The following is a 72,089-nucleotide window of genomic DNA, read 5'->3' as shown; positions in this document are numbered from 1 at the left end:
TTCGATCGTCGAAAAATTAAAGAATTTATAATAGATTTTAATGTTATTTATTATATATTTAATATTAGAAGTTAAAATTTGAAATTTTTAAAATAATTTTTGTTCATTATTGAGTTAATTATAAATTTAAATATAAATTATATAATTAAGGCAGAAGGTACAAAAAAGCCCTCGATTTTTCTCAAAAGTGCAGATCAGCCCTTTTACTTTATCTGGGCACAATTAAACCCCCGTGTTTTTAAAATTTAACAATTAAACCATTATTATTTTAAAATCAAACAAATAAACCCTTTTAGTTTACTTTTAGGGCACTTACCCCCTCAAATTTTTGGTAAATATTTTAAATATTAAACTTTTTTTAAACTTTTTTCCTATATGATTATGAGAGACATGTCAGCCGTTAACGAGTGTTTCTAATGATGTTGGATGAAAGGGGTTATTTGTTCTATTTGAAAACAAAAAGGGCTTAATTATACCCAAAAAAGTAAAAGGGCTGATTTGTACTTTTGTAAAAACTATGAGGGTTTTTTTATACCTTTTATCTAAAATTAAGCTACTATTATAAAAATTATAATATTTGGATAAAATTAAATCCGCAAACGCATGAATTTATTTTACGATTAGCACTTAGAATTTCATCCATAAATTTCTAATTGTTTAATTAAAATTTGTCAAACCTTAAGTTTTGGAATAAAATTTTACTAATTAAATTGTTTATGTAATAATATTGCCATGACTGTATGACACATTTCACCCATGCAATGAGAAAAAGTGATTATAACAGAAACTGACTCATGCAACAAGACATGTGGATGAAATAGAAATTCACTCATGAAACAAGACATGTGGATATAATAAAAACAAAGTCATTCGTGAATAAAACATGTGGATGTATTTTTTTTTTTAAAGATAGTCTGCTTTAATTTGTTAGCGGGAGTTAATGTTAGATATTTTTTAAATAGGCATACTGTCCGTGAGTGTTGAGGGTCGAACTCTCAACCTCATACATATCATTAGAGTTTGGCCAACTGAGTCAAGCCTACAAGTGTACATGTGGATGTATTGACTTTATTAAATTTACTATTATGTATATACATAAAAATGAGAATATTGCATATATAATTTAGACATTCTTAAGTTTATTATAAGGAAAAGGAGAAAATATGCTCTATTGTTTAGGTGTTTAAAGTAAGTAAGTCCTTTTTAAATTTTAAATCTCAATTGAAGAATTTTAAAAATAAATCATATAAATCACTATATATAATAGCGTTTACAATACATTAGTTTCTATCTATATAGAATGTTTATATTATATTCCACGTGATCATAAGTAGACAAATATGCCTAGAATGTTTATATTATATTCCACGTGATCATAAGTAGACAAATATGCCTTATAGTTTGGAGCAGGAGCAAGTAGGATTTTTATAAATGTTCAATTCAAATAAATACTTAATATTTCAAAATCAGCATATTCAAACCATTTTATCTAACATCGTTAACAAAACATTGTGTGCCATTACTTTATAACTACGTGAAAAATATGCATAGCATTTAATTCTCATATTAAAAAATCATATAATTTACTCATTTTTAAAGTTTACAAATTATTCTATTTTTCAAATAAAACTCTAAAGACCTTTTTAGCCCTATTTTTAAATTATGTTTTTCTTTTTCAACTCCTCTTTTTTTCCAATAGTTCTCCACTGTATTTACCATGTCTTTTTGTTTTTATTAGACATCATTTTACAACCACCTTTGTTCGTCGCTTCGAACACTATTAGGTTTGAACTAACAACCAAAACATACGTTTATCTATTTGAATCCAGCTGAATTTAAACAGATGAAAAATAAAAGTATTGTTTGTGTGGAAGAACGATGTACATCATTCGTCTAAAGCCCCCACATAAAAAGGGCTAAAAAAATCCTTCAAATTTTAATTAAAAAATTGAAATGTTTTTTTAACATTAAAAAAGAGTAGCGTGAATTTTTTTTATCTCAAATATTAAATGATATGGACATTCGTTGTAGGTATGGAATAACATCATAAATCGTTTTGTTAATGATGTTAGATAAAAGGGATTGGATGTGCCAAGTATTGTTCTTAATTAAAATAAAAGTATGAATAATGTAGCTGAGTGTGTTTTGTAAGATTTTATTCCGACATAAAATCTACTTAAATTTAAAATCTAATTAACTATAAATTAAATAAATTTATTTAATCAGTTTATTAAAATTTATTTAAAATTCTATTTAATAAAATATCAATTTATCTCGAAATTTAATTTTTATTCCGAAAATAAATTATTCTAAATTTTAAATTTGTCGCCGCCATCTCGCATCCCGACCAAGTAGCTCAATCAATAGAGAAGACGAGCTACTTGCATTGATGGATAAGACATATCTGGTCTTCATGGAGAAAACGAACAGGTCTATTCGTTTTCTCCATCAATGGAGAAGATTCATCATATTGGCCGGAGTGGGAGTGAGGAGGTGGTGGTCAGAGTGGGAAACAGCGGTGGCGGAATTAAATTTCATAATAGTTTTTTTACGGAATAAAAAATTAAATTTTGAGATAAATTGAGATTCAATTAAATAGAATTTTAAACTAATTTCAATAAATTTATTTAATTTAGATTTAAGCATATTTTAAATTCAAATTTAAGTAGATTTTATCTCAACGACTTCACCTGCAGCGTTATGGCGAGTGAGGTGGCAACTTTTTCAGTTCGATTCACGAATGGTTAAAAAACGTTTAAAATATTTTAAATTGGCTAAACTAACCGATTTTGAAGATTTGGATATGATTGACGAAACTCGCAAATGTTTGATATTTTATTTTAGAGACTTTTGCTGAGTTGGCAGCGATGTGGCGAGTGAGGTGGCAACTTTTTCGGTTTGATTCACGAATGGCTAAAAAATGTTTAAAATATTTCAAAATTGGCAAAACTAGCCGATTTTAAAGATTTTGATATAACTGAGGAAACTCACAAAGATTCGATATTTTATTGAGATTAGCCCTTTTTCCATAACATATTAATATAGTAAGAACACAAATAGAAAATTTATATGAATACTCCATTTACAGTAATATATAAATATAAAAAATAAATACGTAATCTATATAAATTCAAAATTCACGAGAATTTGCCGATAATGGTAATATTATATTTGAAAATATAATGAAATAAACATTGTATGAAAATTGAGAACTCATAAAATTTTAAAAACACATGAAAGTTTAATCTAAAATTTAATATATAAATTCATGAAAATATAATTTATTTCTTTAAATAACAATTTCATAATATAAAAAAATTAATCAATTATTATGTTATACAAGCTAGAAAATCTTGAAAATACTTCGTAAATAATAACTTCTAAAATAAGTAAAAAAATTAGATTATTTCAAAATAACCCGATTTCCGCCTCGAAACTCGAGTCGAGACCGGCGCTAGGGAATGGGAATGGTTGTTCCGAAACCCGTAGCAAGCCTAAAACCTCTATAAATTTTTCGCCTCCTAAATATAAATATATATAAATCTAAATCGTATCTCGCGTACGACCCGTTTTCAGAAAACACCGTTAAAACATTTTTTCCGTTTAACGTGGAAAACACATTCTGAAAATATTCATATAAGCGAAATCGCGTTTTCAGAAATGCTGGTTGAATAACCCTAGTTATTCTGACCCACGCGCATTTCTGAAAACCGGTGCGGTGGTACAGGGACTTGACTCACGTGCCTTACCTCGCAGGCAGCCCTGTTTCAAACCGCGCACCCAAACAATATGTTTAATAAAATATATTGAACATTTTCTTTTTCAAAGCGTTATATCAAACATATTAAAAACATGCACAGCAGGCACACAAACGTAAGGCCAGCTAAAACTACACACAGTGTCTTTGCAGACCAAAGACACGAAGCTTGGCCCACCCGTAGGGGACACCATAAAACACCATATGCCTATTGAGTAGCCACTTATTAGAGGTAGACAAAGTCAGGTTCCTATCAGAGTATATAGACAGAGGAACCATGGCGTGGCCACAAGCATATCAAACCTATATACACTATTGCAGCATCTAAGAGTTTAAAGTGTTATTTACATATCAACAGAATAAGCTTCCCTGATGGAAAAAAGGTGGAAGCTCGACCAGACCCGGTAGCTAGGTACCTGAAAAATTATAAACAACAACGGGGTCAGAAATATAAATATTTCTGAGTGAGTAGATAGGTTTACAGTTAAATACCAAAATCGCATATATACAAAATATCGGTATATAAAAATATTACCAGTCCTCGATCCAAATGAAACCCTAGTCCTGTTTACATTATAGTGCTATCATATATATAATGCATATGCACAACTCTTGTTTAATACAGGATGAGCTGTATACTTATGTATCACAGCCATCTTAACTCTGTATAGGGTTGCTGGGCCGGAACTTAAATCACTGCCACCTCAGGACTACCCAATAGGTTTAAGCCGCTTAGCAAGCATCTGGCTTAAAACCTAATCTCAGTATGTATGCTTATAATATTTACCTCTCATCTAGTTCATTAACACCGATGATCACACAGTCCTATTGTTGCCCAATAGATAGCTCGTTTCAGTGGATCTTCCTTGGCTAAGTTTCATACTTAGTGCGATTTGTGGATTTAAAAACAATTGAATACTAATATTCAAAAGTAAACAAATAAACTCACAAACACCGCTAGGTCTGGAACTTAATCCTGTGGTTGTGGTCAGACTGCTCGCTAGCTGGTCGGACTAAACACACAAAGCAAACAGGATAAAACACATCAACATATGTTTCCTATATAATTTCTAGGTCCATAAACCCAGATCTAGGTTAAACATATAATCATTTAAACACATAGCATTTATGGTCTCTTTTCTTTTAAAATACCATATTATAAATTCTCGTTTTCAGAAAACGTTCTAACTTCTCTCTAGAAGTTATTTTAGGTATCGCAATACCTAAAGAAAACTATTTATAGTATAGACCTAATTGTCAAAACAATTCTCGGTCATATACTAAGTATTTAGCAAAACCGATTGCTAAATCTTTAAAACCATTTAAACGTTGACTTTAACTCTTTTAAAGTCTATTATAAACGTTTAACTTTACTTTTAAAATCTCCTTTGAAAAGTCTTTAGGTTTAGGTTATAAAACCTTTTCACTTTCTTCTAACACAAGGTATCATTTTAAAATATCTAACTTTGGTTTAAAAACATTTATTAAAAATGTTTTAGGTTCGGTTGGAAAACACCTCGGGTTATTAGGCGAAAGCACGTCGGAATCGCCCCCGGAAAGTCCCCCGAAAACCGAAGAAAATCGACCCCCGACTGCTCGTCGGGGCAGCTGTGCGCCCGCACAGCTTAGTGTGCGCCCGCACACTATGCTGTGCGGTCGCACAGCACAGTGTGCGCCCGCACACTGTGCGCCCGCACAGCACAGTGTGCGCGCACAGCCTCGGAATTTAAATTTCGGGACCTCCCGTCCTGCTTAAAACGTTCAAAAAACGCCATTCTAACGTCCACAATCACGTATACACAATTCAAAATCAATACGGACGTTTAAAACGATAATTCGATACGGTATCCGTTTATAAACGAGTTTATATTTGAAATAAATCGAAATAAACGTTTAATACGGATATAATACCTCGATTACGTGAGTAATCGTTGAAGAAATTGAGTTAAAATCGAGAAACGGATCAAACGGCGCGGAACCCTAATTTCCGTCGCACTGAGAAGCCTAAGCAGCTCTCTTTTATTTCTTCAGATGAAGAAATGAAATGTTGGCCTTCATTTGGCTAACAATTGGTTATATATATAGGATTAGCTAAAGTACGTTTTAGTACTAGCTCAATCATGCACTTTAAACCAACTTCTAAACTAGTCGTTCGTAGTCTAAACGGAAACGACTTCCAAATTTCGTGAAAATTTTACCAAAAATCTAATAAAATATAACAAGAATAAAAATATAATTTTTATTCCCATCCGACTTATATTTTATTCTTAATAAATCATTTTTGATTTATTAAGCCCGCATTGACTGCGCTTGATAAAATTTATGCTTCCAAATTTTATCAAATTTTCACGATAACCTTTTTAAAATATTTCGCGAATATTAGTACCAAAAATATTCGCCAGGGACTTATGAATTATTCTGCACCCAATTCATAAATCTATATTATCACCGTTAACTATATGGTTAATCAAATTTAAATTCTAAAAATTTAAATTTGTAATCCTATAGCCATAATAAAAATTTAGGGACACTTGTAAATTAAATTTATCTTTAAATTTAATTTACCTACTCCCGTCTAATAAAATATTAGACACGTGACTATATTTTAACTCTTAAATTTTCGGGTTATTACATTCTCTCCCCCTTATATAAATTCGTCCTCGAATTTACATATACTTTCTTTTCACTTATAATCCAAATTTCACTTATACTTAATCTCACTTCATGCTTCGGAAAGCATAGCACCATTTTGACTGGCATCCTCAATCATATCCCTCTTCCTCATTGTTGTTCATATCATCTGTTTGAACTTCCATTCAGCAACAGATTATCCACTTTGTATATTCCTCTTGATCCTATAACTCATATAGAATACTTTTTTATTCCTTAGCTTGGCGTCTTTCAACGCAACTCAAGGACTAATCTCTAGTCTCTTTCTTGCTAAGTGATCCTAATAGGTAGGTATAAGTTAGTACCATTTAACTTACTCCAGGGTTATCATAAAACTAGGTTACCTTTGTTAGTTTCCGATAACTCCTATTTTAGTATACCACCTTTGTCATACATACTCATTTATTCTATTTTTTCTTTAACTTTTCTTTTCAATCTTATTTGTTTGTTTATGGCTCATCTTATTATTGAGATGACTTTTAGTATGTTTTATGATTACTATTTCATAAACTAACTACTCATCTTTTAGTTTCCTTACATTTCTATACCTTATATAGAATGTCCTTTACTTACTCCTCAATCTATAGTAACTTCCTGTTACAGATTGGGTAACTGATCTTCTCTCTTGCAGGAATGTGGTTGTATAGGTGTGGGTGTGGTTATAATCTAATCATCTCCTATGAAACACCTTCTAACTTACTTCACACACATAACATCCTTGTTCACAGCTAACAGTTTTCATAACTGTACTATAGCTGTTACTATCGCGTTTAATTAACTGACTATCAACTTTAGCTCCACTTTCAAAACATTTTACATTAAAACAAAATGTTTATTGAGTAATTTCCACTTTTTGTCGGCCATGCTTTATGCATTTCTAGCCCGACAGTCAAAATACATGTATACTACATGTATATTCCGTTACCAGTCAGCCTAGACTTCGCAGTCATAAGGCTCGGTTCTCGGAATTTATCTTTTGAAATTACTGTTTCAATACAGTTTTCAAATTCATTTTGTATACATACATGGAGCTTATGTTGACAATTTCAAGTTAATTAAAATTTTCACTTCTTATCATGATCGCTTGCACTTTTGGCTTACTGCCAAAATTTCATGCAAGTTTCACAACATCACCTCCATCTTCGAGCATCATCTATCTTTCTGTTCGTCAATCGCAACGGTTAAAACTTAGATAACCGTCCTGGGATTATCCTATCCCAATATCAAACCGATCTAACGGTTCGATTACTAGTTACTGGGGTTTTACTACTTAGTTTCCAGATAACATTTGAAACTTACTCCTTCGGTTCTTTATCTCTTTCTTACCTTGATAACATTTCTATCTTATGTTAATCCAAGGTTTATTATACTGTTTAAGTATATTGTTTATTCATTAAATAGTTTAATAATCAATTATTAATGAATACTTTATTTGACATGACTTCTCAAAGTCTGTCAGTCGTTAGCATAATCAATGACTCTCTTTATTCAAATCAGAACTAGTAGTGTAACTACCTGGTTCTGAGAACTATTTTCCTTTCCATAATCTTTCTTTTAGTTAATTATTTTGTTGTTGTTTATTGGTTAAGTGCTGAGGTTTACTCCTATCAGACTTATGAGTTTTTGATTCATCTAATCACTCGTTTGGATTCAAGAGATATGTCCATTACTGACATATGCTTTGTCTGTAAGACCAATCTCATATCCATTTTAATTAAACACATGCGTATGACTTTGTTCACCGACAGTTACTTGAAGTCAAACTAACCGAGTTGTGTTTAATTATATCCTACTCTCTCTTATCTTAATCACAATTATCTTCTATTATCTATTCTCGAACTTTTATTTATCATAAAAGTCCATCACTAGACTTACCTCTCAGTCTAACTCAGAGTAAGAATGTAAATTCTCACTTCCTACTCTTCTCAATCCTTATTAATTCCTGATGTTTCAGAATGAAACATTAGAACCCAGATCTTTATTGTTTATTATGAACAATAAAATCACAACATCTTATTTTCGCTATCTTGTATCCTACCTTGACTTTATTACAGAGTTTTCGTTCAAATACGCTTACATTTTAAAACAAATACAGTTTGTTTTGTAAACAAATTGTTTCTCAGCAATTTATTTTCACAAAATTTTATTTTATAACAAATGGTTTCTCAAACCAATCGTTTCAAACATATGTGCATATACACATATTCACCCACATATATAAGTATATGTGTGTGCCAGCTGGATTTTCTTTAAAATTCATCTCTTCAAAACTGTGAATCTAACAATTCACATTTTAAAACTTTTGTACAATTGTGGCTCAGGGTGATGACATCTCTCATCCCCAAAGAGTTGCTATACAATCCACTTTCTCTTTGATATACTAATATACATGATGCATGTCCTAACAAAATCATTTTGTATAGGCATATGGAATTCAAGTATTCCTTTTTCTATAGTGATTGTTGCAATATGCATTCATGATGCATCTGAGCACAATAATACATTCTTTTAAAACAAAACTGCAATACTCACTTTGTAAGTTTCTTTCAAACTACTTCTCCGTAACATTTCAAGTTTCTTAATCCTAATAATTTATCCTCACATTAGGATTATTATTGCTTCACATCATTTGGTTAATTATCAATAATTATTGATTTCTATTTTAAGGATGCACGTTTCTAACATCCCTAACTTATCAATTCTCATTTATCATTTACTTTAAATGTTTACTTATATGTGTATTTCTTTTTGTTTAAGGATATAATTTATATCTGTAGTTTATGTTTTCCAATTCTAACGCGACTATTGAAAACACATAAACAGACTAACTTAAATATTAAACACATAACTAAACATTACCTGACGATGATCGCGAAGACGGAAACGCCTCACGAATCATCGGGCCTTTACCTCGCCCTCCGCGGAATTTCAGTTTTCCCTTATCCTTTCCCCCTCGCGGAACAAAATAGGGGTTGTAGTGCCTCGCGGGTCCAGAGTTTCCTACCCTAGGAAATGTAGCAGTAGGTTCTTCAGGTTTGGTATAATAGTACGGCTGGAGGGGTATGTCGTTCCTCTTCAACTTACTCTCTATCTGCTTCGCACGCCCAGGCAGATATGCCACAGAATCAGACTTTACTGCCATGAGTTCCTCAAACTCAGGCCCTAAACCTTTGACGTACCTACTTGCAACTTCCTCACCATCACGAACTAACTCAGGTACTTCTTCACATAAACGCATAAACTCAACAGTATATGCCTCCACATTCAAATCTTCCCTAGTATACTTGTCCATATAATCCCTCAGCCTATCTAAACTTTGGTTCTCTTGCACCTCCCACTCGCTCACGTATTCCCACGACTGATTCGGCGAGTGTCTTATTTGCTGTTGAACCCTCCTTAGATGGTCCACCTCACATAAGAACTCTTTTACCTTAAATCCCAGATAAGCTGACGTGGCGGTCGATTCAGACACAGAGCTATGACTATTTCCAGTACTGTTTATGTCTTCATTCAATATTCTCTCTAATTCCTCTACTCCAATAGCATCCTCCCATATGTCCATGTCACATGCTGATGTTGAGTCAACAGCCTCTATGGGAACAGATGTATCAGGTATAACAGGCAAACCTGGTACATTATGTGGATCAGATCCCACATGCGTATGAGCTCTACTAGGCCCAGACATACTGAAACACATGAAATTTCAGCATAAGTACCGTATGTAATAGTTATAGAAAAATCACATTTTCATATAACAGGTATCAACTATTAAACCTATATAAGCAAAACATATAACAATAAAACACAATTCAGAGAAAATCTAATTATTTTCTCGAACAAAAATTCAGAGAAAATCTTCGCTTTGTCCTGTGTTCAAACAGAACCATTCTCCTCGAATACTGGTCATCGGTTCTGACCATTCCGCTCCATGATTGTAATGTGTTTCCAATTTAGGAACATCTCACATATTCTGTCAGTTGTAATGTGTCTCAAACACAAGAACAACTCATGCGTTCCTGATCAAAACATAAATACATACTACACACATGTATAGCTGCTATCTATAGCTGAATGTATTCAATAACTGACAACTGATCAAGACATGACTCGAATCCTATGTTGCTGCAATAGTTCACTAGGAATTCTTATGACTTCTAGTACTTCTACTTAACATATATCAGCAATAATCCTTTGGACATTCAAGTCCTAAAACATTGCTCTGATACCACACTTGTCACGACCCAATTTCCGCTTCGAAACTCGAGTCAAGACCGGCGCTAGGGAATGGGAATGGTTGTTCCGAAACCCGTAGCAAGCCTAAAACCTCTATAAATTTTTCGCCTCCTAAATATAAATATATATAAATCTAGATCGTATCTCGCGTACGACCCGTTTTCAGAAAACACCGTTAAAACATTTTTTTCGTTTAACGTGGAAAACACATTCTGAAAATATCCATATAAGCGAAATCGCGTTTTCAGAAATGCTGGTTGAATAACCCTAGTTATTCTGACCCACGCGCATTTCGGAAAACAGGTGTGGTGGTACAGGGACTTGGCTCACGTGCCTTACCTCGCAGGCAGCCCTGTTTCAAACCGTGCACCCGAACAATATGTTTAATAAAATATATTGAACATTTTCTTTTTCAAAGCGTTATATCAAACATATTAAAAACATGCACAGCAGGCACACAAACGTAAGGCCAGCTAAAACTACACACAGTGTCTTTGCAGACCAAAGACACGAAGCTTGGCCCACCCGTAGGGGACACCATAAAACACCATATGCATATTGAGTAGCCACTTATTAGAGGTAGACAAAGTCAGGTTCCTATCAGAGTATATAGACAGAGGAACCATGGCGTGGCCACAAGCATATCAAACCTATATACACTATTGCAGCATCTAAGAGTTTAAAGTGTTATTTACATATCAACAGAATAAGCTTCCCTGATGGAAAAAAGGTGGAAGCTCGACCAGACCCGGTAGCTAGGTACCTGAAAAATTATAAACAACAACGGGGTCAGAAATATAAATATTTCTGAGTGAGTAGATAGGTTTACAGTTAAATACCAAAATCGCATATATACAAAATATCGGTATATAAAAATATTACCAGTCCTCGATCCAAATGAAACCCTAGTCCTGTTTACGTTATAGTGCTATCATATATATAATGCATATGCACAACTCTTGTTTAATACAGGATGAGTTGTATACTTATGTATCACAGCCATCTTAACTCTGTATAGGGTTGCTGGGCCGGAACTTAAATCACTGCCACCTCAGGACTACCCAATAGGTTTAAGCCGCTTAGCAAGCATCTGGCTTAAAACCTAATCTCAGTATGTATGCTTATAATATTTACCTCTCATCTAGTTCATTAACACCGATGATCACACAGTCCTATTGTTGCCCAATAGATAGCTCGTTTCAGTGGATCTTCCTTGGCTAAGTTTCATACTTAGTGCGATTTGTGGATTTAAAAACAATTGAATACTAATATTCAAAAGTAAACAAATAAACTCACAAACACCGCTAGGTCTGGAACTTAATCCTGTGGTTGTGGTCAGACTGCTCGCTAGCTGGTCGGACTAAACACACAAAGCAAACAGGATAAAACACATCAACATATGTTTCCTATATAATTTCTAGGTCCATAAACCCAGATCTAGGTTAAACATATAATCATTTAAACACATAGCATTTATGGTCTCTTTTCTTTTAAAATACCATATTATAAATTCTCGTTTTCAGAAAACGTTCTAACTTCTCTCTAGAAGTTATTTTAGGTATCGCAATACCTAAAGAAAACTATTTATAGTATAGACCTAATTGTCAAAACAATTCTCGGTCATATACTAAGTATTTAGCAAAACCGATTGCTAAATCTTTAAAACCATTTAAACGTTGACTTTAACTCTTTTAAAGTCTATTATAAACGTTTAACTTTACTTTTAAAATCTCCTTTTAAAAGTCTTTAGGTTTAGGTTATAAAACCTTTTCACTTTCTTCTGACACAAGGTATCATTTTAAAATATCTAACTTTGGTTTAAAAATATTTATTAAAAATGTTTTAGGTTTGGTTGGAAAACACCTCGGGTTATTAGGCGAAAGCACGTCGGAATCGCCCCCGGAAAGTCCCCCGAAAACCGAAGAAAATCGACCCCCGACTGCTCGTCGGGGCAGCTGTGCGCCCGCACACTATGTTGTGCGGTCGCACAGCACAGTGTGCGCCCGCACAGCACAGTGTGCGCCCGCACACTGTGCTATGCGGTCGCACAGCCCCGGAATTTAAATTCCGGGACCTCCCGTCCTGCTTAAAACGTTCAAAAAACGCCATTCTAACGTCCACAATCACGTATACACAATTCAAAATCAATACGGACGTTTAAAACGATAATTCGATACGGTAACCGTTTATAAACGAGTTTATATTCAAAATAAATCGAAATAAACGTTTAATACGGATATAATAACTCGATTACGTGAGTAATCGTTGAAGAAATTGAGTTAGAATCGAGAAACGGATCGAACGGCGTGGAACCCTAATTTCCGTCGTACTGAGAAGCCTAAGCAGCTCTCTTTTATTTCTTCAGATGAAGAAATGAAATGTTGGCCTTCATTTGGCTAACAATTGGTTATATATATAGGATTGGCTAAAGTACGTTTTTAGTACTAGTTCAATCATGCACTTTAAACCAACTTCTAAACTAGTCGTTCGTAGCCTAAACAGAAACGACTTCCAAATTTCGTGAAAATTTTACCAAAAATCTAATAAAATATAACAATAATAAAAATATAATTTTTATTCCCATCCGACTTATATTTTATTCTTAATAAATCATTTTTGATTTATTAAGCCCGCATTGACTGCACTTGATAAAATTTCTGCTTCCAAATTTTATCAAATTTTCACGATAACCTTTTTAAAATATTTCGCGAATATTAGTATCAAAAATATTCGCTAGGGACTTATGAATTATTCTGCACCCAATTTATAAATCCATATTATCACCGTTAACTATATGGTTAATCAAATTTAAATTCTAAAAATTTAAATTTGTAATCCTATAGCCATAATAAAAATTTAGGGACACTTGTAAATTAAATTTATCTTTAAATTTAATTTACCTACTCCCGTCTAATAAAATACTAGACACGTGGCTATATTTTAACTCTTAAATTTTCGGGTTATTACATCCTTGCATCTGAATTTTCCCTTTGTTTCGCTTGTACCACTCACGGTAATCCACAAGTTTTAAGCAGATTTTCCTTGTGTATCCATCTTTGTTACAATAGTCACAATGGCCTTTATCTCTGTCCTTCTTGAAATCTTGTCCATATTTGTTTTTGTTATGCCGGTTACTTCTTCCATATCCTTGAGAAGTTTGTGGTTTTTTTAACAATGTTGTGCTTTCAATATTTTGAATTATGTTTCCACTGATTTGTCTTCGCTTCTTTACAGTCAAAATCATTGAATATGCACGATTCTCATTGGACAAAAGGTCCATGAGTAGGATTTGATTCCTTGAATACTCAAATTTATCATTCAATCCCATCGGAAACTGAATGAGTTTGTTTGAGAGTTAAGTTCAGTTATGGACTTAGCCAATCCACAGTTATAGTTCTTCATTGCTCCACATGTGCAACTAGGAAAATTGATCATACAAGAGAGCTCATCTCATAATCGTTTCAACCTAGTAAAATACACAGAAATCTCATTATTCCCTTGAGAAATTGAAGCTATTTCCCTTTCCAATTGATAAAGCATTGGGCCATTACTTTGTCCATATCTCTGTTTCAAATCATCCCAAAGTTTTTTTGCTGAAATTTCACACAAAAAAGCTCCTGATAATTTTTTAGAAATTGAATTCAATAACCACGAAATCACCATACAATCAACCTTAATCCATTGTTCATAGCAATCAGAATCTTCATCTGGCATAATACATTTGCCACTGATAAATCCTAGCTTAGTTTTTGAACCTAAAGCTATCTTCATTGGTCTGCTCTAGCTAAAATAATTGTTGATTGTTAATGAAAAACTAACCAAAGTAAGATTGGGATGATCTGATTTCTGTAATAGCAGCGGATCTCCATTATAAGTGATAGCAAATCGTTCTTGATTGCAATTTCCAGAGAAGTTGTTGTTCATCGTAATATCTTCCATTTCTATCTTCAATCTTCAAAAAAAAAATGAGCTAAGTGTAATATCCCGTGTTTTTCCGTCATAGTTTCGTTGTGTTTCCAACTTGGTTTCGGATTGTTTATGGTGGCTTTAGCAAGTCTGACACTTTAATTGGGGTTTGAGTTGTTTCTTATATGAGTCGTATATGTCGTGTGAGTTTTCGATGGCGATTTGATTTGTATCCGGATTATAATCGATGATGTGTTCGTGTGCCTTCTAAATCTGACATGTTTTGATAAAACATCCATATCTCCCAATTGCACCATTGGATTGGACTCATTTTCGGACATGCTACGCCTAGGGGTGTGCATTCTGTTTTTCGGTTCGGTTCGGAAGTGGAATTATCAAAACCGATCGGTTTTTTAAGAGTTTTAAAACCGGTCAGAACTTTGAACAAAAAAATCGGTTCGGTTTGGTTCGGTTTTCGATTTTACCGACATAGGAAAATAATTCTTTTTTCTCTAAATTTTATCCATAAAAAATTAAAATTAAAATAAAAAAAATAAAAAATTAAATTTAAAATTCAAATTCAAATGTAAGTCAATTGTGATGTTTTACATACAATAACACTTAAATATGAAAGAAAATAGTATTATTTTTAAAAAATAATAGTAATATTTCAATAAAAAAATTAATAAATTTTAATATATCGGTTTTTTCGGTTTTTTGGTTTTTGAAAGCTCAAAACCGAACCGAACAGATGTATTAAAAAATCTTAATTTTAAAACCGAACCGGCGATTTTCGGTTCAGTTTCAGTTCGGTTTTCGATTTCGGTTCGGTTTTGCACACCCCTAGCTGCGCCCGAAAGATAGTTAGCTGTTGGATCTGTTTTTGAGGCGCGTTGGGCCATCGCGCCTCGCAACGCGACCCAGGCTTGTTGTGCCTTTTGTGAAGGCGCGATGCGTGTAAATTCGATTTCTTTGACATATAAATAGACCCTTATCTGATTTTAAACACTTCTAATTCATTCCTAGTAACCCTAGCCGGCCTAAAACACTTTCACTCTCTGAGATTGATCCTTGTTTCACCTTCCCCTCTCTATTTCGGAATTTGGTAAATATTTCGTTCATCTTTTCTCGTGTTTATAGTTACTCCTTCGTTGGTTCGATTCGTAATAGTTCAATCTTTGTTTTCCAGCGACTTTGGGTGTTGAAGGGGCTGATCTAATCTAATTTCATTGTTCCTCGATTCGTTTTATAATTCTTGTCGCGGTATGTGCCGTTTCTCTCGCTTAAACTTGTTATTGCTCTATCGATTCGTTGTTGCGTTACTATTATGATTTTACCTACTGTTTTCATCATGTCAAATCTAAATTGCATGTTAAGATGATTCTAGTATGTGTTGTGGTTGAATTACACTCTAGAGTTATAATATAAAGTGATGGAATTGAATGATAGGACTTTGGTTTGATATTGTCATGATTCAATACTATTTTTGGGTGACATTGTATTGCTGGAAATTCATACTTAGGGATGTTGTAGGTTAACGAATTCAACTTGATGTTATTTGGCTTATTTGATAGATTTAAGGTTGGTTTTTGGATTAATGCATGTATTCAACTTGTTTTGACTTGATTGTTTTTCAAGACATAGGTGGCTGCCCATAAGTGATTATAAGGATGTTTTGGATGTTTGTAACATGTTGGCATTGTTTAAAAATCATTGGTTTGATTTCATATTATTAATATGTAAGGTGGCAATGTTATGCCATATAAATGGTTGATTTGGCTTCTCTATTTTCAGATCTGAGTTGGTGAACTCAAATGCATATTTAGAACCTATTTAATTGTTGTGACACGCTTGTATCTACTTTGGGTGTTTTGACCAAGTGGGGCTAGCTTTGGGTTTGTTGTAAATGTGTATCTTTGTTGTTAAGTTAGGTTGAGTTCCGTATTTTCAAATGAGCAATGTTTTGATTTAAAGGTTCCGGATCTATACTTTGGTTTTACTTTAGTTTTACTCTGGCATAACGTTGGGTCGGGTTAGACTTGAGTCCCCCGACATGTGAGATTAAGCGTGTAGTTGTATAACTTGGCTAATTCACAACTCTGGGAGTTCACTTGATTTTAAGGTTTTCAAGTTATATAAGCTATCCGGATTATGTCTTCAAAAGGAAACTCAATTAGGCTTAACTTATTTTGACTCTGGTATTACTTTTGCTATGGATTGTATACGTTTGATTGTTATGCCTTGGCATATACTTTGGCTTATGGATGAGATACTAGTCCTATGTGGTTGTCTAGTATTCTTAAAGTTAGGGGTTGTATGGTTTTTAACTTATACATTATTTTAGACCCGTCGACTGCTCGTGCTTCGGAGTCTACGCAGGGTTAGCTGTTTGCCAAGATTTCACGTGGATAAGCAAGCAGTGAGTTTGTAGTGCTATTTACCGCTTTATTAAGTACCGCATCTTATTTTAGTATTATAAATATTTTGAACTATTTTAAGCGATTATGGATCTGGATTGAAACGAGCTGCTCGATAGGCTTGTATCGAGACTGTGTGCACCGGTAAGTACTCTGGGATCGGCAGACTAATGTCTTGCATACGCTGGTATATGACGAGGATGTGTTCCCGTCCACTCTGGGTTTATTAGTATGTTATGTCATACTTACGCTAGGATCATTTCAATACTGTTATTCCATAATCATATTATATTAATATAAAAGGTTTTGATTTAAGGGTTTTAAACTTAATAAATGTAAATAGTATTGCGAACTCATCTCAGTATATCTGACCCCGTTGTTTTTCCCAATTTTTCCAGGTCTATGATTTAAAAGCTTGGTCATCTCCAGCTGTTGATTCTTGGAGGTTTTAATGTCAATAAAACTAGTCTGTTATTTTAAACTCTTAGACCGCGGTAGAACTAGTATAGTGTTTGATTATTATACCTTGGTTTGTCGTAGTGGTACGACTTTTATATTATTATACTTTAGCATGTTACATTGGATTATTATATTTGAGGCATGATTCACAGTTTCGGATTATTATCAAGTTATGATATTAGAACTGTTGTATAAACTGCTAGACTTAGGTTGGAGTCTCGGTTGCCCCCGAGCAGTAGTTTTCTTGCAGGTTCATTTGTATATAAGGTTATCCGCAAGGCTTGCTACGGGTTTTGGTATGACCATTACCCATACCCTAGCGTCGGTCGCGATCCATGAAATTGGGTCGTGACACTAAGCAATTGAATTTGAGAAACTCTAAAATTTTGATTTTCTAAAGCTTTGATACTATGTAGAAATCAGATAATTGAAGAAAATATAGAATTCTTCATTAATAAAAAAGATAATCTCAGCTGGTTTATATACTAAGCTGAATAAGGTAACTATATAGAAGTGTCATTATTCTATTTGCTAATAGCTTAATTAACTAGCACACATGAAGAATGTTGATCCAGCTTATCAATCCAAGTGACACTCCTTTCTGACCAATAGACTTATTACAGACTTTGAACATGGAATTCCAGCATTAATTTCATCAAATTCCAATGGAATTCCATCATAAATATGCTAAATTCTTTAGATATCCTTAGACTCAAAGTACACTTTGGCTCTACTACTAATATAACACATTCTTTTATGCGTATTTGCTAGTCTTTTATGTTATGATTAATAGACACTACCATAAAGGACAACGCCTAAAATGCTCAGGAGCTCTATGAGAGAACGATGAAGACAAGGGGAAAAAACCATATTTGTTGTCCTACGGTAGTGTTATGGACGGTTTTTATGAGGGCTCACTCCATCCAATAAGACTTGTTTAAAAATTAAGCTACCAATTTTACTATATTGTATTGATAAATTGTACAATTTAATTGATATCAATAAATTCTGTAATTTAAGAAAAAGCTAAGTTATTATTTTAAAAGTTATCAAATACAAAAAGTGTATGAAATTTAGTTTAGTTAATTAAAATTAAAATTTATAAAAAAAGAAATAGTTATGAAATTGGGTTAATTGCAAATTAATACACAAACTTTACCCTAATTTGTAATTACAACACAAACTTTAAAACTTGGCAAATTGGTACATCGATTTTCATTTTTTGACGAATTGATACACCGAACTGAAAAAACACTAACGTGGACATTGTCATATAAAGCCACATGTTGTTGTATGATTGGTCGGTGTACTAATTTGCCAAAAAAAATGAAAGTTGATGTATTAAATTGCCAAGTTTCAAAGTTCGTGTTGTAATTGCAAATTAGGGTAAAGTTCGTGGATTAATTTGCAATTAACCCTATGAAATTAATTTTATTTATCGTTGAAATGTTATGTTATATTATTCATATTTACCAATTATAAATATAATACATTTTAAAAAATAACTTTAAATTCAACTAATTAAACTTTAAATATATAAAGCTTTAAAAAGTTTTATAATTTTATTATTAAGTTTTCCTTTTAGCTATTTGTATTCATATATCAATATTGGAGACAATGTTATTAAGTCATGCAAAATTTATTTTGTAATTTTATTTTTATATTCTTTCAATATCATTGATGTGCTTAATTATAAGAGGATTAGTTTTTTTATCTATATTCATCATCAAAACTATCATTAGTTGATTATTTCTAAAGTTTATGTTTAAATATAATTAAAGATATAATATTTTTAATATATTGCCTTCTTATTCGGTTTAATATATTTATTTCAATTAAATTATCTTATCTTGAATATTCAATTTTTAAAAATCCATTAAATTATTATATTTTTAATGTGAACACTTTTTATGATACTTTATCTACAAACTGAATGTTATCAAAAAAAATTAATATTATTAATAATAAATTTAAATGTTATTTAAAAAATATGTTGAAAATCTATAAATTTATATTTCACTCGTGCAGCGTGCGGGCATCGATCTAGTTTGAGTATAACTTAACGCAATTTATAATATTAAGGGTAATGTCATAAAAATTCACGAACTTTACATGTTTTCTCATTTTAATCATGCATTTTAAATGAACAAAGGATCACTTTGACCCCTCAACTTGGCACAAAGTATCAAAAACGTCCAAATTAGCAAAACGGGATCACTTTTACCCTGAACTTGTTAAATTTGGTACAAAAAGACCCCTCCCCACTCTCACTTAAGAGAGTGAGATACACTCTCCGGGTTTCTTTAAGGCTTCTATAAATAAGTACCCTACATGGTTATACTTAATTTGATTTTTACTGTTGACCAAAAAAAAGTTGATGACATATTTTTTAAGTTTCCAAATTGCACAAATAACTTTATGATATTTGAAAATTACTGTCAAATATAAAAAAGGAAGGAAGTGGTTAAAAGAATCAAAATCTCCTATAAAATCTCAAAGCATAAATATATAGCAATTAATATTCAAGAATCTTTAATAATCCTTAATTATAGTAAATTTGAATTATATGCCATAAACGGCAAAAGGGAAACCAAAAAAATAAAATAATTAAAAAATTGAAAACAACAAGCATTTGAGAAATAAAAAAAATCCAGCAAAACAAGAAATTCGTCAACTCATCATAAACAATCAACAAATATGAATACAAAATATAAATTCTTCTATTTGTAAAACAAAAAAACTGATATGATGTCAGTTTACATGTAGTTAACCATTAATAAATTAAATTTAATAAAAAAACTATTAACATCATAAAATCATTTTTAGATAAATCTAACAATAATATATCCTAAAATTAATAGTACACCAAATTAGTTAACTGTCAGTTAACCAGTAATCACTTATTAGTTAACTTTAACTAATAAAAAAAAGATAATTAACATTATGATAAGTACATATTTTAGATAACCAACACAAATATAGTTAACTAATAGTTAGCCGTTAGAAAACATATAATTACCCCTAAATATTTTCAAAATTATTCAAATATAACAAAAAAACAACTGAACATCAAATTTCAATTATTTTAAAAATAATCATACGTACAAAAATAATTGTTAGTTAACTATTAATCACATATTAGTTAACTGTAATTAAAAAAAGTAATTATCAATATATATTCATGTTTTATGAAGTTAACATGCAATTAACTTCTATAATATTATTAGTTAAGTTAAAATTTATTGATATTATATATATAGTGCATATAATTTACAAACAACACACTAAACCTAAAAAGTTAACTAACTGGTAACTTAAATACAATATATGTTTGACAATTACAACTATTTTCATTTAATAAAGAAAATTAAATCTAAATCTTTCAATCTGTCAACACATTTAATCCTTCTGCCTCCCCTTCAGTTTTGGTTTCGATTCCACCTCCTCATCGCTGTCAATATTGCTAGTATGCTAGTATGCTTCATTTTTCTGTAAAAAAAAACACTGGTTAACTGTCAGTTTACACATAGTTAACCACAAACGAAGGTGTATCACCATTGCGTCTAAATCAGACCACTACCCACAAAACCATGATTCTAAAAGATGAAATATTTCAAATGGTCACCTAAGTATCAAACTTGCAAATAATTAAAAAAAATCATATAATACAAGCCTGACAGCATCAAAATGATGAACAAATTAGAATTGTAAGTGGGTTATACCTGGTTAGTTCGAAACGGCCGAGTTGAGAATCGGCGAACAGTTGTTGAGAATTGAAATGAGAGGCGAAGCGTATGTATTTGAGTCTGAAATGAAAGAACCGAGAGAAAATGAAAACGGGGCGACCGAAGTTATTGATGATGGGTGGGCATGATTTGAGAAGAGAGAATCGGATAACCGGAAGCGATGAGTTTATGCAACGGGGCTGGGAAAAAAGCATATCTGAGAGTGGCAATCTGAATTCAAACTAAAATGGAAAGATATGGTTGATGAAAAGATGGAGATAATTGCGGCGAGAATCTATGAAAGATCAAGAAGAAAAGGAAACATGCAACTGATCGTGGTTGATAAGAAATAAGGGCTTTGTATTTTGCCAATTTAAAATTTGTATTTGTGCAAGAAATAATTTAAAAGTCAAAATTTTTTTTTGGAAACCGTAATATGTTAAATGAACATTTGGGACCGTGAAAATCATAATAAAAAGGACCAAGCCCGTAGTAGGGCTAATTTTCTCTTTCTTTAATCCTAGGTGGTTTTAAATGGTAAAGAGGTTAAAATGATCCTAATTTTTTCTTAACATTTTAAATTAACTCCTAATAATTTAAAATAAAAACAATTTAATCCTTTTAAATTAAAATTTTATATAACAAATTAACCCCTAAATTTTTTTATATATAACAAATTAATCCCCAAATCAATTTTTTAATAAAAACATAAAAAAAATTAATTTTTTAACAAAAAAAACTAAAAAAATTTAAATTTTTTTATAGACCCGTGGGTCTGTTCTTGAAGAAGAACAGATCTGGGTATCTGTTCTTCTTCAAGAACAGACTGGATCTATTCTCTGAAGAACAGATCCGGGTCTGTTCTTCAGAGAACAGACCGGCCGTCAGTTCTCTGAAAAACAGACGGCGGGTCTGTTCTTCAGAGAACAGACCCTTCGTCTGTTCTTCAGAGAACAGACGGCGAGTCTGTTCTCTGAAGAACAGACCGGAGCTGCTGCTCCGGCGAGGAGATTCCTCCTCGCCGGAAACTGAGAAAAAAATTTGATTTTTGTTTTTGAAAAAAGTCTAAAAAGGCCCCTGAATTAATTAGGTTTAAATTATAATTAATTAGTATTTAAATATGATTAATTAGGATAATTTTTAATTAATTAGTAACACACTCTCCAATTAAGGTGTCACGTCAGCATAGGGGTCTTTTTGTACCGGTTTTGACAAGTTCAGGGTAAAAGTGATCCGGTTTTCTCAATTTGGACGTTTTTGATACTTTGTGCCAAGTTGAGGGGCCAAAGTGATCCTTTGTTCCATTTTAAATTTTTTCATTTTCATGCACGAACTACCACTTTTTCTCAAATTCATGCACGGTGCTGAGGTGTCACGGCTCCATTGGTGTAATTCGCTGAGATGGAGGTCATTTTACACCAATGAATGAGTGCAACATCAGCATCATGTATGAATTTGGGAAAAAGTGGTAGTTCATGTATGAAAATGAAAAAATTTAAACTTCATGATTAAAATAAGAAAACGTGTAAAGTTCGTGATTTTTTTTTGACATTAATCCTAAAATTAAACTAAAATAGTAGATTGTTTTTTTAGACTGATAGATGAACTATAATTTTTGATATATAGATTTATTTTCTAATATTTATAGTAATGGGACAATTCAAAACTATGTTAATGTTTAGTAAAATATAGGCTAAATCTATCTAGAGGCTCTTGTACTATATTATTTTTGTTTAAAAAGTCTCTGTACTATTTTTTTGTTTTTCAGATCCCTCTACTTATATAATTTTTAATTTTCAGATCTTTTTTTAGTTTTATCCAGTCTCTCTACTTACAATTTTTTTGTTCCTCCAGTCCCTCAAAAGGACCTGAAAATCAGAATTTTGCCAAGTACAGGGATCTGAAAAACAAAGAAATAGTACAAGGACTTTTTGAACAAAAATGATATAATACAAGGGCCTCTAAATGGGTTTAGCCTAAAATATAATAGTAGAGGATCCTCATGAAGGTTTTTCCTTTCTTTATTATCTTCGATGAGTACAAAGGAAAGGATTGACCTCAATTTTAGTTCATTCCTTAACCATTATGAATCACAGTTTATAGGCCGGCAATGTCCTTTATCAGCTGCACATTCTCATCTATATAAGTTGCATAATCAAATGGCTAAATTAGTACACAGAATTATATAAAACCTTTGAATGGCTACCATTAATGGCGACATCCAGTCCTACTTGGTCATCTTCTTCCTCTCCATCATCATCTCACGCTTTCTCCTGCACTACTTCTTCAAAAAACCAAGCAATTCATCTCTCCACCTTCCTCCAAGCCCGCCCGCTCTTCCATTTATCGGCCATCTCCATCTCCTCAGCCTATCGGTATCGAAATCATTACACAATCTCTCCACTAATTACGGCTCCCTCCTCTATCTCCGCCTCGGGTCACGCCCCGTCCTTGTCGTCTCTTCTCCGACATACGTCGCAGAGATCTACAAAACCAACGACATCGCCTTCTCAGCGAAGCCAAAAACGCCTTTCGAGGACGGGATGTTGTTTGGAAACACGGGTTTTATCATTTCTCCCTACGGTGATTACTGGAGATTCATGAAGAAACTATGCATGACAGAATTGTTAGGATCCCGACAGCTCGAAAGATCCCGAGGCGTTCGACGCGAAGAGGTTACGAGTTTGTTGAGCAACTTATTGGAGAAAAGTGAGAGACAAGAATGTGTTGATTTGATTGAAGAGTTACTGAAGTTAACAAATAATGTTATATGCAGAATGGTGATGAGCAAGAGATGTTCAGAGGAAAATGATGAAGCTCAAAGGGTGAGAAAGTTGGTGGTAGAGTCGTTTGATTTGGCTGCAAAAATGGCTGTAGCAACTATGCTTGGACCGTTAAAAGGGTTTGTTTTGTGGTGGATTAGAAAAGAGTTAGAAGGGATACCTAAAGAATACAATAACTTGTTTGAGAAGATATTGAAGGAACATGAAGAAGTTAGGGTTAAGAGAAATAATAATGGTGATGAGAAAGAAGATAGGGATTTAATGGATATATTATTGGATATATATTATGACCAAAATGCTGAGTTTAAGATGAGCAGGAGCCAAATGAAGGCCTTCATTCTGGTAATTTTCATGTTACTTTTTTTGGGTATTAAAAACTCACCTAGTTATAGAATATTATTTCATTTTATTTCACTGGATGTCATATACCGAAAAGGGATATTAAACTCTGTAGATCACTAAGCTTTCCTTAAATTACAGAAAGGTCACTAAAAAAACTTTTGTTACAAAATGGTCATTGAACTATAATTTTTATTACAAAGGGGTTCATCCATCTAAAACGTTGCGTTTTATAGCAAAAACGCAACATTTTCGCTTACGTGGCAAGCCAAATTTACAAAAAGGAACATAGTTTAATGACCTTTTTGTAATAAGAGGTATTATCTAGTGACATTTTTGTAATTCACGAAAAGTTTAATGTTGTTTTTGTAACAACATAAACATTTTTGTAGTAAAAGGTATAGTTCAATGATCATTTTGTAACAAAAGTTTTTTTAGTGATCTTTCTGTAATTTGAGTAAAGTCTAATGATCTACATAGTTTAATATCCTACCGAAAAGTTACTATTTTGTTTTAAATATAAATTCTAAAGGACCATCAAACTATAAATTTTATTTCAAAAATGATATTGTACTGTAAATTTTATTTCAGAAAGGATACTAAATGACGTGACATTTGATGTTGAATATGTGAGCACGTTAGCATCATGTGCCGGCAAGTGATCTCCCAGTAAAACGAGATGATCATTTTGGTAACCAAAATAAATAAAATAAAAAATAATATTCATTTAAGTATTTGTTCTGAAATACTGTTCTTGTTTCAGGATCTCTTTATTGCAGGGACTGATACATCAGCAAACACCATGCAATGGATAATGGCAGAGCTAATCAACAATCCTCATATATTCAAGAAATTAAGACAAGAGATAGACTCCGTTGTCCGAATAGATACACGAGTACAAGAATCCGATATCTCAAATCTCCATTACCTTCAAGCCGTCGTCAAAGAATCAATGAGACTCCACCCAGTAGCACCTGCAATTCCTAGAGAATGCAGAGAAGACTGTACAGTCTCAGGATTCGATATACCGAAAGGAACTGCAGTAATAATCAATGCATATTCAATTATGCGCGATCCGAATTTATGGGAAAATCCTGAAGAGTTTATACCAGAGAGATTTCTGAATGAACAAAATAATTTAGCAGAAACTAAATTACAAGATTTTAATTTTCTTCCATTTGGTGGAGGAAGAAGAATTTGTCCTGGTTCAAACATGGCTTTAAGTATAATCCACATTACTATAGCTTCGTTGGTTCAGAGCTTTGATTGGAGGATTGATGGAGATAAAGTGAACATGGAAGCTAAATCAGGATTTGCTCTTGGCATGCTTCATCCACTTATGTGTATTCCTGTTGTTCGTTTTAATCCTCTTTGATTCAGGTGTGTACTACAATTAGAGATTTTGGAGAAAATGGATCGAAAAGCTGGATAGTGCCAGTTTCGTAACTCTATTCAAGTTCGATGTGCGATTTAAGCGATTTCTAAACTAAATTTCATAAAACACTAGCAAACAAATACACATCAGCTTTTACTCATGAAATCCTTCGCTTACGGACCAAATTCAATCATTTGTGCCTCCAAAATTGTGATTTATGTTTATTTTAATTTATTTGTGGTATGGTTTTTTTTTTAAATTCATATTAGGGTTTCAGCATTTTTGGTATCTTTATCTATACTATATTATAATTCTGAGCTCCAATTCTTTTTAACACAAATGTGACAAGTGGCACTCTATTATGCTTACACGTGGACTTGTGGACTTGTAAAATTTCAAAACGCTTGGGCACTCTGTTGTGCTCCTTGGACTGCTAAAAAAACAAAACTGCAACAATTTTAACTCTTCATATTAATTGTTGCCCTCTTCAGTATCAATAAAAAGAAAACGTTACACAACTCTTCATTGCCATCTGCAATTTTAACTCTTCAATGACATATGCTGCTCTATTTAACCCATCTTCAGTCTTCCACAAATTCAGCTTACCCATTCTGAGGATCAATTTTGCATCACAAACAATTATGCAGCTTTTAAACAATTCCTCTTGTTTTGTCGTGTTTCAGATGATTTTGTTTTCAGTATTATATATAATGCTTCATTAGCAGGTATTGATTCTTTCATTTTTCTATTTTAGATAAATACTATTTACATTATTGTAATGTAGTCGGTATACATACTCGATAAATGATTTCATAGACCTGTTTGGGTGTCTTTTTGCCTGGCTTTTTTATCTTTTAGATTATATATAGGCTAAAATGATTTGTGTAGTGCCAAGCTTCTAGGTTTATTTGTTTATTTATATATTTGATATGCAGATAATAATGAATTGTTAATTTAGTAAATTGCCAATTGATACAATAGTTTGATGCACCTCTTATTTCTATTATTAAGCTCTTGAGTCTTCTTTATAGGTATTTTATAATTTTTACTGCCTCTTGAGTTTATTTTATTTTTGGTATTTTGTAGATTGTATTGTCATCGTAGTCAAAAAGAGTTTGAATAAGATGACAAAGAGTTTGAATAAGATGACAAATTAGTATTTCTCTTGATTATTGCACTGTTTTTTTTCCATGTTGGTTTATCTATATAAACTAATTCAATATTCATTTAAACATAAACTGGCATTTTTTGTTAGGAGTTTGAATTGATCATGGGTATTTTTATTGGGATGGTTTTTTTATTAGATATCTTACAATGAACAGGAGGTGGCGGTGATTTAAACTAAAGAACCTATTTTGATAATTAGATTCACTTGTATTTTTTATTATCATAATTTCAGGTATAGATCTTGGATACTGAATAAATAGAATATGACAAGTTTAATTATTTAAGAATGGTATAGTCTAATTCAAGAAGTGGTGAAATGACATTCATATTTACGTTCAATTTGCTTTTCAATTTTTAATAATTCGTGATCTGATCAAGAAAATAGCTCTGTGGTATGAAAATTTGTCAATTTCATGTATCTAGATTTGAGGGCTAAAACTAAACACTTGCATCATATGTTATATTCACAGATATGATTATTGATCAATTGTTGTGTTGACCTGCAATACAAAATGGGATCTTATATCTATAGGCTCTTTTAACGTAGAAAATTTCTTAAACTAAGAACCATTTGAAAGCTCAATAGAACTCTAATTATATAATCACCTATATATTTAGAGAAAATCAACACTATCAAGTGTTATCACATTTATAATTAGTACTCTTATTATGGATCCAACTATCAATTCAACTACAAATACTAGATTTATAAGCATTGTAGTTTTTTTGTACTTGCAGTCCTAATTGTAACCGATACATATGTCATAGACAGAAATGTTGATGAGGTTAAAAAGAAAACAATGGATAAATAACGAGTTAATGTTGTTACGAGGCGGTTTTCTTGTGGACTTTTATGTTTTAGGCATGGAATAGCAAAGAAATCATAAAGATTGTTGTTGTATCACAATAATCTGATGCCCTCAAATGACGAAAAAAATTCTTCACATGCGCAATTATTTTGATTTATATTTTCGTTACAATGATAAATATTAACAGATATAGATTTAATTTTGACGGAACAATATTATGAATATTAATGCCCTCATAATTCATACAACGATTTAATTTTATCCGCGCAACGCGCGGGTATCGACCTAGTTATACTATAAAGATGAGCTATGAAAGAACTATCAATACAATTTAGCCAAGTGGCTTTCTCTTCTTAAGCCATATGTAATTCAGTTTTGATGTCTAGCCTATGCGGATTCCTCTTAGCTTCCAAATTCTTTAGCTTTTTAACCTTTCAATTTCATCATAGGTTACTTAATGATCATCACTCATCTTTGAAGTCTTATACATATGGCAAAAAAATGAATAAATGATTAATGGGGTTAGTCCAAATGCTAAGCGGTTTGATATTACTTAAGCAAGGTTTTGGGTTCGAGTTTTAATGCAGAAAATTTCCACTGGCAGACTTACCCACCATGTAGGTTCGCGACGCGGGGCGGATCTGGATTAGTCAGCGAAACCCTGAAAACCGGATGGGCTAACCGAAAAAAAATGAATAAATGACAGAGCAAATTGATAAATTTTAAAATCATCGTATATTTGATAAAAGGTAACAATATTTTTAGGTAGATAAATTCATTTTGCCTTAAATTTAAAAATGTATATTTTACTGTTTTACTGTCAGCTCTTCTTAAAGTGTATGAGACTTCAAGATGAGTGAAAATAGAGGGAGCGTTCGACTAAGTCGACTAAAAAAGTTTAATGGTTTTACCTTTTCTTTCGTGTATTCCAAGACTAGCAAATTTCCATTACAAACCACATTTTATAGACCGCAATGTCTTACATAATAAGCTGCACATTCTCATCTTTATAAATTGAGTAACAAAATGACCAAATCCGTACTTCCAATGGCCACCATTAATGGCGATACTCAGTCCTACTTGATCTTTTTCTTCCTCTCCATCATCATCTCGCGCTTTCTCCTCCGAAACTTCTTCAAAATACCAAGCAAGATTCCGTATCTCCACCTTCCTCCAAGCCCGCCCGCTCTTCCATTTATCGGCCATCTTCATCTCCTTCGCCTATCGGTATGGAAATCGTTACGCAATCTCTCCACTAATAAATATGGTTCCCTCCTTTATCTCCGCCTCGGCTCTCGCCCCGTCCTCGTAGTCTCTTCCCCAGCGCACGTCGCTGAGATATACAAAACCAATGATATTGCTTTCTCAGCAAAGCCGTATTCGCCTTTCGAAGACATGATATTGTTCGGAAACACGGGTTTTATCGTTGCTCCTTACGGGGATTACTGGAAATTCATGAAGAAACTTTGCATGACAGAGCTGCTAGGGTCGCGACAGATCGAAAGATCCCGAGGGGTTCGCTGCGAAGAGATTACGAGTTTTTTGAAAAACTTATTAAAGAAAAGTGAGAGACAAGAATGCGTCGATATGATCGAAGAGTTATCGAAGCTAATGAATAACGCTATATGCAGAATGGTGATGAGCAATAGATGTTCAGGGGAAGATGATGAAGCTCAAAGGGTGAGAAAATTGGTTATAGAGTCGTTTGATTTGACCGTAAAAGCGGCTATAGCTACTATGGTTGGACCGTTGAAACGGTTAGTTTCTTGGTGGAATAGAGAAAAACTAGAAGGTGTACTGAGAGAATTTGATAACTTGTTCGAGAAGATAATGAAGGAACATGAAGAAGTTAGGGTTAAGAGATCTGATAATGGTGATGAGAAAGAGGATAGGGATTTAATGGATATATTATTGAATATATATTATGACAAAAATACTGAGTGTAAGATTAGCAGGAACCAAATCAAGGCCTTCATTCTGGTAATGTTAATGTTCTAAACTCGAAATTCATAGATTTGAAGATAATATCAGCGGGTTAAAAACTTTTGCGGTTACCGAATTATACACTTTTCACGAAACAGTTGCTAAGATTTTAATTTATAGTATTTTGTAACCCAACTAATATTTTTTTGAAATGAAAGGTTACCCGCTCATTTCTGAACATTTTTACTTACATTGAAAAGTTATTCGCTTGCTTCAAATCGACTATTACTTATATGGGAGCAGGGACGGATACAAGATAGGGTCAGGCTCAGAAAAGATTAAAATTTACCTTTAAAAAAAATTATATATAAATATCATATCTCAAATTTTTGATAAATATATTTTCTAGTGTATATTTATTATGTTATTATATTTCACTCACTCACTTTATTGGATCAGATTTTTAGCATCATTTTGAAGCCAAATTGAATTTTTTAATATTTTTTTTCTTGTACCACTTGGATTTATCTATAATTTAGCTCTGTACAAAACTTTCAATTCATAAAAATGTGGTACCAAACCTTCACTTCTGATTTCTGAACCAAGTGTTCTTGTTTCAGGATCTCTTTATTGCAGGGACTGATACATCAGCAAACACCATGCAATGGGTAATGGCAGAGCTCATCAATAATCCGCATATATTCAAGAAACTAAGACACGAAATAGACTCGATTGTTGGAAGCAATACACGAGTACAAGAATCCGATATCTCAAATCTCCATTACCTTCAAGCCGTCGTCAAAGAATCAATGAGACTCCACCCAGCAGCGCCTGCAATTCCCAGAGAATGCAGGGAAGATTGTCAGGTCTCAGGATTTGATATACCGAAAGGAACTGCAGTAATAATCAACGCATATTCAATAATGCGCGATCCAAATTTATGGGACAATCCTGAAGATTTTATACCAGAGAGATTTCTGAATGAACAAAATAATCTATCAGAAGCTAAAATTCAGAATTTTAATTTTCTTCCATTTGGTGGAGGAAGAAGAACTTGCCCTGGCTCAAACATGGCTTTAAGTATAATCCACCTTACTATAGCAACTTTGGTTCAGTGCTTTGATTGGAAGATTGTTGGAGATAAAGTAAAGGTGAATATGGAATCTAAACCAGGATTTGCTCTTGGCATGCTTCATCCACTTATGTGTATTCCGGTTGTTCGTTTCGATCCCTTTGTTGCATTAGACTGAATCGTCTAACCGATGATTTATAGCTCTATGGTTTGTGCGTTTGTTAACATTCTGCTAAAATCGTGAGGTTAAATCCTTCTACAAATCTCCCTCTTTAAATGATAAAAAAAATTGAATTGTCTAATTAATAACTTCTAGGGTTTCTTTTTCTAAGATTTATATTAGTATACTTTATAGTTTTGAGTTGTTATAAAGATTTCATAATTGGCATTTAATAGCTAATTCGAGTCCTAGCAATATCAACTTAGTTTAATTTTGTATTGTTCTTCTTTTGATCTATATATCCTTTCTAAGAAAAAAAGAAAGAAATACAAATTTTACTCATATAAATTAAAAACATTTTATGAATTTTATCCATGAATGTTTTTTGGCTTATTTGCAATAACAACAAAAGCCACAACTTTCGCCTTCTTAGCGATTTAAGAGCATTTTCAAAAATTTGTCATAAAGATGGTCAATCTTTCATTTCTTGCAGTGAAAATTAATTTTTTTGTAAAAATTTATGTGACGGGTTCATAAATCGGAAAAGAATAGTGATGGGTCGGAAGTGTTTTTAAATTTTTTGACAAATTTTTTAAAAACAATTAATTATTAGGATTTATTTGAATATTTTTAAAGTTTAAGGACTTTTTTGTATTTTTCAAATAGAAAAATATATTATATAACCCTTCTATTTAGTAGTTTTTAATGTTTTCATCCTTAAATTTATTAAATCGTTAATTGTACCCTTGTCGTGGGTAGAGATGAAATCTAAAAAAATTAAAAATAATACAATTAATTTTTTTAATGTGTGGGTGTAAACGAAAAAAAAAATTAATGTGGATGGTCTTTAAATAATTTGGCCTTAAGAAAGTGTGTGTATAGGTATAGACAGGACTCGTATAATTCATTGTCTCTATAATTCTTTCTATTAATCTCTCTATTGATCTTCTTGTTAATAGTTTCTAATCCATAATTATTCGACTCCTGCCAGTTGCACCTTCTTTCTCAGTTTTGAATAAATCATCGAATTTAATGCTTTTTAATAAAAGGTTTGTCAAGTGATAGGACTTTAGAGCATCTACGATGGTTGAATTGTGGAGCTTAATAACCTTTTGTCATTGAGCACTTTTCATTAGGAAGTGCTCAATGAACATTGAGCGTTTGGTGGTCAATGGTAAGACCTTTTATTTTATTTTATTTTTTTAAATAAAAAAAAAAGGCCAAGTCTTCTTAATGGTGGGGCCATGTATGAATTGAGAGTAAATCAATTTGAGAAACGGTAAAATAAGAACATTAATATTTATTGTCCAATTTAATTTTTTTTTTCTCAAATTTAACTATAAATATAAAATAGATTTTATTTTATTTGTTCAATTTCTCTATACACTAAAATTTTGAATTATTAACTCTCTACAAAAATATTCATCTTTTTATTTTTTATATCTTAAAAAATAATTATCATTTATTATGGATAATAATTATTTTAAAAATATTTCCAACTCTCCAAATTTAAAAAATTCTTCACCCCCTCAAAATTCAAATCAATTTAATTTTCAAAATTTATCTCATTTTCCATTTCTTTTTCCTAATCTAAATACGTCAAATTTTGGATATCACCACAAATGCTCAATTCTAGTTCTCTACCAAATTTTCAAAATCCACAAAATTTTTCATACCTATTTCCAATGTTTCCGAACTCAAATTATTTCAATCCGGCTATAGCAAATCAATATTATAATCTGGGCATGAGAGTTGATATTTCAACACCACCGAGTGAGGAAATAAAAGATTTTGATAGCGCCTCCGGTATGTTGGGTTTTATAGGTTCATAACGCAGCGGAATTTCAAAAATTTATCTAAAAACCCAAACCAAGATCCATGTAATTCGAATTAACAGAATAATTACTTACTTGTATGTCGAATTCAACAGCAATGTAGGAAGGAAGGAGGTGGTTCACTTTGGTGATACCTGGCCTCGGATCAGAAACGCCTCCAAAAGAACGCGTCCTCTACGAGTATCCACACGAACAGACCTTAGCCAAAACTAGTGCTTGTGTGCTAGTACTATTGCTTCACAAGCAATTTCGAATTTTAGTGATTTAGTGAATAATGAATTTCATGATTCTCAAACCAATTGCTTCATGTGTATTTATAGTGATAAACAACACTAGGGTTTGAGACAAATTCGAATTCAATCTCACTGCAATTCTACAAGTTTATGTTTATCAAAAACTCCTTTTTGATAATTATCCATATATATTAATTACTATATTTATTATCTTCCAAAAATAATAAATTAAGGAAAACACTTATCCTTAAATTTCGAATTAATATATATATTTATTAATATATATATATAATTAATCACTTAATCACATTGGACTTGTACAACCCATAACTGTTTTGGGTCTGTTCTTAGTGTGCGACCCTGTAGGTTCATATAACGTTGGCAGTAGGCTCGAAATCTCTATTTCAGCCCACAAGTCATAAGTGGTCTCTAGCAAGACATGACTACCCAAGTTATACGAATATCGATAATCCGATTTAACCATTTACAATAATATTTTAATCTCTTTGTCTCTCGATATCCTGATTGAATATAAGGCATAGTCCTGTCATCCTTATAATATTCAATCATTAGTTTCTTGACTCTAAGTAGACTGAAAATGATAACTCCTTATCAATTAGCATGGCCATGCATTTCCTTCAGTCTATCTTTTTCAAGGGGCCCATAGATATCTTACTCAAATAAATGAGGGACAAATTCCTTCTCAGTCAATCACATTTCTCACATAGTTACTTTCATATCCAATGACAATCTATTCCATTATCTTGTTAAAGATAATGTACGACTGTATCAAAACATGAAATAGCTATGTAGAAATCCATGATGATTTCAAGATCAAAGGATTATACTAATAGAACTGTAATGAGAATTACTTATGACAGTGATCTATGTAGTATTCTCACAGTGGGTCATCCAGTGCCTTATTTCTCAAATAGCACATATGATTTGACTTAATATCCCATATACATGATTAGTAAAACATAATCATCAGTCAACATCATACTAGTATCAATGTTCTATTAAGACTAGGGATAGATGGTATATAATTCTTTTATTAAACCTAAGGGTTCTACTATCAAGTCACATACTTGATGACCTTAGAAAGAATTAACCATTCAAGTATTTTAATCATTAATATAAAATGATAAAAACTGCCAATCAATAAATAACAAAATGATAAAGTCAAAACATGGGCAAACATGATTGACCTAGTGCATATCACTAACACGGTATTAATCAAGAAACACTAAAAATTTATTCTTCCGATTCACAATTTCCGCCATATTCTACTCAACAAGGGCTTGAAAATATTGATCTCAAGAAAAGTGTGTTCTGTGGAACATCGAGGATGAACGACTTCTTGTAAGTGCTTAACTTACAATTTCAAATAATAACGTTATCGGAAATGCCCAAAATAGCAAGCAATTTTGGAAAAGGATCGCTGAGTACTTCAACAATAATCGAAATCAAGGCCATCAAGAGCAACCAATTCGATTAAGCAACATTGATATTGGATGATTCAGATGGTAAATGAATTCAACCAACATTACAACAAATTAGCGGCGGAACATCATAGCGGATGGAGCGATGATCAACTAAAGCAACGTGCCCGCGAGTTTTATTTTCAATAAAGAAAGTAGTATGTAAGTAGGGTGGGTCTCTTATCAGTTTGCTTTTTAAAGTCTAACCATTATGGAAGATTGTATAATATGATTGAGTTTAATGAAAAGCTGGCCTCATCAGACTCAAAAACAGTCTGGCAACTGTGGATGCTCTATAATTTAAGGGCATTTTAAATATCGTGGCAGTCATGTCAGTTGATGAGTAAGCATGATTGGCTGACATGGCTGCCATAGTATCAATTTTTTTAGGTTAGGGTGGAATTGAAAATGAAAGGTGCGGATTTGGGTATAATCGATGATTTTACAATGTCAGGGTGCAAACGAAAAGGGCTAAAATGTGGAGGTCTTTTCACCATTAGTCTAAACTATAAGGTTACGTTTGATATAAGAAATAGATACGGAATGAAATAACTATTCCGCATAAAATTACCATTTTTATCTTTGGTTAATGAAAGTTATTTTGTGGAATTGTAATTTTATGATTTCGTGGAATAAATACTCTCAAAAATTAAAAAATGACTATTTTTATTCTTTATAAAATTCTATTATATGTTATTCTATTTTCTGAACTACACATAGCTTAAGATTTATTTCTTTTCTTTTTTTTTTTTTTTAATAAACTAAAAATATAACAAGTAAAAGGTTTTTATGACTCAAGTTTAGATAAGTCACTCTCAACTATTTTAATCAATCAAGAATAATATTCTCAATTTTTAGATCAATTGAGGACAACATTAGCTCACCCGAGTTCCGGAACTTATTCATATTGTAAAAATATTGTCCTTAATTGATCTGAAAATAGAGTGTTGTAATTAATTGATTAAAATGACGGAAAGAGAGTTATTTGATCTTGAACCACAAATTAAGAGAACAATTGACCCTTTACTCAAAATACTACTCATTTAGAAACGCCTTTATGATAGAAAAAAAATTAAAAAATCCATAATTAAAATCCAGTAAGAAGAGATAAATTGTCGTAATATACGGAACTAGTTTAACAGATACGCAACATACATCAACAAAGTTAAAATCAGCTTCCCCTACCTTTTCTAACATTAGCTGGACACTCTGAACAAAAAATTTGCCCATAACAAAACTACTATTTCATAATTTGGACACATTTTTACCTGCAAAATAATGAGCTCATTTTCCTAGAGTCCTATAGCCATACATGTGTACATAATCTTTACAAACACACACTAAAACCTGTTACCGAGGAAGTCGAGCCTCCGGGAGATGAGTTGGAGCCACATTATGGAACTCCGACGATGGCATACTATGAAACATTGTCGGTGCCATATTCTGTAATTGTGTTGAGCCTAGATCACATATCTCCTGTCAGAAATTTAAGCAATGCAAATAATGAGAACTTGAACAACCGTCAGAAAATAATGCTTCTGCAGAGTATTAAGGGATCCTACATTGCACGAAAACATATCAACTTCTACGTTTCAGTGTTTCATTTCTGTTTCCCAAAACGCTATTGAGATTTAAATATTCTTGTAAAAAATATCATTTCAACCATTTTTCATTTTAGCGTTTCTCATTCCAACGTTTCATTCCATGCAACATAGCAGGATCCAAGTTACATTTATGGGAGAGCGAATCGGTTATGAAAACGTCAATCACTTAACATCCAAATGCTCCAAAAAATATTGAATATCTTCTCTATGAAAATCATGTTCAGATATATAGAGTATCAGTCCACATTGCAACTCAACGAAAGGGCAAAAACAAATTTCTCAATTTAGATGCATTAAGAATTGAGCAAAACTAACCATTGGGTGGTAGCCATCCTGTGACCCTACACTAATAGGTCCCAACTGCAAAGCCTGCTAATAAATAAGACAAATCACAATTAACACCATACACATCAGAAAGCTGATCTTTATTAGAAAAACTAAAAATTGGGTAATTTGCATTAACAATCCCTCAACTCTTACTCTCGCCCATCACTGTCTTTTTTATTTAATATGTAGCAATAAAATCTCTCGAACTTCATTCCATCAAAATCCCTATCGTTAGTTTGTCTCAATTTCTGTCAATTTAGATGATGTGGCATTGAGTTGGACTCCTATACGGACAACCTATTTTTTAAATCCATATAATGCTATGTCACATATTAAGACACATGGCGCCGCATCAGCTGACACTGATGTCACAACCGACATTGAGGGACAATGCACATAACCCAAAAAAGGGCATGTCAGCCAACAAACTACACTAACCTTTCCTTTCTTCGCACTGTCTAGTTTCCCTTTTCCAGCTTCAGTTCTCCTAGGAGTTTTGTATGTACTTGTCAAGTGAGGATCTATTACCACAGCTTTGGATGTAGTGCTGCCTTCATTATCTTCTCCAATGCTAACTAAAGCTGTTGAACCCGCAACATTCTCCATAGAATTATTTACACTTGCACATTGCTTCAAAGCCTCTTTTATCGCATGTAGTGTAATATTATAACTCTCTTCGGAAAGTGAACCTTCTTCACCCAAAATGATGGCTCGTCGACATAGATCATTGTAACGACGGACCTTAGTTTGCACCTCGTCTAGTCTTCCAAGGATGGAACGCCTACTCAAAGCAGCATTTGTCCACCGTTGTAATACATATTTAGGCGGGATTTTAAAAACACCAGACATTTGAAGAACAACAATGGAATGCCTGCAAAGGTGACCTTTGTATTCAAATGATCGGCATGAACAACTAATTTCTGATTTTGATTCATTCCACTCAACCATATAACTTTGATTATCTTCAAAGTCTTTCACAGTATACAACGTGGTTGTCTCATCCTCAGTTTCTTTCTTGAGATGACAAGCTGCAGCTCCCAAAACTTCAACTTGGAATCTCTTGAAAATTTCATGTGTATATACAAGTGACATTTGTTTCTCAAAAGGTGACGGAGACTTCAATTCAGGTGTTTCATGCCATGCATCAAAATCTGCTTTGGCTTCCTCTTCGTACCTATCCTCAAGAATTAATTTGTATTGCTCTATAAACTCTCTCATTGATGTTTCCCAGCGTATATATTTGTCGAATGAAGAGTTCACGCTTTCAGACCTCATTATTGTAGACAAACCAGCAAAAGATACATCCTTCATGAAAATAGGAACCCAAAATTTGCGATCTTCATATAATGATTGAACCCATTCCATCTCTCTAAGGTTAAATTTGTCAAGTAATTTCCACCATCTTTTTTCAAACTGTTCCTCTGTCCATGACTTAAAAATGCACTTATTAAATTTTAACATAAAACTATCATGCCATGGTCCTATATACTCAAGATGATGAGGAATCTTCTCCAATATATGCCACAAGCAAAAACAGTGACATGTTTGCGGAAAAAGTGCTGCAATAGCTGTTTTTACGGCATTATTTTGATCAGTAAGCATTATTCGCGGAGCTCGCTCGCCCATTACAGTAAACCACGTCTGCATCAGCCAATAAAATGTATAAACTGTCTCATCCGCTATCAATGCGCAACCAAGCAATGTGGGCTGAATATGATGGTTCACTCCAATAAATAGGACCAAAGGAATTTTATACTTGTTAGTGAAATACGTAGTATCAAAACAGACTACATCACCAAAGTGGTTATAATCTTCTATGCCTTTTGCATCAACCCAAAACAAGTTTCTTAACTTATGCTCTTCATTTAAATCAACAGCATAAAAAAACTTTGGATTCTCTTCCTGCATATTCATAAAAAATTCAAGCAGTAACTGAGCATCTCCTGCCTCTAGAACCAAACTTCGCCCCTTATCATGTTGATTTCTCATATACTCTTCCAAGCAATCTACATTTTGATATGCACCGAATAATTTAGATACTGCAGTAAAATTCTTTTGTTTCCTTAGTCTGGCATCATTCTTAACTTCATCAACATTCCTGTGGCTTCGAAAGAAGTGCACGTGGGCTGGCAAGAGCTCATGATTATGCTCCTTCACAAAACTGTAAATGTACCATTTCCCATTCGCTTTTCTCTTCACATGCAAGCTTGCTTTACAGCCAATTTTAGGAGAAGGTCTTGGATTAATGGCATCATCTGACTGCTGCTTATTCCCATATCTTATGCATGAGAATTTAGCATCAATAAACTCTCTTGATGCCCTTGACCTGCGGCTGCTTAATTTGGCAGTACCAAACCCAACAGACTTGGCATATTCCTTGTAAAAAGAATAAGCAGCTTCATGTGAGTCAAATTCCATATCATCACGGGGTTCGGAAATCATAATGCCTGCTACACCATTAGAATCCATTATTGCGGAGCAGATATTGAGACCCACTTTGCCAAAGACAGTGGCTGTGAAGTCCAGAACAGTTTACAAGATATACCATAAAAATTGTTCAATATCCCCGCTGCTGGAGGTACTCCTTATAAAAGGAGCCATAAACATTGTTCAATATCCTCTGTGGAAGTAACATGTGATTTTTTGCCTCAACTCCCTCGTTTTGAAGCCTAACACCAAACAACAAACTTTAAATGAATTAGAGCATAAAACAGAGTTAGTAAGCATTTAATATCCTCTACCCAACCCAGTTTTGATATCAAATGGAAGAAATCAATTTGGAGTCACAAGAGCATGTATAATATAAACCAAAAGAGAGAAGTCGCAGTACAAAAAATAAGATGACTAAGCATATTAGCTTAATGTACCTAGTAATAAATGTAACAGTACAAGAACCGGAAGATTCTGGACTGCAGATTACAGCAGAAATTCAGTATAGACGAAAACATTTAAAAAGAAACAATTGATAATGACACATGGGAAAATAAGGAAAGGAGCACAAGCTTTAGAAACATTTCAGAGAAACGCGCAGCATAGAAGCATGCATATGAGATTCTGATGAATTAAAATACTTAACATTAATCTGAAGTTTGGAATCAGAAACAGAAAAATTGCAGATTCACTGATTGAACTACAAAAATCAACATGATAATGAATAGTTCTTCAAAATACTTTCTCTACAGTTACCAGATTTCGATCTCTGTAGCTCCTACAAATTGCTAAAACAAAGTAACAAAGGAACACATGAATTCAAGGAATGAAAACGATAACACATATTTTAACATATGTTAAGTTCCAAATGTGTGAAACAAATGCAAACTGTAAAAGAATTCATGTTATTTAAGTTCTTAAAGTATAATGCCTTGATTTCAAACAAATGTTATGCAGTCTGCATATGATAAAAAATAAAAAATACCCACTCTCATGTAAAACCTAACTTTTCCAATAACAATACTATTAGAAAAAAGGCTTAATTGCTTTCAAATTCACGAACCATGGCGTGTTTTGCAATTTTAACACAAACTTTCAATTTTGGCAATTTAAACCATGAACTGTCATCTTCTTGAATTCAATACACCAAGCAATTTTCAACTAAAAAATGCTGATGTGGACACCTAATATTTAATGTTCCGCCGTCCACATCAACAATTTTTTAACAGAAAAATGTTCGGTGTTTTGAATTGCAAAAATTCAAAAGTTGGTTTCCAACATTGTAAAAACTAAAAATCCGTTTTAAATTTGTCAAAGACGTTAAAGTTCGTGAAATTTTAAGCAATCAAGCCTTAGAAAAATGGCCTCCTGCATTGAATAGTACATCATTAAGCAAATGAACATCGCCAGCCTTTAAAAAAACTTCATCTTATAAAATTCTACTAAAATAAGAGCAGAGCTGATTTGTTAACAACATCAAACTAATACAATTTCATATATGTACATTAAAAACAACAAAAATCTTTTAAAAATTATGTTCTTCATCTAGTAATCATATAAGTCCTAAACAAAAGAAAGGCATCGCATAGCTTCACATAAACTACAATTCCAAAGCTTACCATTAAAATAAGGATCAACGAGCCGGTCCGAGTAACTGCCACTTCACCATTGCTACAGCTAATTCCAGAGCTTCACCCTAAGCCAAACAAAAAATCAATACAATAATCAAAACCCAAACAAAAAATACAAGAATCACACACAAAATAATCTCTAACTTGCTATATACCTCGTAAAATTGCAAAAGCAACAGTCTTTTCTACATAATCAGTTACAGAATAACTAATTTTCTACCTTGGTGGAGATTTGTTTTGCAAAACTGAGATCAATAGAGAATTAAGGAAACGAAAGGACAGTATGAGAATTTTATAATGGTAATTCAATTTTAAATTAGATACTGATTTACAGAGAAAGTGATTAAAAGGGGTAAAATTTAGGGTTAATGTTAATGTTAGAAAATGAAACTTTGGTTGTGAGGAACGGAAGTGAAGGGAAGGGAAAAAGTAAATTAATTTGGGATAATTAGGTGAAGTAAAAAAAATGAGGGGGGGAATTTTTTGATAAAGAACTTCTTCATGAATAGGGATGAAGATATATTTTTATAATTAAGTCCTTAAAGTTTGTTTTTTAACAATTGAGTTATAAAATTTAGGCAAAAGGTATAAAAAAGACCCTCCAAATTTACTCAAAAGTACAAGACAGCCTTTTAATTTATTTTTGGCACAAATAAATTCTCACAGTTCTAAAATCGAACCAAAAGCCCCCTCCATCTATAGAGAACATTAAGTAGGTGACGTGGCACTAGGAAAAAATTCAAAACATCCATAATTATTAAAATACTAACCAAATTCATATTCAATTCTTTTTGTATTATCCCACCCTCATAAAAAGATTCAAAAATACCTTTAACTTATAATATATTCACTCAAACCCTCTTATCCACTAAATTTATTAATAAAAAAAAATCTGACCTATTTTTCGCTAACTTTTCTGACCCGCCGTTTTCTGTTATTGTCTCCCATGGAAGACCTGCCAGGAGAAGACAGATTGTCTTCCCCCAATCTTCCATGGGGAAGACGATTGTCTTCCCTAATAGAAGACCAGCCACCGCTGGTTTTCCAACGGGAAAGACGATCTGTCTTCCCCAAAGGAAGACAGATATGTCTTTCCCATGAAGCGTAAAATGAAGCATCGTGCTAACGGGTTACAGAATGAAGCGCAAAATGCATAACAAGTTATAGAATGAAAAGTTAGAAAAGGTCGTGCTAATGGATGAGACACTTTTTAGTATGTGCTTAAATTTAAAAAAAAACTACAAAAGATTATACTATATGGTAACATTCATCCTTTATAATATAGCATGTAATGTTTGACAGTTTTTTTTATATTAAAAGTAGACATTGCAAATAAATTTTAATTTTTTTGTTTTACATTTGTATAATCACAATTTAGTTACATATATTTCAAAAGGTTTTACATGGCTTTATATAGTTTGGTTTAACTCGTAAAAATCAATTTCAATTATTTTTAAATGGATTTATAAGGTTTCACATTTTTATTTGTTTCAAAAGATTTTATATAAATTCATAGAAATTAATTGCGATTTAGTTTTAAACAGTTTCACGAAATTGTATGTAGTCTCACAAAATTTTATATGACTTCACTGCATTCCATTATAGATCCACAAAAGTTAATTTCAATTAGTTTCATACAGTTTCATGCGATTTCATACAGTCTAACACAGTTTTATATAATTTTTTACATCTTCGACGATTTTAACTACCAAAATGAAAAATATAGTAAACGACTTCCTGGTGGCTAAAGTATAGAAACTCTCACATAGTTAAAATATAAAATATATTCACATTGTTTAAGATAAAAAAAAAGGCTTAATTGCACGAACAATCACCAATTTTAGTGTGTTTTGCATATTTAACATGAACTTATAATTTTGGCAATTTCAAACATGAATTTTCACATTTTGCAATTAAAATACCGGTTGATTTTTCGACTACAAGCTGCTTATGTGGACATCAGAGCATGCCACGTGGGAATGGTCATCGCCATTATTGGCTAAAGATTACCCCTAAATTTTGATGTAACAAAAACAGTAAGTAAGTAACATCCGATGAGTATTGGCTAGAAGTGTCACAGGAATCATGAAGCTGATTTTGACCAAGTAAAGCTAATTCAAGTCTGAAGACTGGAAGATCATATCAAGCTGGGCCTTATCGGTATTAGGATCTTTTGTAAAGGTATGTGGGCTTAATCAAACTTCAAATATCAAAGTTCACACCAAAAATATTTCTTCTAGAAGTGCTTTCTCATACAAAATCGTTTTTATCTTTGGTGAATCATCAAGTCACATGTGCACAAAATTCTCTCTCATGTGTGAAGAAAAACATTCTCAGGTTTTGTAACCGTTTTTTTTGCACACATCACTACTTCTGGAAGATTTCTTTATTTGTCCTCTACCTTAACAATATTTCTAAAAGATTCCTTTTTAAAATATCTTGAGGGCATTTTGGAGAAATATTCTTTCTATAACTAGAGCATCGTCCTCTTCACAGAAAGCAAGGGATTTCAGAGTAAAATCTTCTTCATTGCAGCAAACATTTTTCGTGCATTTGTTCTTGCAAAAATGGTTTTTAACAGAGCTTAAATATTTGGTGTTTCTTTAAACTCATTTTACCTATTAGTTTAATATGTATTTTTGGAGTTTATCTTTTGCGCCGGAAAAGAATTTCTGTTGAAGGTTTTGTAAACGCCTAAATGTAAGTTTCTGGTTCTTGTGAAAACCAAGGTTGGAAAATCAGACTAAAACAGGTAGTTTTTAGTGCTGCATTTCAAGGCTTTTGTTTCTTGTCCGGAAAAGAAACTGATTAGTGGAAATCCCAGGTGGTGATACCTTGAGTAGTGGATGTATGCAGTTGTAGAATCACTATAAGAACTCAGTTGTTATTTACTTTATGCTTAGTGTTTTTATTTTATTATTAGCTTGAAAAATTCGAAAAACAGTCTTCTTAATATTTCATAAGCTATTTTATTTCGACTAAAAGCTGCTCATGTGGACATCAGAGCATGCCACGTGGGAATGGTCATCGCCACCTAATAAACGCACCGTTTTGGCTTAATTGCACGAAAAATCACCAATTTTAGCGTTTTTTTTTTGCATATTTAACATAAATTTTTAGTTTTGGCAATATCAAACATAAACTTTAATATATTTGCAATTCAAGACACCGGTTGTTTCTTTTTTATGTTCTTTTCGTAAATTTAATTTTTTGGAAGCTTTTTTTATTAAATATTTTACATGTAAAGGATGTATAAGAATCATTTATTAAATATTTTCTCAAATAAATAGTATCTTAAATAGGTATTTTTGTGGGCAACCCGTCGAAAGAATGCACCAAAGACTCGCCCGAACAAAACACAACAAAACAAAACACTACTCTCCTCCTAAAGTCTAAACTCACTAAGATTTGATCAGCAGTAGCAGTAATGGCTCTGTTTGCTTCAGTCAAAATCTGTCCACTTTCTATATCATCAACCCCAATACGTCGACGTACCAGCTTCCAATCTCCTGTGGCTACTCTAAGTTCATCATCTTCTTCACATGAATCAGTAACTCCACTGCAAGCTACCAGTAGTAGTGGTACTGCTACTACATCCCATGATGCTTCAAAGAACCCTTCAAAGCCGCCTTTTGTGGAGTCTTCTAGCTTCAACTATGCAATTCCTAATAATCCAGGTGGCAGCAACCCAGTTGTCCAGTTCGTTCGCGCTACTGAATCGAATATTGAAAGGGTAGGTTTTATTTAATAAATTCACCCTTCATATATTATCATTTGCTTGTGTATGTAGTAATTCTCATTTATTATGTATCTTTTTGTTATGATCTTGATCATTTTTTGGTGTATTTTGGTAGGCTTAAAAAAGTGAGGAAGCAAATTAAGATATTTTATGGATAGGCTCATAATATTATGTGGTGGAGAAATTTTTATAATTTTAGACTATGAAAGATTTAAATTACATTTTAATGTGTTAGTATCTAAGCTAAGTTGCACTAAAATGAAAATGTTGAAATGAAAAACTTGTAAAAGTATATTATGATTATAAACTTTTTTGTGTTTCAAAATCATTTTCATCATAAAACTGATAAATTCAGTTCTCCATAAGTTTCGTGCAACACATGTCTAGCTAAGGTTTTGAAGATGTATTTTGATGAAGATTGTACGACTATCTGTTCCACATAATAGTTGTGTCACGTCATTTTTACAATATGCGAATGCAAATTTGTGGTAGTGTAATATTCAATTGTATTTAGTTATTAGATATTCTAACATTTACAATTGTCTCATTAATTTTTGCATAAATATCGTGACACAACCGTTATGTTTTAATATTATTAAGATTCTATATCCATATAGTTTGTTTATTCGCATATTCAAGTTTTATTATGATTTTCTTACTCTCATATTGATTGTTGGTTGCAGATAATTTTTGATTTCCGGTTCCTGGCACTTTTTGCTGTTGCAGGTTCATTGGCTGGTTCACTCTTATGCTTCTTAAATGTACAATCCTCCACTCTGCATCTAACACAACAAACAAATCGAATTGCTTTTCTGTATTTAGTTATATTTTCAGCAAAGTTTCATTTCGCCCCTCCAACTTAACACAAAATATAAAAAGAGTTAAAGTTCGTGGTTTTGAATAGAAAAACCCTCAATTTTTCAATTTTCGATCAGTTTACACTCTAATTTAACGTCAATTTTAACGGTTAAAGATGTAAATTGACCCAAAATTGACAAGTTGTGGATGTTTTTGTTTAAAATCACGAATTTAGACTTTTTCAATCTTTTATGCCAAGTTGAAGAGGCGTAATAGTACATGACCCTTGCTCTATTTTGAGATTGATCATTTTAAATTTAAGCAATTATAATAAATCACAATTAAACTAATATAAATAGATATTTTGATGCATTAATTTAGTGTCATTTAATAGTTTTAGTATATTAATGAGAGAATTTTTGATAAAATCCAAAAATATTTTTCAATGTACATCGTTTTTGGATTCTTTATTGATAGTAGGGGTAATATTGTAAAGTCTATATAATATATATCTATATCACTAGAGATAATTCTATAAAACTTTGTTTTTCAGGAGCAATTTTATTTTCCCCTGGACAGTTTTGAAAAACTCAAAAACATTGTTCAGTGTACATTATTTTTGAATTTTCTAATATATATTGATATTACTACATAGTCCCTTGTTGATTATTATTTGGCTTCATGTAAATGATCATAAACAAATTGACCAGGCTAATTTGCAATAAGTGCATCATTAGTATCATGATTAATAAAGAATTAAGCCTGCACATTTTTCTGATTTGCTGTAGGGCTGTGTTTACATTGTTGATGCATACAAAGTTTATTGGTCAAGCTGTTGTAAAGGAATTCACACAGGACAAATGGTTCTAAGATTAGTTGAAGCTATTGGTAAGACTGTATTTTATTTAAATCAATTTAATATTGCTACATATGTTTCTATCAATCATGCATGCTAAATGTATATAAACATATATATGACTGAACATTTTGATTGATTTATGAAAATTTGTTACATGTTAGCAAAACAGTGCATCTATCACGAACTCTATCCAATCGATTTGATGATTGGCTATTGGCTAGTTTTTGTACCTGTTGCGAAAACGTTCGGTGGTGCGAACTTTCGCACGAGTTTTTCGGGATGTGATTTTTGTTAATGTAGAGATAAACAAACATTCCAAGCTAAAGTAAGCCTGCTTGACTAGTTTTTGCACCATGGTGCGAAAAACGCTGCGAGGTGCAAACTTATGCATGAGTCTATATAGGCAACAACTGAACCAAATAAGCATAGGGAGAGACTTTTGTGTGCTGAGGTCTCTAGTTTAAGACCCTTTTTTTTTCTCTGAAATCAAAATAATACATAGTTGAATTCGGAGGCCTTGAAAATCGTTTTTCGGCACATAATGAAGCTCCAATATGCTCTTGTTTCATACTTTGAAGCCACTAGGCGGGTAATTGATTGCAAAATGGTGACCGAATTTCAAAACGTAACAAAATGGTTACTAAACATTTAAATATGTGATTTTGGGAGGTTTTTAAGTGTTTTACGGTCAAATTATACATATGTAGTAATAAAATTTTGATTATTTATGACAAATTATACCTTATATTTCATATATACACACAATCAACAAAAAATCGACTCGAAATATTTTTCTCCAGTGACCAAAACTCCTTCTATCTTAACATAACCAAATAGTATAGTAACTAAAATGTTACGTTTGAAGTTCGGTCACCATTTTGCAATTTTTGAAAAGTACAGTGACCTAGGCAATAAAATAACTTGTTGCCAAAGAGGAATTTGTATTCTGACATTTAAATGTATGCTCATTAATGGTAGATGTTTATCTTGCTGGAACTGTGATGCTCATTTTCGGGATGGGCTTATACGGATTATTCATCAGCAATGTGCCTCCTGATGTTTCTCCCGAAGTCGATCGAGCCCTGAAAGGCTCTTCCTTGTTTGGAATGTTCGCACTAAAGGTAAACATTACTTCATTCCTGCCAATCCTGGCAGGACTCCCCCGCCTGGATATAACATACATGTGAAGCTACGTTGCTCTCGGAAACTTGTCGAGTTTTACGTTTTCGGCATTTTGTCTAAACTGTTAATATTATGTTGTGGTTTTGTAGGAGAGGCCGAAATGGATGAAAATCTGCTCACTAGATGAACTGAAGACAAAAGTAGGACATGTGATTGTTATGATTCTTTTAGTGAAGATGTTTGAGAGGAGCAAAATGGTGACAATAGCCACTGGCTTGGATCTCTTAAGCTATTCTATTTGTATTTTCTTGTCATCTGCTTCTCTTTACATCCTTCACAATCTGCATAAGTAAGATTCTCATTAACATTACATAATGTGATTAATATAGATTTACTTTAATTTTTTTCCTGTAATATAACTCTGTAATTATCACTGGAATACAAATGTTTGCTGAACGATATTGCAGACTGTAGCATTATAAGAACTTTTACTGAGAGAATGTATCTTCTTTTAGAGATAGTATTGATGTTATCGAGCCGAGTAGAATTTTAACACTATTAAACTAATTCGACCCTGAACTTGTACATTTTTATCATCCTTTTTGAAAATCAAACGTTATATCTCCAACTTTGTTAGTCTTTCTGTTAATTTTTTATATTTGTCTTCATAAAATTAAATTTCAGTTTAGTATTTAAAGTATTTGTATTATATAAATAAATAAAGATTAAATTTTTAAAGATTTAACGACTTAATGGATTCAGTTTATATTTATATACTCTTTCCATATTTAAAAAGTAAGAGAAGTAAAAAATTGAAAATCAATAAAAGTAAGAAATCTAATTAACCATTAAATCTTATAAAATGTAATTTTTTATACTCTAGTCATAAATAAATTCAAGGACTAAACTGAAAATGATCAAAATGTTAACGTGAATAAAAATAAATGACAGTATCCTTTTATTTTCAAATAAGAGAAACGAAACTATAAATTACTATGTGAAGTGTACGACAGTAATTTGCTCAAAATCTAGTTTCCTATAATAACAACTTGTTAAATTTAATATGTTTATAAACATCAATTTACAAAAAAACAACTGCACAAATTGACTTCCTTTTTTCCTTTCAATTTGCATTGACAAACAACATAATACTCTATAGAATTTACACAATGTACACTTTCAAATTCTCTATAACGGTTCTGTGCCTTAGCTTTGACAATGCAATACTATTAATCTGCCTTATTCTTTCTCTAGTCAGCTTCAATGATCTTCCAATCTCATCACAGGACTGTGGTGTCTCTCCATTGAGTCCAAACATTAACCTTAATATGAATGCTTCTCTTTCATCAAGTCTCTCAATAATTAGTTCATCCAACTCTTGTTTCAATTGCTGCTTCTTTACCATATTCTCCGGTGTCATTTCTTCTGGACCCGGCATGATCTCCTGCCAAAGACACGAATCAAACCATTGGTTGATGTAGCAGAACATCTTATGGTTTTTTTTTGTGTGGTTAATTGGAATTCAGCTGAAATTCAAACTCGTATATTCATAAGCTGGACACAACTTCCGTAGAGCTACACTTGTAACCTGGAGTTTAGTACTACTAAAGTTTCGTAGCCTGGTTCCGACAGACTTTAGTACCATCAGACTCGTGATTCATAACCTGGATTTAGTACCACGAAGCTAAAGCTCTAGCAGAAAAACTTATGAAGTAGTCTAAAGCAATACAACTAGAGGTGTAATCAAGCCGGCCCGAGTTTTGGAATACTCAACCTCAGCTCGTCACCTTGCCAGTTGAGCTTGAGCTTGGCGCAAGCTCGATTTGAGCTTTGATTAATTTGCATCAAAGAAGCCGAGCGGCTCGTATTTTGTTCATTTAGGTGCTTAAATAAGCCGAGGTCCACCAAACAAAAACTAAGATAATAAACTTATTAAAAACATTTAGAGAATATTATTTTAGTTATGTCGTGAACTCATATTCGAGCTGTCCAAAAACTTAAACGAGTTGAGCATCACTAAACACAAACTCTGCTAAATAAATATCAAGCTCAAGCTTAGTTCATTTAGAATAATGAACAGTTGGCAGCTCGGTTCATTTACCGCCCTAAATACGACTAGCTCATTTCAGAAGTTCAATAGATACCTGAAGAGTCATGCCACCTTGATCGCTTACTGCGATATCTAGCGAAACCAAGGTTTTGCTCCTCATAAAACCAAGCAGAACTGTTGAAACATTCACATTTAGCTCTTTAGCAATCTCATCACAAGAAGGCAGCCTCCCTAATCTTTTAGTCAAGCTAATTTTAGCTTCTGCAATTTTTTTCATCTTCTTCCTCAAGCTTCCCTACACTAGATTAACAATAAAAGTTAATTGAAATCGAATCCAACATTTGAGTAAGAAGTCAAAGATCCTTACCGGAACTCTAACTATTCTCGACTTGTTTGATATAGATGTCATGATTGCTTCTTTGATCCACCAGTAAACATACGTCGATAACTTGTTTCCTCTTCTTGGATCAAATCGTTCTGCACCTCGAATTAGGCCGATGCTACCTTCCTATAAATTTGAAAATCTGTTCTTATTATAGCATTTGTAGGAGTATCGCAGAGAAAAAGAAATTTTGTCAGAACCTGAACAAGGTCTTTTAGGCTTAATCCTTTCCCTTGATAACTAATGGCAATGGAAACAACAAGTCTTCGGTAATTGCGAATAATCCTCTCGCGCGATTGTCTACCTCTGCATGATATCTTATCTACACTTTCCTTCCTAGTCCGTAAGGCATTAGCTAACTGTTTTGAATTCGGCTCAGTTTCTTGAGTGTCAGCAATTCTTGTTCTTGCTGCTTCTAGTCTTGCTTGGTCCTGTAATATAATTTGCAAAAACTTCAGCCTGTTTCAAATGAATAGATTTGGAGTTGGACTATAAAAATCTTTTTCTCTTTGGCCTAATCTCTCAAAAATCAAAACCTCATCAACTAATTTCAATTTTATCACAGCTTCAATTTCATCAACTTTAACATGATTTGGATGATCACATTTCAAATATAGCCAAATGATCATTTGAGTGACTATCACTCGGTTACATATACGCAAACTTTACGTAAAACCAAAATTAACGAAATTAAAAGGTTGTGTTAGAATGATATTCATCAAAAAAAAAGTTTGGATTTTTTCCACGATTAGGCCTTTCTTCTTTCATTAGTTAGCTATAACCGGGGTTCTTACTCGAGATTTCACAGCTAACCAAGATGAACTCAGTACAAGTTGAGCTATACTCAATTAGTACACAATTTTCTAACCTAGAAACTATTACAGATTAAGTTTGCAGCTATAAAGTTAAAACTGGGGTAGGACAAACTATCACAATTTTACATTTTAATGACTAAATTTGATTCCTTTCAACTTGGTTACCAAACTTAAATTTCTTTTTAATTTGGTAACTAAACATTAATTTTGTTTCAACTTGAGGTTTTTTTCAAAAAATGCATGTATGGCGGTCAGATTTTATTTTATTTTTCTCTAAAAATTTGCTATATACGCATAATCTGACCGAAAAACTTATACATAAATGACAAGTTTTTAAAAAAATACAAAAAAAAACAATGATTGCCATATAGCAAAATCCGACTGCCACATCATCAGTTTGGTTACTAAAATACATAGTTTGGGTACCTCAGGATAAATTATGATAAATTTAAACACTTGAAATATACTGCATATGAGTAAAATCAGCAATTACTGTAAACAACATGTATACCTTAAGGCAGATACACAACTCTGCCTCCTCAACTGAGCTTAAAAATCTATTATTATCCACACACTGAAACAAAGTTTTCTGACATTGATCATCCCTCTCCCCCTCTAAATTTAAAATCTGGACCAGCCCTCTTCTTCTTTTTCTTCTCTTCTTCCTCCTCGCTACTACATCATCCTCTACAGCCTGAACTGCTGCACTTGGTAGTGCTACTGTTTCTGCTGAAATGGAAACAGTTTCAGTAGAGATAATTGGAATTGGAATTGGAATTGCAGCGGTGAGCTTGAGGGAAGAGTACTGTAGTGATGGGTGTTGAAGCTTTAGTGATGGAATGGTTATGGCGGTGGCGGTTGTAATGGCCATCAAAAGGATGGTTTTGGAAGATAATTGTTAGTGTATGGCAGCAAATTATGAGGTGAGCAAGAATGGTGGATCTTTTTTTTTGGCTTTCTCTATGGTTGAGATATTTGCTATGATTAGCAAGGGAGTATCTAATTTAAAGTGTTCCATCCAAAATTCATCAACCTTAATCATATATTAACAAATTGTTAAATTTCTCTGTTTCTATAATTGTTCTTTTTTTATTTTATTTTTCTAAAGTTAAATCCATCTAGAGGCCCTTGTACTATATCATTTTTGTTCAAAAAGCCCATGTACTATTTTTTTGTTCTTCAGGTCCCTCTACTTACATAATTTTTAATTTTCAGGTCCTATTTTAGTTTTTTTCAGTCCCTCTACTTACAATTTTTTTGTTCCTCCAGTCTTTTAAAAGGACCTGAAAATCGGAATTTCGCCAGGTACACGAACCTGAAGAACAAAAAAATAGTATAAGGACTTTTTAAACAAAAATAATATAATATAAGAATCTGTAGATGGGTTTAACCTTTTTCTAACATCTTAATGGATAGATTTATCTATACTATATATAAAAGAACGGATGGGGGGAGGACAGGCAAATATACTGAATAATCCTTTCAGTTTACCGCTAAATAAAGGTTTTATAGTCATTAACTAATTAGTTATTTAATTCATCATTATTAGAGTTAAAGTCCTAATTAGAATAGGTAGCTAAATTATCTCCAATTTAATTTTTAGTATATAAAAAATAACTAAATTGTCTCCAAATTAGTAGGAATAACTATCTTTTAGTTTGATTGAACTACAAAATTAAAATATTGTGTTTGGTCAATATAATATTATTTAAATTTCTATCTTATTATTTTTAAAAATATTATTAATAAAATTAAGTTAATTATTTAATTATGGTTATTATAAAACCAAAAGAAGAATAAATTCAGTATGGAAAAAAAAAATTAATAACCGAATATATTATATTTATTTTAAAAAAAATTATTAACTAATTTAATATTAATTATAATAAAAAATTGATATAATTATAATAAATTTACTAATATGTTCATTGACGAGTTACGTTACGAGCCACGTGCATAGCACGTGATGCGAAATTAGTATTTATAAATTTTTCATAGTTAGCGAATTGGAAATTATGGAAGGCTCCTACAATTTCAAATTTATGCTAATTAAATTTCTTTTGAACTTTTTTTATTTAATAAGTTTTTATATTTTTACAATTTTATCTATTTGTTTTCTCTTAAAATTTGATGGTATGGGACATTTTATCAACGTGTCCAGTTTGTTAGACATTTAAATTTGATTTCACGAGTGTTTTATTACGAATATATAGCACGCCCTTAAAAACCTAGAAATTTAATATAAATTAAATTCAGGAATAAGATAAAAATAAAAATCCAAAAGAAATATCAAAAAAATAAAATGTCAAAAGTACAAGTAGCGAAAGATAGCTTTAATTATATTTTTACAGGGAATTTCTTACACTACACTATTTCTTTTTTTAGTTACAATTTTACATTGTTTTTTGTCTTTAGTTTTCTCTTTTGTTTTTCGAAAAACACCTTTTTTTAATTTCACAAATACCTTTTTCACTTTTAATAATCTATTCTCCTTTTTTATAGATTGTTTTTCTGATATTTTTTTAATCGTGTTTTTTAGTGTAACTACGATGTATTATAGTATATCGATTGTGTTTTTTTAGTGTAATTATAGTGTTTTTATAGTATAATAATAGTGTATATGTAGTGTATTTATGACATTTTTTATAGCGTTTTTATGGTGTATATTATAAAAACACTATAAATACACTATTAACACTGCAAATGCACCATATATACACTAGAAATGGCAGAAATACACCAAAAACATAGATATACCGAAAACACCATAAATACACTATATATACCAAAAATACATTATAACGTAAATATATTATAAAAACACTGCAAATACACCACAAATCAATTCGTTTTTTTACAAAATCAGTAGCATTAAAATAAATAAACAAATCTATGAATAAGATAAAGATAAAATAATTATATGAATAATAGAACAATATTATAAAACAAAAAAATTATAGATCTGCAATAATTTATTCACAAAATGTTTAAATCATCACAAAAAACCTAAAAAATTAAAAAACGAAGTCGAGAAATCCATAGCGCGAACGGAAGAGCCGAACGAAAAAACGCTGACGAAAACGACGAACGAAAAGGCGACCGGAAGAAACGAGAAACTCATCGGAAGTAGACGAACGGAAGCGCGAACGGACTAGCAATTGGAAGAGACAAACGAAAAGTCAAATGAAAAATAAGAAAAAAAAAGAGAAAGAGAGAGAATGGCTATGTAAAATTTTAACAAAATGAGATAAAACTTTTTATATAAAGTATGTATTTTTGTAAATATATTTGTTATTAGTGTAGAGTGGGAAATTATGAAAAAATGGGCAAATTTGTTGTAAATATGTTTGAAAATGAAGTATTTTGAAAATAATTTTATTTTTTTATACATATAGATCTTAATTAATTATTATTTTCATTTATGCGATTCGATTCGATTCAACGTGAAGTTGTAAGGATGCACCACATAGCAAAAACTATTAAATTGATATGAAAATATATATAAAAATTTTATATTTTTTAGAAAAAGATGAAATTATTTTTTTACTAATCCTTTTTTTAGTAATTGGAGAGGGGAGAGCGTTTATAGGAGAGATTGAACCCATAAATTAACAAATTATTATTTTTTTATCAATTTTATGAGTAGTGATACAAATAGATACAACTTTAATATAATATTACGTGAACATATGCAAATATCTTATAAATAATTATAAGATAATGACATATTGTGGAAGATAAATTTATCAAATTGGATACGATGAAAATATGATATTACGTGAACATATGCAAATATCTTGTAAATAATTATTAGATAATGACATATGCAAATATCTTTTAAAAATCGCAGACATCAAGTCATATAACACACTCGCCAACTTCTGTTTACGGAGGGACCACGAGCGGTTGATTTAAGGAGTGCAGGACTTTATAATAGATGTACTGGAGTGTAGGGACCTTATATGCAAAAAATGAAAAGTGCAGGGACACGTAGATCTATTAAGCCTAAATTTATTGCATTGAGATAACATTAGCAACATAAATTTCAAACTTTCAGAGTTAATTAATCCTTACACGTATATAGCATAGTGTCTTCTTTGTCTCCGATTAAAAGTGGTGTCAAATGTTATTTGTCTTTTGTCTTGAGAATTTGTCACGACCCAATCTCAGAGCCGAGACCGGCGCTAGGGAATGGGAGTGGTTGCTCCGAAACCCGTAGCAAGCCTAAAAACGTAAAATAATTTTTCGCAAACGTAAACATCATGCATGACATAAATAAACACGTGTCATGCAGAAGCACACATGCCAGGCACACATATCCTCTGGCAGTCACAATATATATATAACGCAGCAAGCGTAAAACGTTTAAAACTTTAAAACGTTAAAGTTATATTTACAGAAAACTATACATACAAGCTGACTTGCAAAATACTTATCTACTGCAGCTCTAAGAGTAAAGTAATGTTTCTTTACATACTCAAAAATACAGACTTCTGGAAGTAGGATAGAAGTCCGTTGCTTTAAAGCGTCTTTATCCTGAAAGGAAATCTGTGAGGGGTCAGTATATTGGGATATACTGAGTGAGTTCATACATTTACTAATAAGTATTCAAATAAAGTCATAAACGATACTTAATCGTATGCAGCCAAGTACAGGATCCGATTGAAACCTTAATCCTCAAACATACTAATAATCAATCGATCAACCCAATCATAAATATCAATTGCGAGTCCAACTCGCTGGTGGCCCAGCCACTAGATACGGGGACTTCCAGGCTACACCGTAGCCGAGTTCACTCTCGTATCGAAATCATAACCCAATCGTAAATTTCATATTCATCATCAGCTCCCAGCTGAGTTATATCAAAACTGGTGATCACACAGTCCTATTGTCGCCCAATAGGTAGCACGTTCCATCGGATCAATACTGGTTTCAAATCAAGCATATGCAATTCGTATAAAAGTTTCACATATAAAACATGCGGTTCAATTAATAAGCAATATAAAATAATTGCTTAAATAAATACTTTAAAAGCAAATCATATAAACTCACAGAAAACGCTTATCCAAAAATACGTCGGGGCTTTAGAAACGTCAAGCTTCCCGAGCTCCTGGTCCAGCTCCTTCTTGTCTCGCTGGATCTAAAACAATTTCAAAACATTTGACTCATATCAGAATCCTATTCTAAGATTGACTCTAGACTCAAGACTCGACACGTTTCACTTTCATTAATCGTCGTGCTTCTCACGCATATCTCATTAAACGATATCAAACTCGTTTACGGATCGTAAATTACTTCCAATTCAATCTTCTTATAACCTCATTAGGTTAACTACTATTCGATTCAATACGTAAATTCCATTAATTCAATCGAGGTACGAAGACTCAGGGTGCGAGAATCGAAGGGTGCACGCTCGTGCAGGGAGGTACACGTTCGTGTACCATATGTTGGTACACGTTCGTGTACCATTGATGGTACACGTTCGTGTACCACAAGTACACGTTCGTGTACTGTCGTGCACGATCCCCCGGAATCGATTTCCGGGGTTTCCGACCTGCTATATACGTAAAAACGCTCCAAACTCAACCAAAACGCGTATTCTAAGCTCAAAACACTATATATCAATCTTAAACTCGATAAAACGATAAAATCGTTTCGTGGCCTAAAACTTTGAATCGATATAACTCAAAATATAATCAACGAAACGGTAAAACGTCAAGCTTACCGTGATTACCCGTCGAAATACGATCATTTGGAGTTATAGAACGTCGGAAATGGACGAGAAACGAAAACCGCGCGACGAACCGTAATCGATCGCCGTTGAGAACGAGAGAAAGAAAGAAAAGAGATGAAGGTTCTGTAACCTTCATCTGAAGGTATGAATTATATATATAATGGCTAACTTGCCATTTGGTCCTTGAAACTATTCAAATGTTTCAATTTAATCCAAAACCTATTCAATTAATCTTTCTATTAATTCAAATACGTATTATTTATATCCGAATAAATAATACTAACTCAAAAATACATATTTCCATCGAAAATCCTCGAATTTCTATTTTCGGGCTTAATTGGCTAATTTGCACTTTAGCCCCTAAACTTTTCAAAATTTACAATTTAGCCCCAAAATACCTCCACATCCAAATTTTCAACATTAACTCCTTAAATCCCGCCAATTGACTCATTCAATTTTATTCTTGAATTTCCGATATAATTAAATTAAATTCTCCTTAATTTAATTTATCGGAAATCTCGACACGTGGCACGACTTAATTATCTTAAAATACTTTGGGGTATTACATTCACCCCCCCCCCCCTTAAAATAAATTCGTCCTCGAATTTAAAATTAGCCACGTACCTTGAGTGAATAGGTAAGGATACTTCTGTCTCATATCCTCTTCTGTCTCCCACGTACATTCTTCTACGGATTGACTCCTCCATAGAACTTTTACCATCGGAATTCTCTTTGTCCGTAGTTGTCGTATTTTCGTATCGACAATCTGCACTGGCCGTTCTTCATAGGTCAGTTCCTCGCTCACGTCCACCACTTGCGGTTGAATTATTCGAGAAGGGTCTGGTACATACTTCCGAAGCATGGAAATATGGAAGACCGGATGAACTTGCGACATCTCCTGTGGCAAGTCTAGCTTATAGGCAACTGAGCCTATACGCTCCACGATCTGATATGGTCCGACATATCTCGGAGCCAATTTACCCTTCTTTCCGAAACGAATAACTCCCTTCATCGGTGATACTTTGAGAAACACGTAATCTCCGATCTGAAATTCGATATCTTTCCTCCTGGGGTCCGCGTAACTCTTCTGTCGACTAGAAGCAGTATTCAAACGCTGCTTTATCAACGGAACTTTTTCTGACTTAATCTGGATAATCTCTGCTCTAGTGAGCTTTCGCTCACCGACTTCGTCCCAACAGATAGGAGATCGACACTTTCGCCCGTAGGTATGTATCCCAACTACCTCCGAAGTCTAATACGCAAAGTCGAAGCATATCTTCTAACATTTGAATCGTCCGTTCAGACTGACCGTCTGTCTGAGGGTGAAACGCAGTGCTGAAATTCAATCGCGTTCCTAATGCGTCTTGTAAGCTCTTCCAGAAATGAGAGGTAAATACGGAACCTCTGTCTGAAACGATTGACACGGGAACTCCGTGTAGGCTCACAATCTTATCGATGTAAATCTCTGCTAATTTTGCCGCAGAATACGTCGTCTTGATAGGTATGAAGTGTGCTGACTTCGTCAAACGATCCACGATTACCCAAATAGAATCAAAACCTTTCTGCGTCTTGGGTAGTCCGATTACGAAATCCATCGTGATCTGCTCCCATTTCCATTCCGGAATGGGTAGCGGTTGAAGAAATCCGTAAGGTCGTTGATGCTCTAATTTGACTTGCTGACAAGTCGGGCATTTCGCCACGAACTCTGCGATGTCTTTCTTCATTCCGCTCCACCAGTACGTTGTCTTGATATCGTGGTACATCTTCGTGGAACCAGGATGAACACTATACATCGTTCCATGAGTCTCCTCCATGATCTTTTGTCTTAAATCTTCCATATCTGGAACGCACATTCGATTGCCGTATTTCAAGATTCCGTTGACGATACTGAAATCTTGACTCTTTCCTTGTTGAACTTCCTCAATTAGATGCTTCAATTGAGGGTCGTCTGCTTGCAACTCTTTGATCTGATCTATCAACGTCGATTGTATCGTTAACTGAGCCATTAGGTTTCCAAGAGATGAGATCTCAAACTCAACCCCTTGGCTAAACATCGTATGAATCTCGTTGATTAATGGTCTCCGCCACGTCGTTGTAACATGCGCGAGACTTCCTGCCGACTTTCTGCTTAATGCATCCGCCACTACGTTGGCCTTGCCTGGATGGTATTGTATCGTACAGTCGTAATCTTTTAATAACTCCATCCATCTACGCTGTCTGAGGTTTAACTCTCGCTGATCGAAAATGTATTTCAAACTTTTATGATTTGTAAAGATCTCGCACGTAGTGCCGTATAAATAATGTCTCCAGATCTTTAGCGCAAATATCACTGCTGCTAGCTCCAGATCATGCGTTGGGTAGTTCGTCTCGTGCTTCTTAAGCTGTCGCGACGCGTACGCTATTACTCGACCATGTTGCATAAGGACGCATCCTAGTCCAACTCTTGACGCATCACAGTAAACTGTGAATCCTTCCGTTCCTTCTGGTAGCGCTAAGACTGGTGTCGTCGTTAGACACTCTTTCAGTTTCAGAAAACTGAGTTCACATTGATCCGTCCAATTGAATTTCGCGTTTTTATGAGTTAGCTTCGTCAAAGGTACATCGATCTTCGAAAAGTCCTGTACAAATCGTCTGTAATATCCCGCTAAACCAAGGAAACTTCTAACTTCCGTAACTGATTCAGGTCGCTTCCATTCTATTACAGCTTCGATCTTCTTTGGATCAACCTTAATGCCGCTTTGTGAAACCACGTGACCTAAGAAAGCCACTTCCGTTAGCCAAAATTCACATTTAGAGAATTTGGCGTAAAGCTGATGCTCTCTTAGCGTCTGTAGTACTATCCGCAGATGTTGAGCGTGCTCTTCTTCTGAACGTGAATAGATCAAAATATCGTCGATAAACACGATTACGAACTGATCCAAGTATGGTATGAATATCCTATTCATCAAATCCATGAAGGTTGCTGGGGCGTTCGTCAACCCGAATGACATAACGAGGAACTCATAATGTCCATATCGAGTTCGGAAAGCAGTCTTTTGTATGTCATTGTCACAAATCTTCAATTGATGATAGCCTGATCTCAGATCAATCTTGGAGAAAAACTTCGCTCCTTGTAACTGATCGAACAAATCATCGATTCTAGGTAACGGATACTTATTCTTAATCGTCACCTTATTCAGCTGTCGATAATCGATACATAGTCGAAGCGATCCATCCTTCTTTTTCACGAACAACACTGGTGCACCCCATGGGGATACACTCGGCCTGATAAAACCACGATCAAACAATTCTTCTAGCTGATCCTTAAGTTCTTTGAGCTCTGCTGGCGCCATTCGATAAGGAGGTATCGATATTGGCTTCGTGCTAGGAGCCAATTCGATACAAAACTCAATCTCGCGATCTGGAGGTAATCCAGGTAATTCCTCTGGGAAAACGTCTGGATAATCCGACACAACTGGCATGTCACTTAAATTTACACTTTTCTTCTCCACGTCTCGTACTACTGCTAAGAATCCTTGACATCCCTTCTTCAACATACTACAAGCTTTAATAGCTGAAACGATACTCGTAGAAGATTCCATCTTATCACCCTGAATTGAAACCGCTTCAATTCCAGGCGTGTTAAACGTCACCGTCTTCTTCCGACAATCCACGTTAGCGTAGTGCTGAGCTAGCCAATCCATTCCTAATATAACGTCAAAAGCTAATACTTCGAGTAAAATCAAGTCAACTAACAAATCTCGTCCTTGAACTTTCACAGGACAAGACGGGTAAACGATACTAACTTCCACACTTTCTCCAACTGGAGTAGCTACAGACAAGGGATTCTTAAAATACGCTGGTTGCACTCCTAACTTACTAGCAAAACTAGGCGAAACAAACGAATGCGTAGCGCCCGGATCAAATAAAATTAATGCGTCTTGAGAAGCGATAGGAAAGGTACCTTGCACCACTGCATTGGAAGCCTGAGCCTCCTGAGGATTCAATGCAAAGACCCTAGCTTGACTTCCGCCAGCCTGCGAAGTCTGGCCAGTACCGCGTCCTCCGCCATTTCTGCCTCCTCGATTCGGATAACCACGGCCTCTCTGGCCAGTAAAAGTACTTCCTGTTTGATCATATCCTGATGTTATCTGATGCGCAGTTCTCTGCTGCTGATAAGAAGGCTGTACTACAGTAGTCATCGAACCCTGAGGCATTTGCCTCGGACAATCTCTAGCAAAATGGCCCCGTTGACCACAGTTAAAACATGCTCCATTAGCAGTGTAACATGCGCCATAGTGCCTCCTATTACAATTCAGACATATAGGAACTCCGCCTCCCATGTCACTCATTAATCTGGCACTAAATCCAGTGCCTGAAGTACTGACTCTAGCTCCGTACCGAGCTCTTTTATTTCTCTGCTGACGTGATGGAGGTCGAAGATAACTCCCAGCATATGATCGGGTAGGTGCGCTCTGTATGCTGCGAAACGTATTATCTCTCACAGGTGCAACATTGGAAGGGTCAGGAATTCTTCCAAAACAGATAAGAGAAACTTCCATTTGCCTAGCACTATCAATCAATTGCACTAAGGTTCTTCCGATATCAGACGTCAGACTCACAAATTCAGCTCCTAGACCCTCTACAAACCTTGAGTTCACTCTGACTGGGTCTGTAGTCAGGTCTGGTGCAAACCTACTCACTCTAGTGAACTCTGTCACATACTCCTGCACAGACCGATTGCCTCTACTCAGGGTCAACCACTGACTACGATAACTCTCCGTCACCGCATATGGCAAGAAGTATTCCCTAAAATGGTTAGCAAATTCAGCCCAAGTCATAGTATCCATGGTTGGCTGAATATGCTGCTGAAACCAATCTTTCGCAGGTCCTTTCAATGACATTTCCACCATAATGATGGTCTGTCTCTCATTAGCTTGCAGACGTCGAGCGTTACATTCTACTTCTTCGAGGAAATCGAGAGCATCGCCTGTACTGTCAAACTTAGTTGGCTTGAGGCGCATATAAGCCAAAACGATATCTCGGTCAGTGAAAGCAACATTGCGTAGCTGTTGCTGTTGAAGTTGCTCACGATGCATATTCTGCACCTCAGCCTGATTGGCTTGCATAGCCGCAATTCCCGTAAGAAACTGATTCAGATCAAAACCCACAACATTAGGTTGCTGGGCTTGCGCTTGCACTCCAGGTGCCTGCGCCTGGGCCTCTTGGCCACCACCTCCTCCCTGGTCAGAAGACTCATCTTGAGCTTCTGGATGGACGTCATGCGCCCCTTCTATAACATTTCGCGCTGCAGCGGCAGCTCGCTCTACTTCTTGTCGTTGGTCAGACATCCTGACCAAGACAAACAGCGTTACTTAGCCACATAATCGCATATCATCGCAAACGCATACTGTAATAAACGCGCATCTCATCACAAGCGAACACACACGTAAGACAGACTCACATCCTAGAGGGAAAGCTGAAAGTTTGAAAATCAAATGAATACGTAACAAAGACAAGACTCGAGTCCTATGTGCTGCAGTAGATTCCTAGGAAAATCAATCACTCTTCTGACATAAGCAATGGTAACTGGACCATGCTCTGATACCAACATTGTCACGACCCAATCTCAGAGCCGAGACCGGCGCTAGGGAATGGGAGTGGTTGCTCCGAAACCCGTAGCAAGCCTAAAAACGTAGAATATTTTTTCGCAAACGTAAACATCATGCATGACATAAATAAACACGTGTCATGCAGAAGCACACATGCCAGGCACACATATCCTCTGGCAGTCACAATATATATATAACGCAGCAAGCGTAAAACGTTTAAAACTTTAAAACGTTAAAGTTATATTTACAGAAAACTATACATACAAGCTGACTTGCAAAATACTTATCTACTGCAGCTCTAAGAGTAAAGTACTGTTTCTTTACATACTCAAAAATACAGACTTCTGGAAGTAGGATAGAAGTTCGTTGCTTCAAAGCGTCTTTATCCTGAAAGGAAATCTGTGAGGGGTCAGTATATTGGGATATACTGAGTGAGTTCATACATTTACTAATAAGTATTCAAATAAAGTCATAAACGATACTTAATCGTATGCAGCCAAGTACAGGATCCGATTGAAACCTTAATCCTCAAACATACTAATAATCAATCGATCAACCCAATCATAAATATCAATTGCGAGTCCAACTCGCTGGTGGCCCAGCCACTAGATACGGGGACTTCCAGGCTACACCGTAGCCGAGTTCACTCTCGTATCGAAATCATAACCCAATCGTAAATTTCATATTCATCATCAGCTCCCAACTGAGTTATATCAAAACTGGTGATCACACAGTCCTATTGTCGCCCAATAGGTAGCACGTTCCATCGGATCAATACTGGTTTCAAATCAAGCATATGCAATTCGTATAAAAGTTTCACATGTAAAACATGCGGTTCAATTAATAAGCAATATAAAATAATTGCTTAAATAAATACTTTAAAAGCAAATCATATAAACTCACAGAAAACGCTTATCCAAAAATACGTCGGGGCTTTAGAAACGTCAAGCTTCCCGAGCTCCTGGTCCAGCTCCTTCTTGTCTCGCTGAATCTAAAACAATTTCAAAACATTTGACTCATATCAGAATCCTATTCTAAGATTGACTCTAGACTCAAGACTCGACACGTTTCACTTTCATTAATCGTCGTGCTTCTCACGCATATCCCATTAAACGATATCAAACTCGTTTACGGATCGTAAATTACTTCCAATTCAATCTTCTTATAACCTCATTAGGTTAACTACTATTCGATTCAATACGTAAATTCCATTAATTCAATCGAGGTACGAAGACTCAGGGTGCGAGAATCGAAGGGTGCACGCTCGTGCAGGGAGGTACACGTTCATGTACCTTGGTACACGTTCGTGTACCATATGTTGGTACACGTTCGTGTACCTTAGTACACGTTCGTGTACCATTGATGGTACACGTTCGTGTACCACAAGTACACGTTCGTGTACCACAAGTACACGATCGTGTACTGTCGTGCACGATCCCCCGGAATCGATTTTCGGGGTTTCCGACCTGCTATATACGTAAAAACGCTCCAAACTCAACCAAAACGCGTATTCTAAGCTCAAAACACTATATATCAATCTTAAACTCGATAAAACGATAAAATCGTTTCGTGGCCTAAAACTTTGAATCGATATAACTCAAAATATAATCAACGAAACGGTAAAACGTCAAGCTTACCGTGATTACCCGTCGAAATACGATCGTTTGGAGTTATAGAATGTCGGAAATGGACGAGAAACGAAAACCGCGCGACGAACCGTAATCGATCGCCGTTGAGAACGAGAGAAAGAAAGAAAAGAGATGAAGGTTCTGTAACCTTCATCTGAAGGTATGAATTATATATATAATGGCTAACTTGCCATTTGGTCCTTGAAACTATTCAAATGTTTCAATTTAATCGAAAACTTATTCAATTAATCTTTCTATTAATTCAAATACGTATTATTTATATCCGAATAAATAATACTAACTCAAAAATACATATTTCCATCGAAAATCCTCGAATTTCTATTTTCGGGCTTAATTAGCTAATTTGCACTTTAGCCCCTAAACTTTTCAAAATTTACAATTTAGCCCCAAAATACCTCCACATCCAAATTTTGAACATTAACTCCTTAAATCCCGCCAATTGACTCATTCAATTTTATTCTTGAATTTCCGATATAATTAAATTAAATTCTCCTTAATTTAATTTATCGGAAATCTCGACACGTGGCACGACTTAATTATCTTAAAATACTTTGGGGTATTACAGAATTGTATCATTTTTGTCTTACTCAAAAAATTTAGGTCGTTTCATTCATACCTAGTAAATATAGCAGTATCGTTTGGTCATAACTATGTCGTTCTTTCATCCATGTCGTTTTCTTTCAGTTTTAATGTATAATATAATTGTTAGATTAGAAATTATTAGAAAACCAACCATAGAAGGCAGGGTCGAACCTTGTCCTTCTTAAATGTACGACGAGTTTGTACCAATTGAAATACACCTCATGTATACTTTTATTTTAAGTTCAATCTTCACTATTCTAAATATGATTTATAGGTTTTTAATCAAAATATAATATGGTGTATAGATAAAAAGATGGGATAATTAGAAAAATATTTAATAAAAATATTAGCATTTGTTAAGCCCAATTTTCTAATTTAATTTGCCTACCTCGGCGTGTTACACGTTTATTCTTTTACTTTACTTTTTTATTTTTGTATTCTCTATTTACTTCATAAGCAAACTTCATCACTTTATTCTTCTTCTTCATTTCATTTAAAGAAAATTAACTAGCAATTCAACAAATTAATTCAAAATCTTCAGCTGATAAAATTCAACAAATTTTATTAGCAATTCAATAAATTTTGAAAAATCTAGATTCTGCATCTTTTTTGAATTGCGAGTCATGCATTCAAATAAAAATGACTCTATTATCCTTTATCGGACAAAGCGATGGAGTCAAAGAAGTTTTGGAAGTCGAATATAGTGATATACAGGGACGAAGCCAGTTTTTTGGAGGGGTAAAAAAAATTATAACTACCATTCATAACTATCATAGAAAATAAAAAATTAAAATTTAATTTCACTAATAAAAATAATTTAGTTTAATTCAACATGAAAATATTAAATATTAAATATCAGTCGCGAAATTTCACACGTCTTTTTTTATATCATAAAATTCATCAATAATTGAATCAGTAGTGAATGTCTTTGCAATTTTCTTCTCAATATAAGTGACCAAGTAATCTGCAAGATAATCATCTTCCATTTTATTCCGTAGCTTCGTCTTCACAATACTCATAGCTGAAAATGAGCGCTTTGTTGTTGCAGTAGTCACAGGAAGAGTCAAAATGAGTCGAATTAACCTATCAACAAAATGATAAATTGTAGCTTTTTTAGTGTTAGTCAATCCTTGGCATAATTCTGAAAGAGTAGATAAATTCTTCAACTCTGCATGTTGAGGAACATCAAACTCATAATGATGTAGTTAAATCTTCAAACGTAGCTTCTCTTGATCTGTGAAATCTTCAGGATAATATTTTTCTACAAGATTGTATATGTTATCAGCATTGAACAACCTGTAATTATCCTTCGGATCTAGATAAGAACTTAAAACAAGCAGTTCAACTGCTTTATCATTGAATCTACTATTCAACTCTTGCAATTGCGTATCAATCGTAACTGTGAATAAGTCATACTGATAATGATGATCAATAGAAATATCAGTTTCCTTAGAACGACACCTACTTCGACAAATGGAAAAAGGAGCATTCATATCGGGGATTAATACTTCATGCTTCTCATAAAATAATTTAACTTCTTTAATAAACTTCTCCCATCCACATTCTCTCATATTTTGAATCAATCATTTTGTGATAGAAACTAAATCAAGAGCGTTTAAAATATCTTGAGCTTTTCTCTATAAAGCTTGGCAAAGATCATTAGAGAGTAATAATATATCTCGCATAAGATGCAAAATGAACACAAAATCAAAAGATGTCATGTAATTCATAGCACTGTCTGCATCTCCACGTTGAGAATAATTTCCATCCTTGATGACATTTTCAAGAACAATGCAAGTCGCATCAAACATATCAAATAAACTACAAATTGAGCTTATGTGAGAGCTCCACCTGGTATCCTCGTCTCTTTGAAGATTACCAATTTGATTTTTTCCAGTTCCAGTCTCAATTTCTCCAGTTTCAATCAACTTGGCAATATTAGTGTAATACCCCGTATTTGTTTTTACGTTCCGTCGTATTTGTTATATAATAATAATAATAATAATAATAATAATAATAATAATAATAATGAATAGGAATATGAATAAAAGAAAGCATAATATTAAACCTTAAGCCCATGCACTTAATATGCAAACCCATGTATTGTTTAATTTAATTGAGCCCATTTAGCCCAACATAAACCCATGCATGGTTTAAATTAATTTAACTCATGCAAATTCATGAGGCCCACAAAAGTTCAAGTTGCTCTTATTATATTATTTCCGCAGCAAAACATCCTTTTCTTGCCTTCTAATTCATAAGCTTCATAGTTAACCTATTTTAACCCTAATTTCATTCCTCTATTTTCCTACAAAATCTAGCCGTCACTCATCTCTCAAAATCTCTAAGATTCATTGTCCAATCATCTTCCAAAACTCTTGTGATATTCGGTAAGTTTATCTCTTTAATTTCAGTTTCGTTCGATTATCGTCACGTCTCATTTCTTAGCTCGTTCTCATTTGTTTTAGCATCGAATTGGGATCCGTCTCTTCTCAGATGTAGTAGACACAGTCCTCAACAATATTAAGCTTTAAAAATCGTAATTCGATACGTTATTTGTTCCGTACTAAGCGCCGTCGTTTTACCGTTTTTGAAATAAATTTGTTAACTATTTCTTGAACATATACTGTTGCCGAGTTATTATGAAATTGCTTATGTGATTCATGTGTTATAAGGGTTATGAACTGAGGTTTAAATCCAATACGTTGTGTTGTTCTTGTTTTGATCTCTAAATGTTAGACGTAGTTGTTAGCAAAGGATTAACTGAGATTTCTTTTACATTAAGATCAAGATTATTATGGGTATGATTAGTTGAGTTTCTTCTTTTGATTATCATTCATGCTTGGTTTATTGTCGATGTTGGCGGCAGTGAGTGGTTCGTACAGTTTTGGCCAATTGAGTTCATAATTGATGGTTCCGGTGATGCTGGATCCGGTCTTGATGTGGCCGGTCTGAGTTTGATCTTCAATCTACACAGAAAAGATAGGTTAGAAGGATTCGAGCCGGTGTTGGCTCGAACACCCTCCGATGCCTAAGTCAGATAGACTGAATTCATAAGAGTTTAGAGTGAATATGAGTAATAAAAGGTGTCCTTTACCTGACCTAGGTCCATTAATATATAATAGATAGTCATTGCATTGTAGTATGAGTCTTGTTACTGATTTGAGTTCATCTTCTTGTTAAGATAAGGTAAAATCCGTCCTTATCCCTGATTTCACGGGATAAGGGCGTTATCTGGTCTTCTGGTAACACTGCGAGCTGAGTCAGTGACTTCGGACTTGTCTCTGAGTCAGTGACTTCGGGCTTGTCTCTGAGTCAGTAACCAACGCCACCTGTGTGGGTCTTGTGTACAATTCTGGTGGTGTATCCATCATTAGTCCCTCCTAACAAGAATATTTATATCAAGCATTTATGTTTGTTTCATTGTTTCTGTGGAGTGTGTCTGTGACCTTTTGTCTTGTATTTTGAAACGTTGCTTTCTTCGTGCTGTGTCTTCTTATCGAGCTTTCCTCGGCCCACTTCATTTCTTTGTTTTGTTCTACATGTTACATACTTGGTTTCTCCTTTATTGTAAAGATGGGTGATAATTTTCTTGATGACTTGACTCTCTCTCTCTCTCTTTTGATAATAATGATGATGTTGTGATTGTCGGGTTTAAACCTGTGTTACCCAATTTGTATGTGAGCAGCTGTTTGACTGACTTCTGTTCCACTGCGATAAAGATCATTCGTGAGGACTACCCCGATTATGATATCAACAAGTTTATGTCGATTGATTTTCGAGCTCTGGGTCAGTGAGCTGCGGCAAAGGTTGCAGCTTAAGAAAGATGGGTTGCATGTTTCTCCAGTTCTCCCTTCGTACGCTTCTAGAGATGGCATGAAGGACGCCATGGAATCAGAGGAGAAAAAGAGCTTGCTGATACTACTGTCAAAGATGGCAAGGAGCTTTTGCCTCTTTCGGGACTATTAACTGCGTCCAAGACAATTTCAACCATTATTTGGAGGTTGAAACTTCAGAGGTCCTTAAGCATGATTCTCTTGTCCCTGACTCAATCGAGGAACTTTCTAAAGAGAAAGATTCAGGTGGTCCAAAGGAAGGGAGTGGCCCTTCTAGAGGAAAAGATGTAGGCCGTATGTTGGACCTGTAGCTAGCTTTCTTTTACTTTGTTTTGGTGCTACCTTGTGAGGTAGTACTTCTTTTGTTTGTACTTTTCTTTAGGGGGTCTTTGTGGTAGACTCCCCCTTTCAGGGAACAATTGCTTGCTTTTTATAAATGTGTGTTGCTATTTCTTTATCTGTAAAGAATCGTACTGTTGACTATGTCATGCGTCTGTGTCATAGGTCTGCGACTAGCTTCTACTAGAGGCATCGAACCGAAAAATGACAAACTTTCAAGATTCTCCTGATAGAGAGGAACTCAATGCGTTTGATGTTGTAAGTCCAAAGGAGTGAGCGACCTTTCCAGAGGAGAACATCGTCTAGGCTCGTAGCCTTTTTACTTCGTGTTTGTTTTGTTCTTGTCCCTTGGGACAATCATTTGTTTTGTATTCCAAAATTTCTTGTGGTGAATGTTTTGTGGATGTTTTACAATCCACATTATCCTACATGGAGATCTGCACTCGCCATACAGTACACTGGGTCTGGTACACTACACTGAGTCTGATACAGTACACTGAGTCCTGTACACCATACTGAGTCTGATACAATACACTGAGTCTGATACAATACACTGAGTCTGGTACATTACGTCTATCCCTGTTTGTGTAGGACTCTGTTCAGTCTTAGATATTTCTGGTATGGTTGAACCATATCCATCATTACTTCCTTCCTTTCAAACAAGAATTCTTCAAGCATTTATGTTTGCTCAGTCTTCTGCCAAGGTGAAGAGTCCAAGGGAAAATTTGACGATCCTTCGAGAAAGGAAGAACTTCGTGAGTAGAATACTGATGGTCCAGAGGAGGGAGCGACCCTACCAAAGGAAAATGTTGTTTTTAGCTAGCTTTCGAATACTTTTTGTGTTGCCTCGTGGGACATCACTTCTTTTGTTCTTTTCTTTTGGGGCTCTTACGTTAATTAGAACCGGCCCCTCTATTTCGGAACAATTTTCATGTTTTATGGATCCATTTCAGTTATGTATGAGTGTTTTATACTTCGATACTCTGTGGATATTTTTCAATCCACATTCGTCATACTTGGAGATCTGCATCTGCCATACTTGGAGATCTGCATCCGCCATATTCGATACTTTGTGAATATTTTTCAATCCACGTTTTTCATACTTGGAGATCTGCATCCGCCATATTCGATACTTTGTGAATATTTTTCAATCCACGTTTTTCATACTTGGAGATCCGCATCCGCCATACTTGGAGATCCGCATCCGCCATATTTCGATACTTTGTGAATATTTTTCAATCCATGTTTGTCATACTTGGAGATCCTCATCCTCCATACTTCGATACTTTGTGGATATTTTCCAACCCACATTTTCTATACTTGGAGATCCGCATCCGCCATACTTCAAATCTGATGCCGATCTTCATTGCTTCTATTGTTGTGTCATGATTTAAATTTTAAATTTGGACCGCTTCAAAGTTCTTCAATGTTTCTTGTTCGTCTTGCTTGCATTTCCTCAAGTCACTTAAGTCTTTCTGCATGAGGGTGTTGGTCTTGAATCTTTCTTTAAATGCTGATGCTAGGTCTGGGAATAATGTAATCGATCCCGACTTCAGGTAGGAATACCATTTTTGGGCTGATTCCTTCAACGTTGCAGGGAACACACGACACAGCATAGGGTCTCTGACATCTTGCAACATCATTATTGTTTTGAATTTCGAGATATGGCTCTTCGGGTATCCTGTATCATCAAAAGAGTCAAATGCTGGTAATTTAAAACGTGATGGAAACCTTACCAATTGTATTTCAGTTTTCAAGAGGGAGTGTTCGTCCTCTCTATCCTCCTCGTCGACTTTGCCCAGAGCTTCATATATTTTTCTATCGCATCTCTAATTTCCTGATCGATGGTGTCCTTCTCTTCACCTTCATTTCTTTTGTCGCAGATGCAGCTCTCTGCTTCTCTCTCTAGAGGTTTGGGTTTGTGAACTGAGTCTTTCCCATGTGGATCTTTTGAGGTGACTTCATCTATGTGGTTCCGGTTTCTTCTAAGACTTTCATCCTTCTTCTGAGGCTTTTTTTTCTTCTCTACCAATGCTTTTTTTGAGTTCTTTATCTCATACTTCTTCTTTTCTTCTTATTATTGGCTCCAAGTGCTCTTTTCTGGGTGGGTTTGGCATTCCCTTCTTAGGAGGAACAATCTTTTATGTGCTTTTATTTGAGTCAAGAACCTCGTGTGTCCTCCGATTACTCCCCAACACCTTTGTGTCTGGGTTGTGCGTCCTCCGATTGCTTTCTATTTTACCATTGATATTTGTTTGTCATTCGCTTATTTCTACAGTCCCTCTGCGACCATGGTTTCTCTACTAACTGGTACAATAGTTGTTCCACTGAATGGTACGCCACTTTCTTCTCCGAAACTCTATATCGCGACCTTTCAATCGTTGCAAGATTCCTTAAAAATGATTCAGCCAGTAAATTTAATATTGCTTCAATAAAGTAATGTTTTCGTTCAATTTGATATTTTAATTTTCATTATTCAATAGATCTATATTATTGCTATGACTAATCGTTATTTTACAAGAGTAATATGACGACCACTCTGAATCATAGTGATATAAAATAAGAAACTTATCTGTTTTTCTCAAAGTCGTATTGCTGTTTGGTGGGATGGTACGGCCACAATAATCCTTCCTTCATAGCCGCTTCTGCTATTTTTTGTCGATTTGCCCTTTCGACTTTTCGAATCTCCTGTCCCATTAAAAGAGTCAAAGTTTGGTAATTTATACTGTGAAGGAAATTTTACCAATTATATTTCTGTTTTAAGGGGAGAATCTTCGTCCTCTCGGTCTTCGTCCTCTCCTTTTTCTTCCTTTCAAGAAATCTGTGTCTGCGCCCTTCTCTCTGGCCTCTAGAGCATTGTTCTTTCCTGGTATAGAGGCGGTTCTAGTAGCTTTGTATAGTGCGTTATTCTTTTTCCGGGTTGTAGGCTCGGACTGGCCTTTTCGTGGAGGTTCATCTCCGATTTTCTTTTTCTGCCCGAGAGCCTCTGGTCTGCGTCTCCCTTCTGAGTCTTTGTTCTGAGTATGCCTCTCCTTTCCATCCTATCTAGGGACGGGAAAGAAATTGGATGCATAGTCCTCTGATAACCTTGATGAGTAGGATGGGTTCATGGATAGTATCCCGGGTACGACCCTAGTTGCTGATACGCCATTGTTATCTGGTACTGGGGTGTGCCATAGCCTCAGGGTGAAGGTTCTTGTCCTTGAACGCTTCTCCGCATCGGTGGTGGTGTAATGTCATACGACATTCCACTTGTTGCTGGTGGCACGATGTTGCTTCTTGGTGCACTCCTTGTGACTCCTCCGGCGAGGGATAATTGGACCGTTGTTCTCTGGTAAGGCTCTCGTTATTGCGACCACTCCTAGTGGCGGTGGTTCTTCCTCCTCATTCATTCTTCAGCGTCTGGGCTGTTGATCTTCATGCCTTTATATTCTTCATCTACGTCTAAGATTACTTGTTCCTCTACGTCTGGGACTGTTGGTCCTCCTGCATTTCTTCATCTACATCTGGAATCACTTGTTCCTCTTCGTCTGGGACTATTGGTCCATTTGCATTTCTTTCATATGTACCACGCTTGCTATATCTTTGAGTTTCTTATATTTCACCTGCGTCTGCGCCGAGGATCTGCGTCTGCGCTTGGGACCATTCGTCAATCTACATCTGCGCCTGGGGTTACTCATTAATCTGTGATATTGTTTTTCATCTTCCTACATTTCTACTCTATATCTGCGTCTGGGATCCGCGTCTGCGCTTGGGACCATTCGTTAATCTACATCTCCGCCTGGGGTTACTCGCTAATCTGTGATGTTGTTGTTCATCTTCCTACCTTTCTACTCTATATCTGCGTCCGGGATCTGCGTCTGCGCTTGGGACCATTCGTTAATCTACATCTGTGTCTGCGATCTGCGTCTGGGAGCATCAGTTATTGTTTCCCCAGCACTCTGCGTCTGGGAACATTATCCTCCGATTGTTTCCCCAACACTCTGCGTCTGGGATCGTTCCTTCTTTGGTTCTTTTGCTGGTGCCTTTCTCTTTTTGCTCACTAGTACAATGATTTATATACTGACTGGTACATTTGTTTCTCTTCCGAGTGTCACAGTAGTTTCTCTTTTGACTGTCACAGTGGTTTCTTTTTCGACTGTCACAGTAGTTTGACTTTCACAGTGGTTTCTCTTCTGAAATTTCATTAAGCAACAGTTCAATCATTGCAAGCTTCGGTAAAAATGATTCAACAAGTAAATTTTAATGCCAGTACAA

The 72,089-nt window shown here is 34.0% G+C and overlaps 6 protein-coding genes across 9 annotated transcripts; 3 read left to right on the top strand and 3 right to left on the bottom strand.

The window, feature by feature from the left end:
• Nucleotides 1-13,978: 13,978 nt before the first annotated feature.
• LOC126661572 (uncharacterized) lies at nucleotides 13,979-14,431 on the bottom strand. Its single transcript, XM_050355426.1, has 2 exons — nucleotides 14,127-14,431; nucleotides 13,979-14,078 (listed from the first exon to the last, which is right to left on the bottom strand). Exons 1-2 carry the CDS (start codon nucleotides 14,429-14,431, stop codon nucleotides 13,979-13,981), a joined length of 405 nt encoding a protein of 134 aa, XP_050211383.1.
• An 8,930-nt stretch (nucleotides 14,432-23,361) lies between these two features.
• On the top strand, nucleotides 23,362-25,664 carry LOC126661571 (cytochrome P450 705A22-like). Its single transcript, XM_050355425.1, has 2 exons — nucleotides 23,362-24,292; nucleotides 25,053-25,664. The coding sequence occupies exons 1-2, from the start codon at nucleotides 23,366-23,368 to the stop codon at nucleotides 25,662-25,664; spliced, it is 1,539 nt and encodes a 512-aa protein (XP_050211382.1). The 5' UTR covers nucleotides 23,362-23,365.
• A 2,985-nt stretch (nucleotides 25,665-28,649) lies between these two features.
• On the top strand, nucleotides 28,650-30,986 carry LOC126660053 (cytochrome P450 705A22-like). The gene is made up of 2 exons (XM_050353378.2): nucleotides 28,650-29,620; nucleotides 30,184-30,986. Exons 1-2 carry the CDS (start codon nucleotides 28,667-28,669, stop codon nucleotides 30,811-30,813), a joined length of 1,584 nt encoding a protein of 527 aa, XP_050209335.2. The 5' UTR covers nucleotides 28,650-28,666; the 3' UTR covers nucleotides 30,814-30,986.
• Nucleotides 30,987-35,416: 4,430 nt separating this feature from the next.
• On the bottom strand, nucleotides 35,417-40,800 carry LOC126660779 (protein FAR1-RELATED SEQUENCE 4). Of its 4 annotated transcripts, none has more exons than XM_050354447.2 (5): nucleotides 40,492-40,800; nucleotides 40,325-40,401; nucleotides 36,714-38,962; nucleotides 36,264-36,320; nucleotides 35,417-35,820 (listed from the first exon to the last, which is right to left on the bottom strand). In XM_050354447.2, exons 3-5 carry the CDS (start codon nucleotides 38,742-38,744, stop codon nucleotides 35,695-35,697), a joined length of 2,214 nt encoding a protein of 737 aa, XP_050210404.1. In that variant the 5' UTR covers nucleotides 38,745-38,962; nucleotides 40,325-40,401; nucleotides 40,492-40,800; the 3' UTR covers nucleotides 35,417-35,694. The 4 variants fall into 4 exon arrangements, with proteins under 4 accessions (XP_050210404.1, XP_050210402.1, XP_050210405.1 ...); XM_050354445.2 differs by having other exon boundaries at nucleotides 36,714-38,944; XM_050354448.2 differs by having other exon boundaries at nucleotides 36,264-36,317; nucleotides 36,714-38,944.
• A 2,871-nt stretch (nucleotides 40,801-43,671) lies between these two features.
• On the top strand, nucleotides 43,672-47,374 carry LOC126659454 (uncharacterized). The gene is made up of 5 exons (XM_050352743.2): nucleotides 43,672-44,069; nucleotides 44,759-44,836; nucleotides 45,662-45,761; nucleotides 46,711-46,853; nucleotides 47,004-47,374. Exons 1-5 carry the CDS (start codon nucleotides 43,764-43,766, stop codon nucleotides 47,205-47,207), a joined length of 831 nt encoding a protein of 276 aa, XP_050208700.1. The 5' UTR covers nucleotides 43,672-43,763; the 3' UTR covers nucleotides 47,208-47,374.
• Nucleotides 47,375-47,870: 496 nt separating this feature from the next.
• LOC126662187 (RNA polymerase sigma factor sigD, chloroplastic) lies at nucleotides 47,871-51,078 on the bottom strand. The gene is made up of 5 exons (XM_050356086.2): nucleotides 50,613-51,078; nucleotides 49,487-49,717; nucleotides 49,272-49,412; nucleotides 48,999-49,199; nucleotides 47,871-48,298 (listed from the first exon to the last, which is right to left on the bottom strand). Exons 1-5 carry the CDS (start codon nucleotides 50,970-50,972, stop codon nucleotides 48,017-48,019), a joined length of 1,215 nt encoding a protein of 404 aa, XP_050212043.1. The 5' UTR covers nucleotides 50,973-51,078; the 3' UTR covers nucleotides 47,871-48,016.
• Between the last annotated feature and the right edge of the window lie 21,011 nt (nucleotides 51,079-72,089).

This window comes from Mercurialis annua, linkage group LG8 (genome assembly GCF_937616625.2).
Source record: "Mercurialis annua linkage group LG8, ddMerAnnu1.2, whole genome shotgun sequence".
NCBI lineage: Eukaryota > Viridiplantae > Streptophyta > Magnoliopsida > Malpighiales > Euphorbiaceae > Mercurialis > Mercurialis annua.
Note: the sequence above shows the minus strand (reverse complement) of the source record. Positions and strands in the feature narration are given on the sequence as shown.

Coding starts and splice junctions, on each gene's coding strand:
- LOC126662187 (XM_050356086.2), bottom strand. CDS start 50,972: ATGGCCATTACAACCGCCACCGCCATAACCATTCCATCACTAAAGCTT. Junction 49,200..49,271: donor CGAGAATAGTTAGAGTTCCG/GTAAGGATCTTT, acceptor AATCTAGTGTAG/GGAAGCTTGAGGAAGAAGAT. Junction 48,299..48,998: donor AAGGTGGCATGACTCTTCAG/GTATCTATTGAA, acceptor TGTCTTTGGCAG/GAGATCATGCCGGGTCCAGA.
- LOC126660779 (XM_050354447.2), bottom strand. CDS start 38,744: ATGGATTCTAATGGTGTAGCAGGCATTATGATTTCCGAACCCCGTGAT. Junction 36,321..36,713: donor ACAGTGCGAAGAAAGGAAAG/GTTAGTGTAGTT, acceptor CTTATTTATTAG/CAGGCTTTGCAGTTGGGACC. Junction 35,821..36,263: donor AGGATGGCTACCACCCAATG/GTTAGTTTTGCT, acceptor AATTTCTGACAG/GAGATATGTGATCTAGGCTC.
- LOC126661571 (XM_050355425.1), top strand. CDS start 23,366: ATGGCTACCATTAATGGCGACATCCAGTCCTACTTGGTCATCTTCTTC. Junction 24,293..25,052: donor AAATGAAGGCCTTCATTCTG/GTAATTTTCATG, acceptor TTCTTGTTTCAG/GATCTCTTTATTGCAGGGAC.
- LOC126659454 (XM_050352743.2), top strand. CDS start 43,764: ATGGCTCTGTTTGCTTCAGTCAAAATCTGTCCACTTTCTATATCATCA. Junction 44,070..44,758: donor CTGAATCGAATATTGAAAGG/GTAGGTTTTATT, acceptor TGTTGGTTGCAG/ATAATTTTTGATTTCCGGTT. Junction 46,854..47,003: donor TTGGAATGTTCGCACTAAAG/GTAAACATTACT, acceptor GTGGTTTTGTAG/GAGAGGCCGAAATGGATGAA.
- LOC126661572 (XM_050355426.1), bottom strand. CDS start 14,431: ATGAAGATAGCTTTAGGTTCAAAAACTAAGCTAGGATTTATCAGTGGC. Junction 14,079..14,126: donor ATTTCTGTGTATTTTACTAG/GTTGAAACGATT, acceptor CAATTTTCCTAG/TTGCACATGTGGAGCAATGA.
- LOC126660053 (XM_050353378.2), top strand. CDS start 28,667: ATGACCAAATCCGTACTTCCAATGGCCACCATTAATGGCGATACTCAG. Junction 29,621..30,183: donor AAATCAAGGCCTTCATTCTG/GTAATGTTAATG, acceptor TTCTTGTTTCAG/GATCTCTTTATTGCAGGGAC.